The sequence below is a fragment of the Lepisma saccharinum genome, chromosome 2 (assembly GCF_977018435.1).
Source record: "Lepisma saccharinum chromosome 2, izLepSacc3.1, whole genome shotgun sequence".
NCBI classification, from domain to species: domain Eukaryota; kingdom Metazoa; phylum Arthropoda; class Insecta; order Zygentoma; family Lepismatidae; genus Lepisma; species Lepisma saccharinum.
The window spans coordinates 199878104-199950192 of NC_139230.1; the positions used below are offsets into that span (position 1 = coordinate 199878104).

Here is a 72089-nt window from a genome sequence, read left to right on the forward strand (position 1 = left end):
GTTTACTGTTTCACATAAGGCAAGCACTATTGGTGAACTATGTGAAGCTTTAATCTAAGTACAATCTATTGCATACAGAAATAATACTGTACATGAAATATGAAAAATAAAGTTACAGTTCTGCCCTTGTATCACATTTATGCACAGCCAGTGAAGGTCAACACTCCACCTACCCACCTTCACACAAAATACACAATATATGTGTGAGCATGCATAATGAGCAATGCTTATTATTATTTAGACAACAACACACCCCAATAACAGAAAATTAACTTTCATACTGAAGGCACATTAGGGATTAAAATTTGACTTGCAGGATGTAGTGGGAGTAGATATTTACTCTCACTGCTTTACTCGAGATTTCGCAATTGTTTAAAGCATGGTCCATTATGATACACTTCTCATGACACACACTTGTAGCAACCATGAGTAAATTAGTGAAATAAGATAATGATTGTATGTTTTCAGTCTTTGCAGTAAAACTAGACTAAATCGATCAGTTATTTGGATGAGAAACTCCTTGCACTATATTAAAGTGACCTACCTATGTATTAGAAGCAGCATTCTCATGAATTGTGCGAACACTTATTTATGCATACATTTCAAGGTATTAAAACACAGTTTCGTTGACATTTCACAGCCATATTTATAGCTTAAATATAAAATCACAGCCGGTGAGGACAAACAACAAACACATCAACCATCTACTAATCTTCATAAAAAATACACTAATTATACAAATGGTAGTCTAACTACTCTCACTGTTTTCCTTTGGATTCCACAACTTTTTTAAAGCATGCCACTTTTCTTGTGACTCCACTGACATATAATTGTAGGAACTATGTGTAAATTAGTGAGAGCAGATAATGGGTATATACTTTCAGTCTTTGTAGTAAAACTCCAGATACGTAAAAATAAACTAGACAATACAAAATATTTATGGTCACATGTAAGGTGAATTATATGAACTATACATACATGTAGTATGCACAAAATTTTTAAACTGTATATTTTTCAGCCAACAATCAAATTTCTAAGTTTGTTTGTCTCTATTCCTGATGCAAAGCATTAAAAAAATGTCTTACAGACTCACTTTATCCCGGAGATTATCTTCTAACTAAAACAAACTAACAAAATTATATTTATATGTATGTAAAACTAAGTAGACAATACTACATGTTTACTGTTTCACATAAGGCAAGCACTATTGGTGAACTATGTGAAGCTTTAATCTAAGTACAATCTATTGCATACAGAAATAATACTGTACATGAAATATGAAAAATAAAGTTACAGTTCTGCCCTTGTATCACATTTATGCACAGCCAGTGAAGGTCAACACTCCACCTACCCACCTTCACACAAAATACACAATATATGTGTGAGCATGCAAAATGAGCAATGCTTATTATTATTTAGACAACAACACACCCCAATAACAGAAAATTAACTTTCATACTGAAGGCACATTAGGGATTAAAATTTGACTTACAGGATGTAGTGGGAGTAGATATTTACTCGAGATTTCGCAATTGTTTAAAGCATGGACCCTTATGATACACTTCTCATGACACATACTTGTAGCAATCATGAGTAAATTAGTGAAATGAGATAATGATTGTATGTTTTCAGTCTTTGCAGTAAAACTAGACTAAATCGATCAGTTATTTGGATGAGAAACTCCTTGCACTATATTAAAGTGACCTACCTATGTATTAGAAGCAGCATTCTCATGAATTGTGCGAACACTTATTTATGCATACATTTCAAGGTATTAAAACACAGTTTCCTTGACATTTCACAGCCATATTTATAGCTTAAATATAAAATCACAGCCGGTGAGGACAAACAACAAACACATCAACCATCTACTAATCTTCATAAAAAATACACTAATTATACAAATGGTAGTCTAACTACTCTCACTGTTTTCCTTTGGATTCCACAACTTTTTTAAAGCATGCCACTTTTCTTGTGACTCCACTGACATATAATTGTAGGAACTATGTGTAAATTAGTGAGAGCAGATAATGGGTATATACTTTCAGTCTTTGTAGTAAAACTCCAGATACGTAAAAATAAACTAGACAATACAAAATATTTATGGTCACATGTAAGGTAAATTATATGAACTATACATACATGTAGTATGCACAAAATTTTTAAACTGTATATTTTTCAGCCAACAATCAAATTTCTAAGTTTGTTTGTCTCTATTCATGATGCAAAGCATTAAAAAAATGTCTTACAGACTCACTTTATCCCGGAGATTATCTTCTAACTAAAACAAACTAACAAAATTATATTTATATGTATGTAAAACTAAGTAGACAATACTACATGTTTACTGTTTCACATAAGGCAAGCACTATTGGTGAACTATGTGAAGCTTTAATCTAAGTACAATCTATTGCATACAGAAATAATACTGTACATGAAATATGAAAAATAAAGTTACAGTTCTGCCCTTGTATCACATTTATGCACAGCCAGTGAAGGTCAACACTCCACCTACCCACCTTCACACAAAATACACAATATATGTGTGAGCATGCATAATGAGCAATGCTTATTATTATTTAGACAACAACACACCCCAATAACAGAAAATTAACTTTCATACTGAAGGCACATTAGGGATTAAAATTTGACTTGCAGGATGTAGTGGGAGTAGATATTTACTCTCACTGCTTTACTCGAGATTTCGCAATTGTTTAAAGCATGGTCCATTATGATACACTTCTCATGACACATACTTGTAGCAACCATGAGTAAATTAGTGAAATAAGATAATGATTGTATGTTTTCAGTCTTTGCAGTAAAACTAGACTAAATCGATCAGTTATTTGGATGAGAAACTCCTTGCACTATATTAAAGTGACCTACCTATGTATTAGAAGCAGCATTCTCATGAATTGTGCGAACACTTATTTATGCATACATTTCAAGGTATTAAAACACAGTTTCCTTGACATTTCACAGCCATATTTATAGCTTAAATATAAAATCACAGCCGGTGAGGACAAACAACAAACACATCAACCATCTACTAATCTTCATAAAAAATACACTAATTATACAAATGGTAGTCTAACTACTCTCACTGTTTTCCTTTGGATTCCACAACTTTTTTAAAGCATGCCACTTTTCTTGTGACTCCACTGACATATAATTGTAGGAACTATGTGTAAATTAGTGAGAGCAGATAATGGGTATATACTTTCAGTCTTTGTAGTAAAACTCCAGATACGTAAAAATAAACTAGACAATACAAAATATTTATGGTCACATGTAAGGTGAATTATATGAACTATACATACATGTAGTATGCACAAAATTTTTAAACTGTATATTTTTCAGCCAACAATCAAATTTCTAAGTTTGTTTGTCTCTATTCATGATGCAAAGCATTAAAAAAATGTCTTACAGACTCACTTTATCCCGGAGATTATCTTCTAACTAAAACAAACTAACAAAATTATATTTATATGTATGTAAAACTAAGTAGACAATACTACATGTTTACTGTTTCACATAAGGCAAGCACTATTGGTGAACTATGTGAAGCTTTAATCTAAGTACAATCTATTGCATACAGAAATAATACTGTACATGAAATATGAAAAATAAAGTTACAGTTCTGCCCTTGTATCACATTTATGCACAGCCAGTGAAGGTCAACACTCCACCTACCCACCTTCACACAAAATACACAATATATGTGTGAGCATGCATAATGAGCAATGCTTATTATTATTTAGACAACAACACACCCCAATAACAGAAAATTAACTTTCATACTGAAGGCACATTAGGGATTAAAATTTGACTTGCAGGATGTAGTGGGAGTAGATATTTACTCTCACTGCTTTACTCGAGATTTCGCAATTGTTTAAAGCATGGTCCATTATGATACACTTCTCATGACACACACTTGTAGCAACCATGAGTAAATTAGTGAAATAAGATAATGATTGTATGTTTTCAGTCTTTGCAGTAAAACTAGACTAAATCGATCAGTTATTTGGATGAGAAACTCCTTGCACTATATTAAAGTGACCTACCTATGTATTAGAAGCAGCATTCTCATGAATTGTGCGAACACTTATTTATGCATACATTTCAAGGTATTAAAACACAGTTTCCTTGACATTTCACAGCCATATTTATAGCTTAAATATAAAATCACAGCCGGTGAGGACAAACAACAAACACATCAACCATCTACTAATCTTCATAAAAAATACACTAATTATACAAATGGTAGTCTAACTACTCTCACTGTTTTCCTTTGGATTCCACAACTTTTTTAAAGCATGCCACTTTTCTTGTGACTCCACTGACATATAATTGTAGGAACTATGTGTAAATTAGTGAGAGCAGATAATGGGTATATACTTTCAGTCTTTGTAGTAAAACTCCAGATACGTAAAAATAAACTAGACAATACAAAATATTTATGGTCACATGTAAGGTGAATTATATGAACTATACATACATGTAGTATGCACAAAATTTTTAAACTGTATATTTTTCAGCCAACAATCAAATTTCTAAGTTTGTTTGTCTCTATTCCTGATGCAAAGCATTAAAAAAATGTCTTACAGACTCACTTTATCCCGGAGATTATCTTCTAACTAAAACAAACTAACAAAATTATATTTATATGTATGTAAAACTAAGTAGACAATACTACATGTTTACTGTTTCACATAAGGCAAGCACTATTGGTGAACTATGTGAAGCTTTAATCTAAGTACAATCTATTGCATACAGAAATAATACTGTACATGAAATATGAAAAATAAAGTTACAGTTCTGCCCTTGTATCACATTTATGCACAGCCAGTGAAGGTCAACACTCCACCTACCCACCTTCACACAAAATACACAATATATGTGTGAGCATGCAAAATGAGCAATGCTTATTATTATTTAGACAACAACACACCCCAATAACAGAAAATTAACTTTCATACTGAAGGCACATTAGGGATTAAAATTTGACTTACAGGATGTAGTGGGAGTAGATATTTACTCGAGATTTCGCAATTGTTTAAAGCATGGTCCCTTATGATACACTTCTCATGACACATACTTGTAGCAATCATGAGTAAATTAGTGAAATGAGATAATGATTGTATGTTTTCAGTCTTTGCAGTAAAACTAGACTAAATCGATCAGTTATTTGGATGAGAAACTCCTTGCACTATATTAAAGTGACCTACCTATGTATTAGAAGCAGCATTCTCATGAATTGTGCGAACACTTATTTATGCATACATTTCAAGGTATTAAAACACAGTTTCCTTGACATTTCACAGCCATATTTATAGCTTAAATATAAAATCACAGCCGGTGAGGACAAACAACAAACACATCAACCATCTACTAATCTTCATAAAAAATACACTAATTATACAAATGGTAGTCTAACTACTCTCACTGTTTTCCTTTGGATTCCACAACTTTTTTAAAGCATGCCACTTTTCTTGTGACTCCACTGACATATAATTGTAGGAACTATGTGTAAATTAGTGAGAGCAGATAATGGGTATATACTTTCAGTCTTTGTAGTAAAACTCCAGATACGTAAAAATAAACTAGACAATACAAAATATTTATGGTCACATGTAAGGTGAATTATATGAACTATACATACATGTAGTATGCACAAAATTTTTAAACTGTATATTTTTCAGCCAACAATCAAATTTCTAAGTTTGTTTGTCTCTATTCATGATGCAAAGCATTAAAAAAATGTCTTACAGACTCACTTTATCCCGGAGATTATCTTCTAACTAAAACAAACTAACAAAATTATATTTATATGTATGTAAAACTAAGTAGACAATACTACATGTTTACTGTTTCACATAAGGCAAGCACTATTGGTGAACTATGTGAAGCTTTAATCTAAGTACAATCTATTGCATACAGAAATAATACTGTACATGAAATATGAAAAATAAAGTTACAGTTCTGCCCTTGTATCACATTTATGCACAGCCAGTGAAGGTCAACACTCCACCTACCCACCTTCACACAAAATACACAATATATGTGTGAGCATGCATAATGAGCAATGCTTATTATTATTTAGACAACAACACACCCCAATAACAGAAAATTAACTTTCATACTGAAGGCACATTAGGGATTAAAATTTGACTTGCAGGATGTAGTGGGAGTAGATATTTACTCTCACTGCTTTACTCGAGATTTCGCAATTGTTTAAAGCATGGTCCATTATGATACACTTCTCATGACACATACTTGTAGCAACCATGAGTAAATTAGTGAAATAAGATAATGATTGTATGTTTTCAGTCTTTGCAGTAAAACTAGACTAAATCGATCAGTTATTTGGATGAGAAACTCCTTGCACTATATTAAAGTGACCTACCTATGTATTAGAAGCAGCATTCTCATGAATTGTGCGAACACTTATTTATGCATACATTTCAAGGTATTAAAACACAGTTTCCTTGACATTTCACAGCCATATTTATAGCTTAAATATAAAATCACAGCCGGTGAGGACAAACAACAAACACATCAACCATCTACTAATCTTCATAAAAAATACACTAATTATACAAATGGTAGTCTAACTACTCTCACTGTTTTCCTTTGGATTCCACAACTTTTTTAAAGCATGCCACTTTTCTTGTGACTCCACTGACATATAATTGTAGGAACTATGTGTAAATTAGTGAGAGCAGATAATGGGTATATACTTTCAGTCTTTGTAGTAAAACTCCAGATACGTAAAAATAAACTAGACAATACAAAATATTTATGGTCACATGTAAGGTGAATTATATGAACTATACATACATGTAGTATGCACAAAATTTTTAAACTGTATATTTTTCAGCCAACAATCAAATTTCTAAGTTTGTTTGTCTCTATTCCTGATGCAAAGCATTAAAAAAAATGTCTTACAGACTCACTTTATCCCGGAGATTATCTTCTAACTAAAACAAACTAACAAAATTATATTTATATGTATGTAAAACTAAGTAGACAATACTACATGTTTACTGTTTCACATAAGGCAAGCACTATTGGTGAACTATGTGAAGCTTTAATCTAAGTACAATCTATTGCATACAGAAATAATACTGTACATGAAATATGAAAAATAAAGTTACAGTTCTGCCCTTGTATCACATTTATGCACAGCCAGTGAAGGTCAACACTCCACCTACCCACCTTCACACAAAATACACAATATATGTGTGAGCATGCATAATGAGCAATGCTTATTATTATTTAGACAACAACACACCCCAATAACAGAAAATTAACTTTCATACTGAAGGCACATTCGGAATTAAAATTTGACTTGCAGGATGTAGTGGGAGTAGATATTTACTCGAGATTTCGCAATTGTTTAAAGCATGGTCCCTTATGATACACTTCTCATGACACATACTTGTAGCAATCATGAGTAAATTAGTGAAATGAGATAATGATTGTATGTTTTCAGTCTTTGCAGTAAAACTAGACTAAATCGATCAGTTTTTTTGGATGAGAAACTCCTTGCACTTTCTACATATGTAAAAAATAAAATACTCAATACTAATGCAAAGTATTAAAAAAAAATGTCTTACAAACTCACTGTAAATCTTATGCAAAAGATGCATAGCTATGAGTGAAGGAACGAAATGTAAAATGTTTCTTGCTGGATGCTAGGTAAGTAATATAAATCAGGTTTCACGGTAAAACAGAAGCTCTTTAACAATCTTTCTTGTTAAATAGCTTTTTTATATCAAAAACATTTTATAGTCAAATAATTTTAAAATACTGTTCACTCAAGTTCAGTAGTGAATAAGGGGCTAAGAATAAGCATTAATAAAAAATTGTATGTCATTTTTAATGCTGAGTACAGCTTGATTCTTGACAACACAAATTTTGAGAAAAGTAACATGTAAAGTTAAAAAATAATACCGATCAAAATAAAATTAAGGTCCCTACTTATCATGTATGTAAGGTAAGGTAATTTTAATTTCCCACATTCTATAACTATACAGCAATAACTATAAGATACCATCCTGAGACTAATAATGTCAGCAAATGTTTATTTGTGTTGATTATAAATAGCATACTTATAATTAAATATTAAACCAAAATTGACAACCGCACATTTTTATCTACTAATAAAGATGCAGTAATATCTGAAAAAAAATCTTACATTCAAAAATATATATTGTAACACTTTCTAAATAATTCCCATGTGTAACATTTACAACTAGAACATTTACAAGCAAAATGGAACTCTTGGGATGTAAATGCTAGGAACTCTTATATATTTTTTTACTATTTTTGATATATCATTAATATACTATATGGAAAATAAAAAGTCTGAAGAATAAAACAAGTATCGGATTTTACAATTAACTACTTAAGTATTAATTAGTATTTATACCATATAATATACTAATAATGTGAACAACCTTTTGCATGGATTAAAAGTAGTATACTTATAATTATATAATAAGTTTGAAGAACAGTTAAAAAATTGCAAATTGATATATACTAATAAAGCTGCAGTATTAACTCAAAAATCTTACATTTATATATGTACACTGTAACACTTTTGACTAGAACATTTAAATTCAAAATTAAACTCTTTGTAATGCAAATAGTATAAACTCTTACATTCTTCTTGTTTGTTACCTTACCTTATGCTAGGAAACACCTGCAGTCAATTGTAAGGAGGATTGTGTTTAAGGACGAAAGGGACTCGAAATCAAGATGTTTCTTTCCAGTCCCCCACTATACAAGTCATGAGTGTGTGAATTGTATAAACAAGAATTCACTCTATTAAAGTGTCCCAGAACAGCATTAATGGGGAATCCTCCCACTACATCAAACACACAAATTCGTTCTTCAGATGGTATGCATACAAAATCTTTCCCACAATTCTCAGTAACAGTGATCTGCAAGCACTTAGGATAATAGTTCTTTACTTCTCCATAGCTCACTTTTTGACTGACAAAATTTGTTGTTCTCCACAACAGCAGCTGGTGGTCCATTCCACATGAAAGCAGAAACGTGCCATCCTGTGTGAAGTGCAATGCATTCGCATCATGACTATGGGCATTGCCACTACCGTTAGTCAGAGCTTGAAGGCATCTTCGATCTGAGCGAACGTCCCACACCAGTACACTACCATCCATGCTTCCTGATGCTAGCAAGTGGGAGTTCAGAGGGGACCATTTGCAACATAGAACATTAGATGAATGCCCCTTTAATTCATGGGTTGTAGATGCAGAACTTTTATCAAAAAGTAGCACGTTATGTTGGTTGGAAGCAACTGAAACGCAAAGAGAGCATGAAAAAGGGTAATGTGAGAGAGCAACATATTATTTTTAGCTAGGAATCTATTTCTAGTAGTAGTAGGACCACAAAACAAAAACACAGGCAAATTTAATAAAATTTAAAAAAGCTAATATGAGGGTCATTCGGAAAGTACCGCTGTTGTGGCATGGTGCTAGTAGTAGTTGGCAGAACGCAACCGTTGTTACATCATGCAATCTGTGATTCAGTAAGCTTCCAGCTGTGCTAGTGAGAGCATCATAGTGCCGTGAGTGTGCTGGTTATAACATCACAAAATGTGTGCTGCCATCGAAAAGCCCGCCAAATGTGAGGTACGCAGAGTGATAAGATTTCTTCGGGCAAAAAATCTGTAAGTGGCAGACATGCATCGTGAACGTGGTACGACAAACACTTCTGAAGTTTACTGTAACACTTTGCAGAAACTGAGAAAAGCCATCAACAACAAACATCGCAGTTTGCTGACATCTGGGGTTGTGTTCGTGCATGACAATGCTCGCCCTCTCACTGCTCGGCGAACACAAGATCTTTTGCGCCAATTCAAATGGGACGTTTTTGATCATCCCCGTACAGCCCGGATTTGCTCCTTCTGATTTTCATCTGTTCCCTCACATGAAGAAGTGGCTTGGGGCACAGCACTTCGCTGACGATGAGGATCTTCAAAATGCTGTGACAGGTTGGTTGAATTCCTAGGTGGCCGAGTTTTATGCAGAAGGGATTTGTAAGTTGGTGAAACGCTATGACATGTGCTTGAATTTACATGGCAACTATGTTGAAAAATAGAGGACAGTTGAACCTTTCAGTTGTAAAGTAAAAATTTGTTGTATCTATGCAGATTTGTATTTACAGCCAAACGGTGGTTACTTTCCAAATGACCCTCGTATTTCATTCAATTCTGCAGTGGGCAGTTCCAATGTAGATAAGAAAATATTTATGTTATCATGAAAAGGTATATGACTCATAATTTGGGTATGCACATTGTTTCATACACTACTAAATTCCTTTCATTCCTCTTACTAAGAAAGTTTTTCTTCAAGGCATTACATAAACATCCTGCTGCTGGTATTCTGCAATTAATTTTATTGTCAATTATACTATCTTGTTGCATGTCACCCCTAGATATTTAAAACTATCGATCCGTTCTAAATCCTGGTTTCCTACAAATACGTTATGGTCTACTTCTTCTCTTACTATTACCATAATCTAGTTTTTTTTATTTTTTTATTATTTATCCTTATATACTGAAAAAACATATTTCAGGAGTTCTATATTCCAGATCATCACATTATGTTGGGAGCTTTTTCTCTCAGCTTCCTCAAATTAGGATATAGTCTGCATAAGCAAAGCATGGTAATTGTGCTGGTCTCATATTTTGTGTCCTAATTGTAACTTTTAACTTTTGTTGTATTAGCTCTATACATAACCTGGATCGGCTTTAAATTTATTATCTAGGGTTTTGTAATGGGCAGCTGATCCATGAAACACCAAAACACTTTACAGTCCATGGCTGTAGGCAGGAAAAATTTTTGGGGGAGGGGTCATAATTGTTCCCATGGGCATCGCAAGAAATTTGAATAATAGAAATAATAACAATAATAATTATTAAATAATAATAATGATTAAAATTTTATAATAAACAAATTTATTCCAAACATATTATTATTATTATTATTATTATTGCTGTCCTTATATCCTTGAGGAGACTTTTCTACTCTATCCATCAGAAGTGTGAATATGCAGCACAGCTGTTTTTATTTATTTATTATTATTCTTTTTTAAGTTTCATGCAGTGTGTACTGAAATGCACAGTTATTATATTTTGTTATTAAGTTATGTTGTTTGACCATTCACATAAAACTTAATTTTTGAATTTTGAGAACTGTGGAACCAGTTATTCTTTGGATTAAATGGTAAAACATAACCTGGTGCCTGTATTGTAGCCTCAATTTTTCGATCTAACGCAGTTTTTCTTTTCGAATACTAACTGGACTTTATTTCCGTTATTAACAATAAAACTAACAAACATTCTGCTAGTTTGTAACTTGCAATAAACGATGTCAATTCGAGAAAATGGGGGGGGGGTTCTATGGACCTTTTTGCTCCCACTTTCCAATGCTCTTAATTGATCGCTGGGTGAAGGATAGTGAACGTAACGTGATACGAAGATGGAGATCCTAGGTTTGAACTCTTACAAAGGGAGAATTTAAAAGTTCAAATGGGAATTTTGGGACAATCACAAGGCAATTTTCAGTCTGATGCAGAAACAGCACTGGAAAGAGGACAGCAGAAGTGAAAATAAAGGGGTCGTGGGTGGGCTGCAATTCTGAGAATTAAACCCATTTCTTCACTCAAATTTCAGAATTCAAAATATTTGAAAATTCTAGCTCGATCATTTCAGGATTGTCTCCCTGTTGTAATTTTGTGAAACTGCAAATTCATTTTTGAAAATGTGTTACAAGTTTTGGTTTCTGAACTTCCATTATTCCAACATGCCCGAAGTTTCAGGGGGGGGGGGTTGAACTCTAACCCCCTCTCTAAATACAGTCATGCTTTAAACTCCATAGTGCACATGCACATCAGGATCATGCAATGACAGCTCATGGAGATAGTATTACATACAATTTATTACTTTCTATGTACATACAAGTTTACTGTACATCACGCTCCATTACAAGAAATACACTTTTATGGACATTATTTATCATAGTGTTAACCTGCTCCTGCACGGTGCTCATAAGCAAAAACTAGCCACTCTACCCTCTCCAACAGTATGCCCAACTTGAACCTTTGAGTCGGATCCCGGTATTTTTATTACCAATGACAACTGGCCCACCCTACTTTGGCAAAAACCCTTCAGTGAGTACACCAGGGAAACATTAACCTAAGAATTCCTGGCAATGGAGCAAGAAGCAACCTTGGCCAGAGCATTTACAAACACACAAATCATTTTTTTTAAATAAAGTTTTTTTTTTTCAATTTCCCAGCTGTGTGCGCTAAAAAAAGGGTGGCTACAGACAAGCAGAAATGAAATTCCCTGACTTTTCAAGGTATTCCAGGACATTTTTGCATTTTTTCCCTGACAATTTTGAACTAAATCCACGTATTTGTAGATGCAAATTAAACTCATACAGCTCAGGTATGGACTGTATTAAGTATCTATATTAGCTTACAAGAAATTGACTTAATTTCTCTATGATTTTTATTCATTCTGAAAAATAGTGAATTTGAAAAAAATATAACAATTCACAAGTTAGGGAGGGACTTTAAACAGGGCTTTTCTCATTTGCAAACAGGCTTAAATAAAATATTTGATTATTTTTAAAGTTATGACTATATGAGATTAAAGTAAATTTGTTGTTTATAATGAAGATATTTTGTAATTTCTCATTATTCTAAGCCCTTCACATTATTAAATGTTGATATTTGCCTGCTGCTTGCAAGAACCATGACTGCAAACTTATTTTTGAAGCATTAATGCTTGTATCCTATGTCTCTTTTCTACACAAAGCAAACAAACAACTTAATCCATGCACACATGAATGTGATATTGGTATGGTGAATTCGCAGCTTGTTTTATGTGAACATGGCAACATGCATAGGGTGACCAGACACATACCTTCAAAAAAGAGAACAGAGCATGGCGAAAAAGAAGGATAAAGTCATAAAAAAAGAGGACACCGCAAAAAATGGCTATACATTGCCATTACTCATAATTTAATCAATATACAAAAATCTTACCAACATTTTGCTCACAGATGCTTTTCAGAGGAACTCTTTCAATAACTCCATCTTACCTTTAAACAAAGAAAGCAATCTCCTAATCTGTTTTTTTTTTAACAAATTACAAAGAATATCTATAATTCAAAGCACAGAATTTTACTCCTTTTCTAATTCTTGGATATTAGACTGAAATATCTCCACAAGTGAATGCAAATGTAACAAGTAAGATTCACTTAACTTATTTCAAAAATAGTTTTTCTTGTATGTACGCATTGCTTGCATTGTAGAATTATTAACTGTATATTTAGTCAAAATGAAAATAAATGTCTGATGAAGGGACCATGTGTTCTCCTGAAACGTCACAACGAAAAACTGTTTTCTTATGCTTGTAATAACCGTAAACTACAGGAAAATAATTATTTCGAAAAGCCAAATTAAAATTTTAGGTAGTTCAGACTGGGTAGAGAAATATGATTTCAATGCCACGACCATTTCTAGCTCTCTTTGGACAGCAGGGGAAAGTGACAACCACCTAACACTTTACCCCATATTTGTTTCTTCCATCCTTTAAAACTGGATGTTTTCTTGCAAGATCATTGTTGAATTTACACTTTCGCTTCGTTATTTCATGAAAGTAAATATTACTTAATAATCAAAATTCTCACTACGCATTTCTGTATCGCGTATGTATAACTCGAAAAGGAACTGGCCGACCTCTGTGGTGCAGTGGTTAGCATGCCGTGCCACAATGCCAGAGGCCTTGGTTTCGAATCCCAGTGTGGGCATGGGTGTCTTTCATCAAAATCGTCATATCATCGCTCATACTGATCTTCGCGATTAGCCAAAAGTGGCAGAAAAGTGAAGTAAAATAAACCAAATCAATCAACCGAAAAGGAACTGCACAGACTACATGCGTTCCAGCAGTCTCAGCGCTTAATACTAATGACTGGGGTGCAGAAATTTGCCTATTTGCCTTTTTTATTTCTTTGTAGTAAACCATAGGCTTTCATGTTTAAACTTTAAAGTTCGTTTCATGGAGTTTCTATTCCAAAAACACATTTCTATAGTGCCTATGAATTCCTATTTTGATGGTTAGTGCCTATTTTGCTTAATCACAATTTTTGCATACTTCAGCTTTCTCTTACGTGCATTTGGCTTTTCCTATATTGAAAGATGTAAGGCTGACTGAAATCTGGAATTCGCCAGATTTGATGGTCTGAATTGGAACATTGTTTTAAATATAAACAGACGACTGATTCCCCGCAAATGTGAATTTCGATCAAAAGAGTATTATAGTATGTTAATCGCTCGCACATTTTTATGTATAAACTGAAGTGCTAATACAGTATAACTGTGCATTGTAAGAAGAAAATTTAAATAAGTTCACATCCATTGCCTATTTTAATGTCTTTTTTTTTATTTTAGTGTGCCTTTTAAGTGCCTCTTTTCGTGGCTAAAATGGTACTTTTTAAGTGCCTATTTTCATCATTTTGGTGCCTTTGACTGCCTATTTCAGAGATTTTTAGTGCCTTAAATACGTGCCCTACTAATGACTCAGTCAGGAAAGTGATCGTATTGAGCTCCCAGATGCTAGGTGAGCATTGCTCGAATATTTAATGTGCCCCAAATGAAGCATTCTGTATTCAGCACATTTGCTATACTCTTTCCAAAAAAGGAGGACATTTACCGATTTCTAAAAAATCTGCCCGGACGCCGGACAGGCACCTAAAAAGGAGGACATGTCCGGATGAAAGAGGACATCTGGTCACCCTAAACATGCAACACATGGAGTCTACTTGGCATCTAAAAATCTAAAATATCTTAAACCTGCTTCTCGGGACTAAATGTTCTGAAAGCGAAGCAATGGAATTGTCCAAAACATTATGAATGAGACTTCTGTTTCAGTACAAACATTCAGAGTACATCCAAGTATCATGGCACTGACAACATGCTGTTACCTATATTGCAGGCAAAAAGTGTGTGTGTGTAAGTTGTATAATATTAAAAACTTAACGCAAGCAATTTATAGTAGTGTACTGCACAGGCATCTGATTTTGCTAATCAGACAGGATAAGATAGGAACATGCTGTTAATAACAGCGCCTGTAAATTTATATATGAGGCACGTCCAGAAAGCAAGTTCCGATATCATTGGAAAGCTGCACTGGTGGTTGGTTTGATTGATTGATTGATTTGTGTTTTAAGTCCACTTTATGCACAGTAAGGCTAATTGGGACTGGACCTACAGTTTAAAGTGGGATCCGAACCACCACTGGTGGTTGGAACATGATGTGCACGTGCAGATAGAAGATATGGTATGTGTCTAAAATGTGGTGCAGTCACATTGTTGTGAAGGTAGTCGGTTTAAGAACAGTGTTATACCAGCGCCAAGCTAATTTCTGGCTGTATTCACAGCACAGAACGGTTATTTTGGTAAAATTCTGTTTCCCTACTGGCCGCTGCAGGATGGAGGGATTCTAAGGTTGCCGATTGTTGCTCAAAGAGGGGGGGGGCGATTGTTGCTCAAAGAGGGGGGGGAGTAGTAGGCCTAATTGGCTGTTTGACTGCAAGTTTCTTCATAGGTAGAAGTGATAATAGCAGGTCACTGCCATAAAGACAGGTCCTGTGCCAGGAGTTAGCTTGGTTGATTGATTTGCTTTATTTTACTTCACTTTTTGTGTCAATTTTGGCTAATTTGCGAAGATGGGAATGAGTGATGTAATGATGAAATTGATGAATGGTCACTCACAAACTATGCTATGACTTTCATCTCTTCCTTCAGCTGAAGCAGTTTCTGGCAGGACAAAAGTTTTGACAGTAACGCTGCTGCACAGACAGTTCTGCTTTTTGGAGGCAGACACATGACATGGACATACAAAATTTAGTGCAACACTACAACAAATACCTGAAGAAAGCGGGATCTGAAGCACTGTGCAATGTGCCTCCACTGGGTATCGAACCCGAGACTCCATGATTACAAGGCGACGACGATGCCACAGCATCATCATGGAGGCCAGGTGCATGTAATCAAATGGTTCCTGGTTCATTACCCAGTGGAGGCACTTAATGGTTCGGATCCCACTTCAAACTGTAGGTCCAGTCCTGATTAGCCTTACTGTGCATAAAGTGGATTTAAAACACAAATCAATAAATCAATCAATCATCCATCAATGTGATAAAGAGGAGAGAACTGTTTCAGTTCTCTCTTGTTTCAAACTCCTCTGATTTAACACTTCCAGTCCTACTTTTACGAAATGAATGAGAAATCATAATTTAGATTTTACTTTCAGCTAAACCCTGTTACACCTGCCAAACAATACTTAGATTATGGGGGCCTCCCGATGGCGCAGTGGTTGCGTCGTTGCCTTGTAATCAAGGGGTCCCAGGTTCGATACCCGGTGGTGGCACAAGTGGTTCGGATCCCACTTTAAACTGTAGGTCATCCCAATTAGCCTTACTGTGCACAAAGTGGACTTAAAACACCAAATCAACCAACCAACTACTTAGATTATGCAGCTGAGCAAGTCATCTCCAAGGCCCTATCATGGCAACAGATGAGACTGTGGTGACTGGGGAAACCAAACCTCTGCTTCAATACTGGAGGAACCCAGATGAAAAATTTTAAGTGGGATTGGGAAATGGAAAATTTGAATAATACTTTGTTAGTATGTGGGAGAAATATATATAAGTGACTACATTTTTATTTTGTAAACATAAACAATGCATTGTTTACATTATTCATCATTTCTCCCCACCTACAATCTTTTAGGCAGTTTCTTTTTAAGCATTAAGCTGATCATTACAAACAGGACATCTGCTGGCCTAGTACTTGTTAGCAACATCTTTCAAGGTCTCTCGTGTGCTACCAGTAAAGTTGGAACAGACCATGTGAGAGTCACAGCAGGGGAACCAGGTGCAACTAAAAATCCTCTCACATGTACACTTCAGTTCAGGGAAACTGGCACACTCATTTGAGTTAATGTCCGCATTTGGAAGCAATCGCAGTGGTCTAGTCGGTAAGGTGTTTGACTGCCATGCGGGAGACCAGAGTTTGATTCCCCAGTAAATGATGTTCCATTTTCCTCAACATGCTTCAACGTGTCACAACGTTGCAAAACTTTCCTAGTACCCTTTGTACCAATTTCAAATCTTATAAATTATTTCTCTTATGCAAACACATCAAATATGATAAGCAACATAGGCATGTGTTATGATAAATGCATTTTATATAGGAAAGGGTAGTGCTGACTTACTGTTGGCATGATATAATTTTCATAGCATGCTATTGCTTTTAGAATTTTAAGCGGTAGTAAAAATAAACAGGTTGGCTACAAACAAACAGAAATGAAATTCCCTGACTTTTCCAGGTTTCCCAGGACAAAATTTACATTTTCCCCTGACAATTACAAACTAAACTAAATCGATGTTTTTGCAAATGGAAATAATAAACTCATACAGATCCAGGTATGGATTTGTTAAATACCAATATTATCTTCTATGAAATTGACTTAATTTCTCTATTCTCTATAATTTGAATTCAAACTGCAAAATAGTGAATTTGGAAAATTATTACAATTCACAAGCTAGGGAAGGATTACGGAATTCTATGATACGCAGTAAGTTTAAAATAAAATACTTGTTTATTTTCTAAGTTACAACTAATTGAGATTAGAGTGAAGAGTGATTAAGAAATACATTTTGTAATTTATCAGTCTCCTTATCCATTCTCAGTATTATATGATGATATTTCCATTGAGGTTTGGAACCCTCTCCTTGCAAGAACCATGAGTTCAGGCTCATTTTTCGATGCATAAAGCTACTTCTCTCTTCTCTGTAAAGCAAACAACTTAACTCTTGCATATAAGTGAAACAATTGAATTGTACCAAAGAAAGTGTCATATTTCCTTACATTATCAATGGGATTTCTGCTTCAGTACAATATATCCAAGTGAAGTACTGTGAAACTGACAACATGCAGTTATACCATTATTGCTGACGAAAAGGGTTTGTAGGTATAAGAAATTTAATGCAAGGAATTTATAGAATTGCATTGTTTTGGTTCCTGATTTAGCTAACCACACATTAAAACAGGAACACTCTGTTAATAGCAGCTTCTGAAAGTTCATATATGAGGGGCGTCATGAAAAAAGCTCCAATGGTGCCTATACGCAGCACTAGTGGTCGGAGGGCGACACACGCACATGCAGGCAGAAAGAAGTGGCATGTAGCTGTAATCTGGTACAGTTGTAATGCAGACGTTTTAGGACAGTTCTAGGTTAAAGATTGCAGCTCTCATACAGTCTCCCACCGACTACGATGTAGCCTATGTGTAGTAATCAGATTTTTGCACGATCATTTTGTACAGAGCCACCAGCATGTGAGGTGTGCAGACCAGACTTCGTGAGTGGTAGTATGGTCAGATGATGGTGCAGACAATTCATGGAAGACCAATGTCTAAGCCAACTGCTAACTGCAATGTCTAAGCTTCAAAATAAAAAACAATTTACTTTGATACGTTGAGTGGTTTATTTTTTTTTTCAAATTTTAAAAAGTATCACTCTTAATTAAAGACCCTATATTTCAGGCCAAAACAACTTCTGGCAATTACCATAACGAAATGAATTCTGAGAACTTCGAGAAGTGGTTGGAACAGAAACTTATTCCGAATCTCCCACCTAGATCTGTCATTGTTATGGAAAATGCGTCCTACCACTCAATTCAAACCAATAAAGTCCCGAATACAAAAAGTAAGAAACTAGAGATTCAAGAATGGCTATTAAAAAATAACATCATTTTCGATATCAAACAAACAAAGCCAGAATTGTTGCTGAAGGTAAAAAATAATCTTCCCGAACCGGTATATCGAGCTGATACAATTTTGAAAACCCACGGCAACCACATCCTTCGACTTCCACCATATCACTGCAACTTGAACCCGATTGAGTACATATGGAGCACCATAAAGCGTAGAGTTGCCTCACGAAATGTAAGTTCAAATTTGAGAGAAATAAGGGCTCTTACCGAAAGTGCAATTGACAGTGTCACAGTGCAGGAATGGGAATGTATGTGCCAACATGCCATTCGTTTGGAAAAATAATATCAGAGGAATGATGGAATTCTCGAAGATGAAGTTCAAACGTTGATTATAAACCTGGAATCGGGTTCCGAAAGTAGCGATGTAAATAGCAACAGTGACAGCAAAAGTTCGAATTCGGATCTCTCTGGCATAGACACCTTATAATCTGCCTCCAGGCCAACCGGAGGCAAGAACCCAAAAGTAAGTTGCTTTTTTTTTTTAAATATATAGTTTACATAATTTAGAATATTAATCTTGTGTGTTTAAATTGTTGACAGCCTTCTGCGAGACAGCTGGCGTTTTTAACTTTAGTGTCCCCCTCCCTCCTCTCTCTTATGCTGTTATTTGAATTACCACATCTAGAAATGAAACTTAATATTAGGCCTGCATATTTATTTACTTGCAAACCTTTCACAGCACACGCCCACTTCTAGATTTGGCAACACAGGGGGGAAAACACGTGTTTCTGACATCCCTTACCTTGCCCCAGAGTTCTCGAGCTCCCCTCCTAAACATTCGACACTAGCGCCACTTGTTTCTGGCCAGGGTTTCAAATAAGTTGGTGGATCTGTACCACAACTTAATACTTCATTGTGCTTTTAAACTATTATTTTAAATTGTAGGTTACCTGGTCTAAGTATTTTCGTGAGAGTTTGATATGTTGGAACAGATTTTTGAGGAAGTAAAAGTAAAGTGCTCCCCTGCACTTTGCCATGAAGGTGTATAGGAGTCTCCACTTTCTTGATCACGGCTGAAGATGGAGGTGATGTGATCAGCACCATGCTCCTGACTAACTTTATACCTTAAAATTTTCCTCCAGGTACCCCGCTTGATATGATGCTGGGTGGGCACTGGAGCAGTTTGAATAGGTGGAAAAGATCCCCATTCTCCCCTGCAGGGGATCGACCCTGGGTCTCTCACATGGGTCATTCCACGTCAGTTCAACCAGGCCAGGGAACCCACCATCTCAGATTTTTATGAAACTTGGTACATTCAATCCTTCCATGGTGGTAAGAAACCACATAAAATTTTTCGCCTCTAACTCATCTATTTTCAGAGTTATGGCCTCTCAAACTTTCAGCCAACTCTCGTTTTCCTTCATTTCCGAAGCCCTCATTGAAACCTGCAGTGCTTTACAAAAAAAATTCTATCTCGCTCACACATGATTCAATCCTTTTGAAATTTCTCAGCAATATTAACCAAACAATAGGCATTTCAGAAAAAAATATGACATCACATGATATCAATATTTTAGTAAAACAAAAAATTAATAAAAAAAATATTAGCGGGATTTTGTTGCCAAAAACATGCCTTGCTAAAATTTCAATTATCATTAAAAGGGAATGAATTAATACCAGCATAAGTATTTTTAAAATTAACCTGGATATGTATTCTAAGTTACCCAGCAATAAAAGTTATGGTTATTTTATTCCTTCTATAAATATAATATACTTATGTCTGATATTTGGATGAAATGGCTTCCGGAGTATTAAAATATTTTGGTTAACTTAAAATCAATCAAATAATGTGTTATAAATTAATCAATGAAGCAAACTCGAAATTCTACACTTTTGTTTATTCTTTGAGCATTGTCGACTTATTATTTCCTTGCTTATTTATAAAATAATTTATCCATGTACAGGGTGTTTCTAAAGGTCGTTTACAACGCTTGGGAGGTGATTCCCCTCAAGAAAACAAGCAAAAAGTGTGAGTTCCATTTTTACGATTGAGGCTTCGTTTCCGAGATAGGAGCCTCGCAAAAGGTGACAAAGTGAACGTCACACCTAACTGGGACGAATACTATCACAGATAGAGAGGCGGTTCCAAGGGAATCGTAAAGGAATCGTATGTGCTCAGTCCGGAAGTCACTATGAAAAGTTCACTGCACGCATGCGCAATGGAGTCCTCAAAGGAATTTTGGATTTCCAGCAAGAACAATGCATGGAAAGGGTATGTAACGCAGCAAGAGGGACCGTGACAATGAGAAATGCGTTAAAGACAACACATCCCGACCTCAAATATCAAAACATGAGCACGGAACACAAAATCCGAAAAGTTGAGCACGGTTGCATACCCCAGTTACACGCGAGGAATAAACGGATCATGTCATGTGGCATACGAGAGACACAATACTCCACCAGGAGGAGGGAAAGAAAAACACATTATCAGATGATTGCGACAACGTGTATTTTTACACGCGACAACTACGCAATATCCCCTCCCTGACGCTGTTTCACGCAGTCGACTGTCCACTACCTGAAAGAAGGCGTGAGACGGCAAACGTCTATGTGGAAAGCGTTCTCCATAAAGACGCCTTGCCTCACGGCTATTACCACGTGCCTCCCCATACATGAGATGTATGTCTGCTAGATGCTGGGTGGTATACGCAGCCATCTGTGTCATAAGGAGGTAGAACTGCAAAGTATCGTTCGTGTTTAACACTGGCACACTGCACAAATTGGCCGTATCACCGTACGAACACCACAGACCAATTGTTGCGATACTTGACTTGCCCACTCCACCATGTCAACTTCTTTCAATACAACATACTAGTACTCTTCAATGCGTATGACAACCTAGAGTGAACTGCTCATCATATCCCAGAACCTGCAACACGACTGGGATGACTGCCGGAGAGAACCAACCATTCGAGCTCCTCTCGCGGGTACAGCAGTCAAACGTAGACTACGAGAGCCAGACTTGCCTGCGCAGAGCTTCCAAAACTGGTCTCTTTTACGTCACAGTGATCGCGTGCTAACACTCTTGGTATTGCTCCCCACCCCCTTTGTGTGGTGAAAGTGACACCTTCAGTTGGTGTACAGTGACACGCACTGTCTGTGCGTAAGAGATTGTAGCATTTGTTGCTTGTTGTGTGGGGGGAGGGGATATTGCGTAGTTGTCGCGTGTAAAAATACACGTTGTCGCAATCATCTGATATTGTGTTTTTCTTTCGTTAATCCTGGTGGAGTAATGTGTCTCTCGTATGCCACATTACATGATTCGTTTATTCCTCGCGTGTAACTGGGGTATGCAACCGTGCTCAACTTTTCGGATTTTGTGTTCCGTGCTCATGTTTTGATGTTTGAGGTCGGGATGTGTTGTCTTTAACGCATTTCTCATTGTCACGGTCCCTCTTGCTGCGTTACATACCCTTTCCATGCATTGTTCTTGCTGGAAATCCCCAATTCCTTTGAGGACTCCATTGCGCATGCGTGCAGTGAACTTTTCATAGTGACTTCCGGACTGAGCACATACGATTCCTTTACGATTGCCTTGGAACCGCCTCTCTATCTGTGATAGTATTCGTCCCAGTTAGGTGTGACGTTCACTTTGTCACCTTTTGCGAGGCTCCTATCTTGGAAACGAAGCCTCAGTCGTAAAAATGGAACTCACACTTTTTGCTTGTTTTCGTGAGGGGAATCACCTCCCAAGCGTTGTAAACGACCTTTAGAAACACCCTGTATAAGCAAAATATATATGGTTCAAAAAAATCTTTGTTTAATGTTGTGTTCTTTGTAAGCAGCAGTTTGATGATATGTCAACATTTCCTGAAACAGAGTAGCAATGAAGATGACAAATAATGATAATAATAATAATAATTTATATTATTTTATTAATATGAAATCATCATTGAACAATATCAGTTATTATGGTATCCCCTCCTGCTTCAACATTTGGTGTTTGATGATTTATCCATAGAGATATTTAAATGTGATTGACCAAAACACAGGTTTAAAAATTACTGAATATTCCATATATTGCCTATATATATTTTTTACCTTTCCATATATGTGCATGCAACATATACAAAAATTTACTTTGTGACACAAGTTGTATACTTTGACACGTTAGATTATCTTGTCCATTGAACTTAGAACCTTTTGCTATCCAGATGTTGTTTCTGGTGGATCAACAACAGCCAGCACATGGGGAATTGGTACTGCACATATATCTTCATGTCTTGGCCAATAGAATGATGGGGAAGGAGCATGGGGGTGAAGAAACTTTACAACAACATCTTGATCTTCATCCACATGAGATACCATTCCAAAATACCACAACTGATCATACTTACAAGCAATGTAACATCCAGGAGATTACAATTTCTGTGTGGAAAAAATTACAAATATTGCATTTCACTTTATTGAGAAAGGTGAAGTTGATTCAACCCATTTGACACTTCAAAACCGGTTTACAGATGTACAAACAGTTCCAGGCACTAGAAGTTTCCACAATTTCAGACCTCTGGATTCTGCAGGCACCATTGTGGCTAGAAGAATCAGTCAAGATGAGACCCCATTTCTCACGTACAGTCTGAAAAACCGCCAATCTTTCATTGTAACCGTACATGAACTCTTTCCTGGATGTTACATTGCTTGTAAGTATGATCAGTTGTGGTATTCTGGAATGGTATCTCAACTGGATGAAGATCAAGGAGATGTTGTTGTAAAGTTTCTTCACCCCCATGATCCTTCCCCATCATACTATTGGCCAAGACATGAAGATATATGTGCAGTACCAATTCCCCATGTGCTGGCTGTTGTTGATCCACCAGAAACAACATCTGGATGGCAAAAAGTTCTAAGTTCAATGGACAAGATAATCTAACATGTCAAAGTATACAACTTGTGTCACAAAGTAAATTTTTGTATATGTTGCATGCACATATATGGAAAGGTAAAAAATATATATAGGCAATATATGGAATATTCAGTAATTTTTAAACCTGTGTTTTGGTCAATCACATTTAAATATCTCTATGGATAAATCATCAAACACCAAATGTTGAAGCAGGAGGGGATACCATAATAACTGATATTGTTCAATGATGATTTCATATTAATAAAATAATATAAATTATTATTATCATTATTGTCATCTTCATTGCTATTCCGTCTCAGGTAATGTTGACATATCATCAAACTGCTGCTTACAAAGAACACAACATTAAACAAAGTTTTTTTTGAACCATATATATTTTGCTTATACGTGGTCTGTTAGGAAAGTAATGAGACTGGCAACACTGTGCATGAACCGGCAATGCTGCTGCCCCCACCTTCACACGGCAGGTAGGTGAATGTTTACCGTTGACTCAGTACAAGTTTCAACTTGCTACAGTTGCTATTCGATTGTTGAGAGCGTCTGACGTGAAGTTGTGTTTGTGAGGTGCGTTACGAAAATGGACTGGCAAAAGTTTGAACAACGTTGTGCCATCAAATTTTGTGTTAAGCTTGGCGAATCCGCCACTGTGACTTATGAAAAGTTACAAAGGGCTTATGGAGAACATGCACTATCTAGGGCACAAGTGTTCAGATGGCAGAAGTCCTTTTTAGAAGGCCGAGAACAAGTGGAAGACGAACCTCGGGCGGGAAGACCTTCAACCTCAAAAACGGATGACAATGTGGCAAGAGTGAGGTCTCTTGTGAGGTCAGATCGTCGATTGACGGTGAGAATGATAAGTAGTGAGTTAAATTTGAATGTGTGTACCGAATGAAGTCCTTGCAAGACCCAGGAAAGGGTGACCAGACATTGCACGCACTTGGATGCTGCAACACGACAATGCAGCATGTCACACGGCAGTCTCCATCAATGAATTTTTGGCAAAAAAAAGCATTCCTGTGGTTCCTCAGCCCCCTCATTCACCGGATCTCAGTCCCTGTGACTTATTTTATTCCCCTTGCTCACAAACCACTTGGAAGGACGCCATTTTGATACTTTGGATAATATCCAGAAGAGCGTAAGCGACGAGCTAAAAGATATTCCAGCAGAAGCCTTCCAGCACTGCTACGAACAGTGGAAACAACACCTCCATCGCTGTGTAGCTGCCCAAGGGAACTATTTTGAAGGGGATAACCTTGATTTGTAAAAATAATAAAATTCATCGTTTACAGAAAATCAGTCTCATTACTTTCCTAACAGACCACGTATATGGATAAATTATTTTATAAATAAGCAAGGAAATAATAAGACAACAATGCTCAAATATAAACAAAAGTGTAGAATTTCGAGTTTGCTTCATTGATTAATTTATAACACATTTTTTGATTGATTTTGAGTTAACCAAAATATTTTAATACTCCGGAAGCCATTTCATCCAAATATCAGACATAAGTATATTATATTTATAGAAGGAATAAAATAACCATAACTTTTATTGCTGGGTAACTTAGAATACATATCCAGGTTAATTTTAAAAATACTTATGCTGGTATTAATTCATTCCCTTTTAATGATAATTGAAATTTTAGCAAGGCATGTTTTCGGCAACAAAATCCCGCTAATATTTTTTTTATTAATTTTTTGTTTTACTAAAATATTGATATCATGTGATGTCATATTTTTTTCTGAAATGCCTATTGTTTGGTTAATATTGCTGTGAAATTTCAAAAGGATTGAATCATGTGTGAGCGAGATAGAATTTTTTTTTGTAAAGCACTGCAGGTTTCAATGAGGGCTTCGGAAATGAAGGAAAACGAGAGTTGGCTGAAAGTTTGAGAGGCCATAACTCTGAAAATAGATGAGTTAGAGGCGAAAAATTTTATGTGGTTTCTTACCACCATGGAAGGATTGAATGTACCAAGTTTCATAAAAATCTGAGATGGTGGGTTCCCAAACCTCTTTTTTTTTGGTTGAATTGATATGGAATGACCCACATGGTAGTCAGATGCCCTAACGACTCAGCTCCATTATTTCTCGCTCGACAAATGCCGATGGTGCGCACTTATCTTGGTAATTCAAAACACATCTCGCGCGACAAATACTGAAGATGCGGCTCCCGTATGAAGGTAGATACGCACTCGATTTTCTGTTAGAACCCTGCCAGTTTGCTCTGTGATGCAAATGGTTTTGATAGAAGTTGAAAAAATCGTTGGAAATACATGATTTATTTAATGTGGCTGTCAGAATTATTCCATGTATAACAAGCATTATAGTTTACTCTTGAATAAAATGTTGGAAAACAACTTGCACGTTATATGTACACAAATATGGCCTAGAAAAGACAAGAATGTTGGATTTCATTGAATTTTTCATTGTTTTAGGACTTTTTTTTTAAAAAAAAAATCAATAAAATGCCAACAATTCGCATTTTATGCCAAATTCGCATTATTTCGATATTTCGAACGGGCGAAAAATTTGTCCAGACATCACTGTACATTTATAAACACAACTTCACAGCAATTAACACTTTTCACGGTTTTTGCGTTTGCAAAAAATCATGTCCCTACTAATTGGAAATTACTTTCTGGCCACCCCTCGTATAAATCAGTAGATGGAAAATGAAAATTTATCAGGACTGGCAGAGAAAAGTCAATTCTTGAAGAAAGTGATTTGTTTTTATTATTGAATGATTCGAGTAAATACGATATTAAAATATTTAAGTATTTATCATTTGGTCTAGGAATTAATTCATGCAGCTGGACAAGAGATGGCGTAACGAGCGTATCGTCCCACAGTTCCGTGTATCCACACATGCGTTGAAAACTCCTGTCACCGTGCATCGTTCGTAGTATAGGGCAGTTGAGTGACGCGTCAACAACAGCATTTTGTAGTCAACTGAACATGGCGCAGTTCGTGCCAGATAGTGTGTTTTTGTGGGGTGTTCTGCTTAATTACTTTAACATGCAGAAAAGTGCTACCGAAAGTCATCGTATTTTGGTGGAAGTGTATGGTGACCATGCGCTAGCTGAGCGAACATGTCAGAAGTGGTTTGCACGGTTTAGAAGTGGTGATTTCGGCCTGGAAGACCAAGAGTGACCTGGACAGCCAAAAAAAATTGAAGACGAAGAATTGAGAGCATTGCTCGATCAGGATTTGTGTCAAATGCAGGAAGAACTTGCAGAAGCATTAGGCATTGATCAAACAACAGTTTCCAAATGCCTCAAAGCCATGGGAATGATTCAAAAGATGTCACATTGGGTTCCACATGAATTGAAAAACAGAGACATTGAAAGACGAAAAACCATTTGCGAATTGCTGCTTCAAAGACAGAAAAGAAAGGGGTTTTTGCATCGCATTGTTACTGGCGATGAGAAGTGGATCCACTACAAGAACCTGAAATGAAAAAAGGCCTGGGTGAAGCCAGGTGAACCAGGTCCATCACAACCGAAACGAGATATTCACTGTGCAAAGGTTATGCTGTGCATATGGTGGGATATGAAAGGTGTGGTGTACTATGAGCTGCTGCAACTGGGTGAAACTATTAATGGAGAACGTTATCGACGACAATTAATGCGTTTGGAGCAAGCTCTGGCCAGGAAACGACCAGAATGGGAGAACAGACATGATAAACTTATTTCTCAACATGATAACGCTCGCCCCATGTCGCAAAACTGGTCAAAACCTATTTAGAAAATGTCGGATGGGAAGATTTACCCCACCTGCCGTATTCACCAGACATTGCTCCTTCGGACTACTACTTGTTCGATTGCATGAATAACGATTTGATTGGACAGCAGTTCACTTCTTCAGAAGATATCAAAATATGGGTCTCTGACTGGATCACTTCAAAGGAAAAGGACTTCTTTCACCACGGAATCCGTAACTTGCCTGACAGATGGGCGAAAGTGGTGGCTCGCGATGGACAATATTTTTCTTAAGGTATTTATGTATTTTGTGTTTGAACTACAGCTTCAATGTGTGCGTAACAACTGCACGAATTAATTCCTAGACCAAATATTAGTATTTTATTTCATAATATTGGACATTAACTTCACTCAGTGAGAGATTAATGATTATCTCTTACGAGTTTAAACAGACAGGACAGAGAGTGGCGTTAATTTCACTGCAATACTAGTGTTGCAGTAAATTTGAGGTTGGGAGCATGCACTTGGCAATTTTTATAACGTTCAATCGTTCACCAAAGCAGATTTATGTTACACTTTTTCGTGATAGTATTCAATATATATCCCGTTTTGTTGGATTCTTCTTGATATCTAAGAATAGTGCAATGTCATTATAAACGTATGTTAACTTGTGTGAAACGAGTTGTCAGGATGATGAAAGAAAACCTTCGTAAGCACTGCTACATTAAATAAGGTGAAATGAGCCAGAAGAGTAATAAAATTACTCTTAATTAGGCTTAATACATTTTTCTGCCACTCCAGAAATTTCTCTCTCTCTCCTCCTGCCATCACTGGTTTCTGGCGCCGTTGAGGCCAAAAGCAACAAGATTTCCTGTTCCCGTGTACAGTTCCATAACAATATCTTACTAAATAAAAAAAAAGTCGATCAAGACAAAATTCTCTGACATTTCCCTGACTTTTTTTGAGACCTCAAATTCCCTGATTTTTCCTGGTTTGCCAGGTCTGCCACCCTGATAAATGTCATTTGCAACCATGAAGCTAATTGGGACTGCATGAAGATGCCATTTTTCGATGGCTTGTAGCATCAATACAAGAACAGGATGAGCAAATAGTTACCAAAAAAAGTTGTTCGCCTTGATGTTCTCTACACACTGTGAAATTTGAGTATTATAGTGGTGCACCATGTGTATATAGGTTCAAGAAAATGACAAGTAGAAAAAGTTGGAGTGAAATAAATATGATTGAAAATCTCTCAAATAATATACTATTTATTATGTTGTATTATTACACTGTGTCTGTAACAGACGTTGGGTATTAAAATGTCTCAGCCACAACCTAATTTTTAAGTGCTGCGGAGGTTTAGTTGGTACGGCATCTGACTGCCACACTGGAGACCCGGATTCGATTCTTGAGGTGGGTGATGCAAGGTTGGAATTTTGCAGGCATTGTCTCCACATAACACGGCTCAACTAGCTTCAAATATGAATACCTGAGGGAAACCCAGGGGAGTAAAGGTGGCCGGAACGTAGTGCTGATCACATCACCTTCAATTTTTCCAAGATCAAGAATGTGTGTGGATCTATTCCCACATCCCCTAAATGTGTCTTTATGGCACAGTGCGATACCTTTCTCTTTTATTTAAAACCTAATTATTCGACAAAACATTCTATCATCTCTTCTGCTGTGGAATAGATTTTCCTAACTTTATTAATCTTAAGCCATTCTCTGACTAGCAGGAATCAGTATTAGCATAAAAAAAAAACTTGATATTTGGGGTTTGAATGCTTCTGCTCAGTGGTGGCGATAAGCACCCCAGAAACCTCATGCTGCGAGGATGGAGTAAGGTGAAGGAGGCCCTTATATAGCTGATTTCGTACCACAGTCATTAAAGGACATATTTTTTAAAATGTAAAGATAATACAAAACTTCCCTCTGTGCAACTTAGTATGAAATGATGGTACCATAATCAAAGAAGTCATTGATCAATCAAGGGGTTCCTTTTTCTTTGTGGGGTGTCAAGGAACTGTGTTTCAACAATAAATCAATACAATTCACACAATATTTTGCAAAATGGTTAACATAACCACTACGCCAACATTGTCTGTAGTGATGTAAGAGACTCCCTTTTGAAGCAAATAGGAACCGTGGTAGACTGAGAGACCCATGTTTTTAATGTAAAATCATCATCTTCACATTTATAGATCTTCAAATGATATTTATTCACGTTTTAGAAGTTATATGGAAAGCACTCATTGAGATTGATATAAACTCTCTACCGCAAAATACGATAGCGCTACGACATTTAGATGGTGCTGCCATCTGTCGTAGATACGCTAAACTATACTCTCCCCTCCCCCTTTCCTTTTTTTCTTGCACGATTCCCAATCGTCAGTAACACAGTTCGTATCCGGTCTTCGAAACAGACACATACAGTCAGCTAGCAGCGGAGCAGGGTCGCCTTGCCTGTACGCAATTCCTTCGCCCACGCATTTGCAATGGTGAGATTGGAATACAACTTTGGAAGCCACGATTTCTAGAGTCGTGAAGAGCCGCACGAATGCAGTTACGTAATCCATGCCATGTGCTTGCGATTGTGATAAGGACCATCAGAAGGATTGCTTCAAGGTAAAGTGGACGTTTGTAGATTTCTTTGATCCTGTTTCCGACTTGCCCTGTTTGAACTGTACGATTACTCTCCCTTTTTGTGTGATTATTCGACGAGCTGTGTGTTCGGAGTTCTTTCTCCAATACATTACTGTTCCTACCCCTTTTTGACTTGGATGTAAATTAACGTGCCGAATATATTGGTACAGTGCTTTCGGAGAGTGAACTCTAATTATTTATGCATGCATTTTCGGAACTGAGAATGATACTAAGTGAAAGTACGTCCAACACGAAGCATTAAACATTTCTACTCCAATATTTCGTATAACCGTCCAATCCTAAAGAAAGACCGATTAATTCTCTATTCTCATGCCCCTTTTTGGAGTTTGAATAATCGATTGTGGCAAAAGAAAATAAACTTTTATTACGCAAGGAATTGCTGTGTAGACCCTGCGAAAAGACAAGAAGTAACAGTTTTAAAATCAAATTTTTGTCAAATGACAATGTGCCCCTTTTTCTAATTCTTTCTACCTTTTTTCACTTTTAATAAATCATATCCCCGGAACACCTTATGCAGTAGCTTCAAAGCCATGCAAAGTAAATAAGTATACATATGTACATGTGGGGGTACCTATACTTGATTGTACGTAGATGTTAAGGACTCATTTGTTATTGCGGAATACCTCCGTAGATTGTTATTGGCATTGCATTGCCTCTTGTTAAGCAATACAGTTACTGAAACGTTGAATTTTCAATTGGACTTGTTCCTTGTACTCGTTTTTGTAAAGAATATTCTCCCTCTTTTAAAATGAGAAGTTGAGGGTCATGTAATAAGTTTTCACGTGTTATTAGGAAGTCAAGACAGATTGAAATTGTTGAAATAAACAGGAGGTTAAAATTGAAGTCTTCTTTCCTTTATCTTTTACTTCATTCTGTTAGAGTTAAATCGAACACATTGAATGAAAAGCAGTATATGTACATACGTATAAATATGTTTTCTTGAATAGGAACCAGGATATTGTCCTCGAATGGTTAAAGTCATTTTTACAACTTTTGACTGTTCTCTCTCTCTCCCCTTTATTCTTTGCTTCCTTTTTTGAAGATTACGATGGTTGTTAAAATAAGCAAGTCTGTTTGATCAATTAGTATTAAGTGAATTAATAGTGAATAAGTATTTTTTGACGTAAACATTTGTTACAGGAACATTGCTGTTGACAATATAAATAAGCATAGTAGTAATTGGAACGGAATCTTCGTGATTTTGACCGTTCCTCGGATTCCTGCTTTTAGCGGAACGCGACGTTGCCTTTCTGTTGATGGTTTACATGTTTTGGAACTTGTTTACTCAACGGAAACGTAGCGTCGAAAAGTGTTTGTGACCCTTGTTTGGAATAGGCACTAACAGGGATATATTTACCACGCGCTTCCAAATAACTATCATTAACTTATCGGGTTTGTTAGTTGCCTTATCCACACAAGCGTCATAGCCATTCTCTGACTAGCAGGAATCAGTATTAGCATAAAAAAAAAACTTTATATTTGGGGTTTGAATGCTTCTGCTCAGTGGTGGCGATAAGCGCCCCAGAAACCTCATGCTGCGAGGATGGAGTAAGGTGAAGGAGGCCCTTATATAGCTGATTTCGTACCACAGTCATTAAAGGACATATTTTTTAAAATGTAAAGATAATACAAAACTTCCCTCTGTGCAACTTAGTATGAAATGATGGTACCATAATCAAAGAAGTCATTGATCAATCAAGGGGTTCCTTTTTCTTTGTGGGGTGTCAAGGAACTGTGTTTCAACAATAAATCAATACAATTCACACAATATTTTGCAAAATGGTTAACATAACCACTACGCCAACATTGTCTGTAGTGATGTAAGAGACTCCCTTTTGAAGCAAATAGGAACCGTGGTAGACTGAGAGACCCATGTTTTTAATGTAAAATCATCATCTTCACATTTATAGATCTTCAAATGATATTTATTCACGTTTTAGAAGTTATATGGAAAGCACTCATTGAGAGATATCCCATTTGGCTGTCAGCCCTCAGGTTACAAAAAAAAAAAAATTAAAAAAATATGGATTACTTGACATCATAAAGCTACACATATAATAAACTAAGTACCATAACTAACCTGCAATTAGCGGCTGTGATATGTTTGGTGACATATGATGATTCATAATTTGTTCCTGGAATGAAGCACTTACAACAGAAATTAATCGGTCGCTATCCCACAGCCTCAGCTTCATGTCAAACCCACTGGACGCAAACATACTTGGATCATGGGGAAACCACTGGACACATTCACAGCTAGAATTGTCGCCAAACTCATCATTCAAACGCAAAGAAGAACTCCTGAAATGTAAAACACAATGTAAATGTGGCTTGTAATTGTTCAATTATGTAAGAAAATGGGTAACACTCATCATGCAAGAATACTTTCCATCACTTTCACACTATCAATAACAGTGCTGCAAAATACTTAAAAACTTGTCCTGTTCACTGAGAATTTTTTTTTACTATATTTTTCATTGCAACATATTTTGAATCATGGGATAGAGATACAGTGGAACCTCAGTTTTAAGTCTTGCAAGTAACCAGATTGAAAAAACTTAAAATGTGGGAAAATGTAAAATTGAGGAACATTTTATAAAAACAAAATTATGTTGGGACCATCAAGATTGAATGTACGATAGGTCACACTAAACGTTTTTAGACACGCGCAAGTAAAACACTGGAGACCAAAAGTATGAATGCTATAATTTTTCAAAATATTCTCCATGACAGTTGATACACTTGTTCATCCTCTCAAACCAAGTGTGAAAGCACTGGGACCACACATCTACAAGCACCTCTTGAATGCACTGAACGAAGGCGATGACTGCCTCCTCGGGAGTAGGAAATGAAGAACCTCTCAATGTATCCTTGATTTTAGGGATAAAAAGTAAAAGTAAAGTGCTCCCCTGTGCATAGCACTACGCCATGAAGGCGTATAGGGGGTATGGGGGTAACGCACCACACTTCCTTGATCCGGTCGTGAGTGGGGGTGATGTGATCAGCATCACGCCCCTGACCGCCTTTACCCCCCCCACCAGGGTTTCCCCCAGGTACCCATGTTATTCGATGCTGGGTGGGCGCCGGGGCCGCTTCCTTCGTTAGAAAAGTTCCCGGATTTGAACCGGCTGGGGATCGAACCCGGAACCTTTAGCATGGTAGTCAGACGCGTTACCAGGAAGAAATCACAAGGGGCGAGGTCGGGACTGTAAGGAGGATGAGTCATTTCTTCGATGTTGGAGGCTTTGAAGAATTCAATTGTTCGTACTGCTGTATGGCTGCGTGCATTGTCTTGATGCACAATAATGCGACTTCGTAGGCGTTTTTCATGAACTTTCCATACGATCTCCAGTAAACAAACCGTAGTGTACCATTCAGCATTAACGGTCCGACGTCCCTGTAGCGGCACTGTTTGAATATGGCCCGTCCGACTGAAGAAAGTGGCAACCATTTGTTTGCCAACACTTCGTCCCTTCCTGACTTTTGTTGGTGAGTCTTCATCCGGGAAGATCCACTGCGGCGACTGCCGTTTGCTCTCGGGTTCATAACAGTACACCCAAGTTTCGTCACCTGTTACGATGTCATACACTGCATTTGATTGTCCTTGGTTAAATTTGTCCAGCATTTTCATGCACCATGTGACCCGTGCCTGCTTTTGCTCCTGAGTAAAATGGTGTGGGATCCATCTGGCACAGAGCTTCCTGACACCAAGGCGGTCATGCAGGATCGTTTGAACCTGACTCATACCAATACCCAGTGTTGCACTAATAACTGCATATGTCACCCTGTTATCCTCCTCTATCATGCGACGCACTCTGTCGACGTTTTCTTGAGAAGTTGCTGTCACAGGACGACCATCACGTAATTCATCACTGAGTTTCTGACGTCCACGTCGAAATTCTAAAAACCAATTAAACACAGTCGCATGGCATGGGGCTTCCTCCTGAAATGCATTTCGGAGCCTTTCATAACATTGCTGATGCGTTAAACCTGCTCGAAAATCGTAAAAAATCATTGCTCTGAAGTGCTCCCATGTTAAATCCATTTTACTGTACACACACGACAATAATTGACTAATTTCTGGCACACAACAATCAACAACTATAAATTCTGCAGCATTATCACACTTCACAGACTACTAACTTCAACATATCCTAGAGGCAATGTATTGCTGCAATCAGTTTTGCCGCATCAAAAAACTTTTAGTGTCACCCACGTATAATGTGGGGAAATTTAAAAGTCAGGGAACATAAAATTACTGAGGTATCACTCTATAGAGGATTACTCACCTGAAAAACTCCTACATATACACTGAATCTGACTAAACTGTTTATATGGACACACACAATTTTTGCATTTCTATTTGTTTATTGAACACTGTTTTTGTACATTTAGTGATGATGAGGATGAATTATGATTATATACAGGGTGTTTCAAAAGTACACGATAATAGAAGCAAAAGTGTCTCAGTAAACATGGGTCTGCAAACAAGCCATTTTCGAGATAATCATGAACGTGTGATTACAAGCCGCCACTGACTTCATTGTTTGTAAACGTCATCCTAGTTGGTAAAATGTTAATAATGTGTGATGTGTGGGTACCAGCCATCACTGATTTCAGTGTTTGTAAACATCGTCCTAGTTGGTAAAATACCAATAATACAGTATGAAAAATCAGGAGATATCATTGCTTTTATTGAACATTCTACTTACTTTAACAAGGAATACAGCACTACTTTACTAGTGCGTATCTCTACATTACAATTACTGTACGCTCATACCTGTTAAAGGAGGTGTTCAAAGTGTTGTCCTTCCATCTGGATGCAATACTGTATACGATTCCACATTGAGTTTTGAATTCTTTCGAACACCCCCGGATCATTTCGGAATTGGTCACAAGCATGTACAATTCTCTGTTCCAGTTCTTCAACTGTGTCAACAGGAGTGTTGTAAACTACGCTTCTGAGGTGACGCCAAACACAAAAATCCAAAGGATTTAGATCCGGTGACCTTGGAGGCCACGGTACAGGCACGCCTCAACCTATCCATCTTTGATGATATTTTAGATGTCGTCTCATAGTAGCAGCAAAATGTGCCAGTGCTCATCATGCATGTGCCACATACTCCGACATGGATCAAGGGGAACATCCTCAAGCAATCGTGGAAGATCATGCCGAATAAACCGAAGGTACCTCAGTCCATTGAGTCTTCTTGGAAGAATGTGTGGTCCAATGAGATGATCACCTAGTACCCCTAACCACACATTCAATGAGAAAACTTGCTGATGTGGTGCCTCATGACATGAACAGCATGTGGGTTTATTACACTCCAAACATGAGAATTACGAAAATTAAAAATACCATCGCGTATGAACCCCGCTTCGTCTGTAAATAAAATGTTACTTGCAAAACGAGGGTTGAGTAAAACCTGTTGTTGCATCCACTCTAGGAAAACAAACCATATCACTGAGACACTGAACTCATTGGAGGTGGTAAGGGTAGAGTGAATTGTGATGTAAAATTCTCCATACACTACTGCGGCTTACCGGCACTTGTGTGGCAATTCTCCTTGTCGGGGTTCCTGGAGTGTGCAGGTCTACCTGCTCTCCTACCATGTTCGAAGCTCCCATGTTCGAAGCTCCCATGTTCTTTGAGGCACTGATGTATCCTAGTAAATGTGCGACTCTCGGGGTGCCTTTGAGCAGAGTATTTTTCTTGGTACAAGCGTGCAGCCTCCTGTGCATTGCCGTTAGCCAAACCATACACAACATGCATATCCGCATACTCTTCGTTGCTGTAAGGTTCCATTTTTACTACACAGTTCAGCACAACTGACGTGACTCCCACAGTACGATTAGACTGTGTACTGATTGTATCCATACAATGTCACCTCTCGGAAATGTTCTGTTTGATTGCAATGCCACCTCTTGGAAATGTTCTGTTTCATTACAATGCCACCTCAGAAAATGTTCTGTTTGATTACAACGCCAGCTCTCGGAAATGTTCTGTTTGATTACAATGCCACCTCTCGGAAATGTTCTGTTTGATTACAACGCCACCTCTCAGAAATGTTCTGTTTGATTACAACGCCACCTCTTGGAAATATTCTGTTTTGTAAACAAAGAGCAAACCTCAGACCGCACAATGAGTGTTTACAAAATGCAATCAATAATGGCTTGTAAACACACATTCGCACACATTATTAGCATTTTACCAACTAGGACGACGTTTACAAACAATGAAGTCAGTGGTGGCTTGTAATCACACATTTGCAATTATCTCGAAAATGACTGGTTTGCAGACCCATGTTTACTGAGATTTTTTGCTTCTATTATCATGCACTTTCACCTGTGTCAGTTTGCGTTGTTACTTATGAGACACCCTGTATGTTTATACCAGGTGAACTTGTGCAACTGACTTTCTTGAGCAAACATTAATATCACAAAAATGAATTAAAACCAATTTCTTATCTACAACTTTATATTTGATATAAATCACACTTTTTTTTCCTTTTCATTGTTGCTATCCCTGCATTCTAGTGTCTTTCCCACTGATGCAGTACAATCAATGAGATAGAATCCACGTACACAGTGGCAGAAGGAGTCTCCCAGCTGAGGGAAAGTAAAGCTCCACCCACACAAGAACCCATGCTAAAAGTAGCAGAAATATTCAACACCAGAAAATAGTGTTTCAGTGAAGAACAGGTGGATATATATACCTTATTTCTAATATGTTGCTTGCATAGGATTTGTTTTTTTATGCTGCACTTCTTGATTGATTGATTTGGTGTGTTTAAATCCACTTTATGCACAGTAAGGCTAATCGGGACTGGACCTACAGCTTAAAGTGGGATCCGAACCACTATGTGCCTCCAATGCTGCACTTCTTAAACTCTTTACTAATTGCAAGAAATCAAAAGTCGCATTTGAAATATTATATTGGCATAAATAGTATGTGGGTTTGATGGCACTTCTGTTCCATTATAACAGTGATGGAATCATTGGAAACTATTGTTCTGATGGTCACTTATTACCCTTATGTAAAATTCACACATGTACATGAATATAGTGGCAGAACCTAGAGGGTTGATGAGGCTATAACTTTCCAATACCCATTGTGCTTAACACATTGGGGTCTCACGACGGGCATAGCCTGCAGTGCACTTAAAGTCAATGTGGACGAACGACGGGCATAGCCCATCCTGTGGTATGCAATTGCTTCGCCGATTGAACTACGGGCTATGTTCGTACTTCGTCATGTCATGAATGTTGAAATTCCGACCGCTAGGTGACTCATGTGCTATTTTTATCCCGCACCTGCGACTGTTGTCGGGTTGATGTACGTTGCATTATTTAGAATGGCATCGTTAGATCCAGACTGCATAGCGGAAATTCTGCATGAGGATTCCGCCTCAGTTTGAAGTTAGCAACAATTTTGATGATGCAGATGAATTTGAAGATTTGGAAGGTAGGTTATATTCATAATAATTAATTGTTGACAATATAAACAGTGTTGCAAACTCTAGTATTTTATGAATGAAGTGAGAAGAGGTAATTTTTTTGGGTCTATTCATCTTGCCTCTTGCTTGATTCTCCTACATGCACTGATGTATTTTTAGTTTTTCCATTTATTATTTTGTATAGTGTATGTCAAATAAAAATGTATTTTATTTATTTAGTTTATTTATATATTTGTTTAATTTTTACAGATGACGCAGAACCAACTGATACATTGTCTGGTCCTGTCCTGCAGCCACTTTTTCATACAAAAGCTAATTACCTGTAATCCGTAATTATTTTTTGTTATGTGCACATAAGAAGTATTCTTATGCAAGATTCAAAAGATGTATTGATAGTTTATTTAGTTAATTATTGAAATTTCCAGATTACGAACATAAAATATCTCTATATTAACATTTGTTACAATGTTGTACTTTTTTTCACAAAACATTGCTGAAAAAAATATTCAAAAATGTCTGAAAATTAAAAGAAAATTTAACAAATTTTTGTTCATTCAAAAAAGGAAGTTTTGTAGATTTAAGAAATGTGTGGTAAATAAAAACAAATTAAAAATATTTTTTCTATGATTTTTTTTAAAAACAACCAAAAACCGCAGACCAAAGGTAAAAATGCTGTATTATGAGGCCAGACCCGAATGTGTTAAGAAAAAAAAAAAGAGGTCAGATTCATGACAAGATGGTTACATATTGTACCGTTAGTAGAAAAGTAAGTCGTATATCCCATTTACGTTGATATTCTTTCTATTAAAAATTCACTTGAATGCTACTGCTTGTGCTTAAGGTGTCCAAAATTTAATTACCGGTCGGACTACATCTCCATAGTTTGATCTCCACGTTCACTGCTTTCAACTGCAGGTCCAATCCACAGAGAGCAGGGCATGGGCACACCATCCCATCAATCAACAAACCTGTTTACCAGGATCTCCTCGATGGCATAGTGGTGTTGTTGTCACCTTGTAACCAAGGGGTCACGGGTTTGATACCAGGTGGAGGCTCAAGTGGTTCGGATCCCACATTAAACTTTAGGTCAAGTGCCAATTAACTTTACTGTGCATAAAGTGGACGTAAAACCAAAAACTCAAATTTGTTTACAGTCACAAACAGAAAAATCAATACTCTATGATAAAGTGAATTTTTACCCTCAAAATGCATTTTTATGTGAGTCCACAAGTTTAGTCAATTCTATATTTTCTCTAGCCCCCTAGAGGATCTCTCTATCAAACCCCTGAGTCCACCTTTGTAATTTACTCATGCACAAATTTTACATAGTGAGTGCATTTACAACCATACCTGACCATCGGATCGATAATTTCCAATGCTCCTGTAACTGTCACATTGAAGCACAAGAGAAAGAAATCCATGCATTTATGTAGTATATGTAAACACAGTAACAAATTAAAAATAAAATATATGTTCTCCACTAAAATATAATTTTACTTTTTTTGGTGGAATATTGCTTCCACAACCAACATGGGCTCTTATGAGTCTTGGGAATTTCAGGCATTCATATCATGGTGGACAGAGCTTCAATTTGCCTCAGCAGAAAGCATTGCCAGGGTGCTCTTCAGCCATTGTATGTTACTTTTTCCCTGTGTACAACACATAAATTAATACTATCTTAGGAGTGTTCCAAAAAGGGGTAAAGTAATTGTTTAAAACATTTTTACTTAAAAAAAATAATAAAAACTTCAATGAGTTGAATGGCAAGCAAATATATATTATTCACAACTTGAATGGCACCCCTTACAGGAGGGGCAGTTAAAAAAAAATCGGATAAAATATGAGGTTGAGTCATATCTCGTGTGTGTGTGTGTGTGGTAAGTGAAGGACAAAACAGCAAAATTCAACTAAATCAACACCAACTAGAATGTTTATTCATACGTTCTCCCAACCTGAGATTTTCTAACCTAAGAAATGTCCAAATGATAAGGTTGGTGTTGTAATTATGTATAGAGGCAATTAATAATATACACTGTTCAAGATATTTAGAGTTTATGTGGCAAACTTTTTTCTTAATGACATGCAAGGAAATGTAATTTTATTTTATTCTTGGCATGGTGTGCCAGACCCCCAGGATGAGTCCTGCATTTTTCACTGAAATTTCTCCATAATGAAAATACTGAAAGCAAAAGTTCAGGGTTTCTGGATCACTCATTTTTGTTCTCGGGACCGATTATTTTGATGCTTCAGTGCCTTCATTATAATGGAACCACAGGCAAAAGAGCCTGCACAAACTCACGACTTCTGTGCATCATACTTCCATGTGGAGGGGAAGGTGCACGGAGTCTTTTGGCCGGAGATTTCTTTCCCTTGTAGTCGTTCTATAACACATGTTGTACTATCTGGAAAGGTGCTTTGAGTTAAATCATGTTGATTTATATCATGCTTTAAATCAGGTGATTTTTTTTAATTAACTGATTTAAATAATTTTAAAGAAATATTTTATAGAATAATGTACATAAGGAATTTGTAGTTATCAGAATTACTTTTGGTGAAAGTACAATTATCTCGTGATCATTGAATGGTGTTTATTAGGCTCTAAGAAGGGAAAGAAAAGAAAAAAAAAAACAGCTACAAAGACTATAAAAAATATTGTAAATAACAATTAGATAGTACATCCAGAATGTTTTATGAAAAGTTAGTGAAATCATTATAGTCTCATTAACACATGCAACAAACATTTCCATGTACAGTATCAGAAACAGAAAAAGTATATTTATGTCACGGTAATTGAACATGCCAGCAGTCCTCGGGTGACAAGAGGTTTGAGGATTGAGCAGATGAAAAATGAAGTATGTGGGTAGGGGTAAAAAGGTAAAGGTACAAAAAAAGGTAAAGTGTTCCCCTGTGCATAGCACCACGCCATGAAGGCGTATAGGGGGTATGGGAGTAACGCCCCACACTTTCTTGATCCAGTCGTGAGTGGGGGTGATGTGATCAGCATCACACCCCTGACCACCTTTACCCCCCCCCACCAGGGTTTCCCCCAGGTACCCATGTCATTCGACGCTGGGTGGGTGCCGGGGCCACTTCCAACATTAGAAAAGTTCCCGGATTTGAACCGGCCGGGGATCGAACCTGGAACCTTTATTAGCATGGTAGTCAGACGCGTTACCGACTGAGCCACCACGGCCACACACTCTGATAAAGAAGTTGAGGTATACATTCCTTTTAACCCTACTTGGATGTTCCGATTCTTTATTGATGTACAGGTCCCCAGCTAACTGTTTGTGATATACCCCCATTCTCATTTTCTTACCCGTAATTCTGAGATCTAAGAAATTAATTTTATCATCTACAAGGTTTTCTCTAGTGAATTTGATCCGTTTGTCCTGTGTCCCAAAATATTCAAATACCTTATCCAACCCTTCCTTCTTCCCTATTATTAAAATATCATGCACATATCTCCCGTAGTATTTAATTCCATCTCTTACCTGTTCTAGAGCCGCCTTCTCTATGTAATGCATAAAAATGCCGGTGATGATTCCGGATACTGGGTTACCCATTGCCAACCCTTCCTTCTGCTGAAATATCTTATCATTTACGTAGAAGTAGTTGTACCCTGTTACTTAAAAGAACCACCTAACATTTTCCCATTCTATTAAAATTTCCACCCCTTTTTCTAACAACCACCTCTGTAGACAATCCCCGGCCCTTTCCCTGGATACACTTGGGTATAGATTAACAACATCGAAACTACTAATTTCATCCCCTTTACTAAGTTCTAAGTTTTTTATGTTTTTTTTTTAACTTCCAATGAATTCCTAATGCTAAACTGTGTAACTTCATTTACCTTCCTAATCCGTTTTACTAATATCTTGGCTAAACCGTATACCGGATGTGCATCTTAAGGGGATGCCTACTTTGTGTGTTTTTGGTATACCAAATGCTGTTGTAATACTCCCTTCTTTAACATCCTTATTGAGCATCTTTTTTCCTGCACTTCCTAACGTAATACTAGTTTCTATCCCCTCTTAACTTCATTCTTAATTTTATTGGTCGGGTTCCCCGAAATTTCCTCGAAATCGTCATTTTCAAAGCTCTCCTTCAATTTCCTATGATACTCTTCCCTTTCTATTACTACCATCTTGTTCTCTTTATCTGACCTAATTATATATACATCATTGTCCTTTACCCATTTCTTTACCTTAAATAATCTCTCTCTTTGTTCTTTTTCTCTTGGTCTGAATTCCTATCCTCTTTTCTTACTTTCTTCACATTTTCTTTTCAAATTTGCTGCTCGATTATATCGTGCATTTTCTGCCTAACTTCTTTCTTGTCATCCTTATCATCTAAACACCCCACGATCTTTTCCGCCGCTATGACAAATTCCTCTTTCTCGATGTTTTCACTTTTTATAGCAAACTTCTCCCCTTTTTCCATAATTTTCATTACATCTTCCGGTAGATTATATTTTGTTAAGTTCAGAAGGTTATCTTCACGTTCCACCCCCCACCCCCGTTTTTTGCTGACATCTTAATCGTCCGGTTATTAAAATTTGTATAGATTGTATTATACAGTGAGTAACTCGGACAACACGTAAAAATAACATTTTATAAATACATTCAGTATCATTTCAAGAAATTAAAATGTGGTTTTTAACCTCTTGCCACCCAAGGCCTTTTTCAGAAGTAAGCCTCGGTTGCCCAAGCCGATTTTGAGCAAAATGCAGAGTTTCAATTAAATGAGTGTAGATCGGAAGCTAATTGCCCTAGAGAGATGAGTGATATACTGGTGTATGCGGAATGAACCAGAGATTCAGACTATATGAAATTTTTGCAAATTTGGCGTATATGTGGTGGGGGGGAGGGGGCTAACTCTCAAAATTCCAAAATTTCGGGGGAAAAAAATTTGGTTCCCCCCCTCCCCCCCCAAGGAAAAAGTACATGACAGTGTCGACATGCACATGGAAATGATCGCTGACATCTAAGGAACACAAAAATATTTACATTATCATCACATGACCAATGTAACTTGAGTTGTAACCCCAAAAGGAATGGTCAGCATGCCACTGATTCAAGCTTCAAAATGCAGTGGTACCTTGAAATGACTATAGCTCAGAAACTAAATGCCCTAGAGATATGAAAGATATACCGTTGTACGCAGAATGAATCACAGATTTAGACGATATATAATTTATACACATTCGGCGTACATATGGAGGGGGAAAGGGGGGAAATCCCCTCAAAAATACTTTTCTTAAAAAAATGGTATTTCCCCCCGCCCGAAAAAAATGTCAAAATGCACAAAATGCAAAATTTATGCAAATTTGGTGTATAAATGGAGGGGGAAGGGAGAAAACCCCCAAAAATTATTTTAAAAAATTGTCACTTCACCCAAAAAATGTCCTCGCACTTGGGCACAAAACGACACCTACGCACAACATTCACGGACGAAAAGCTAGAACGTAGTGACAAATGAGCGCCAATTCTTGCAGCTGCTTGAAATTCTATTTTTAGACAATGCTGGGTAACCCCTGTTGCCACTTGTGGACAATTGTGGTAAAAAAAAACAAAGGTTTTCTTCAGTGTGCTTCGAAATTCCATTCTCACAATGCAGATTCAACAACCAGTTTCCCCCTCCTCCCACCCCCTGCTTGCGCCCTCACGGAAAACTTTCATTTTGACATCGGATACTGATAAACATGCTTCTTTCGAATGCACTTAGCAGGAAGGAGTGAAAAGCATTGCTTTAGAACAACAAAGTCGGTCTTCCTTTGTCGGCAAAAAATTGACCTTGAAAAGAGATGCAAAAGAGAAGTCCCTTTTCCCGCCTTTCCCCCTCCATTTTCATGAAGACAAAAAAAATTGCAAAAAACCATTTCTGTTAAATACATGTGTTAGGAACAATATAAAAAAATAAAATCGAAATTCTAGCCAAAAATAGAAAAGTTATAACGTAAAAACTACGACCTTGACACAGCATCTCGATCGAGATGCTTGGTCCCGTGAGGGTTACTTGTGGGTATCTCGATCGAGACGCTTGGGCAGCAAAAGGTTAATGATAAAACTAATTGAATATTAAGTTTTTATGATGTTATCTGTTGTAATTTATGAAATTGTTAAGTCCGTCCGAATAAAGGGGTTGGGTGAGCCCAATGAGGACACCTTCAATGGACCAACACAGGACTGTGCCATGACACAGCCGAGGAATCACGAGACAGTAAAGGTACAGTGGTGACACTTTGGGTTTATCATTATCAGTGTCTAGATACCTGGCTCATGTGCGATCACCCTCTCCCCCCTCATATGTATACTGTTTATTAAATATTGATGAAGGGCAACAGAGCTTTAATTATTCTGCCTCCTCACATATAAATACATCCTCTTGCAGCCAAGCAGTTTAAGCCGTCAAATAGCTTAATAAAAGTTAAAGACAAATGGCCTTGCTGCTCTTTTGGATGTATTAAGAAAATTCCTCGCAACTTCTGACAACCAGTATGAAACAGCTTACACCTCTTCGTGAGAGTTTGATATCTTGAAAGTTATTTTGGGAAAGTTATTTTCCATACCCCCTTTATAATTATAAGGTAAGGGTTTTAGATAATGAAAATTTCCCCGTATATACTGAAGGGTGCATAATGTAATGACCAAAAGTGGTAACGCACCCAAAAAACTTAAATCAATCAATCTCACGTGACAGATACCGATATATTATGACACCAAAAATTGCATTATCTTTATTTGACTTGTTAGTGTTGTTTCCCAAAATTCGCGTTTTTGTTTTAGAACATTTTTCTGCCAAATATAGCGAAACTTAATATTCCATTGTGCTCTTAAACTATTATTTTAAATTGTAGGTCACATGGTCTACATATTTTCGTGACAGTTTGATATGTTGGAACAGACTTTGCCATGAAGGTGTATAGGGGTGTAGAGTTAGAGCCCCACGCTTCCTTGATCAAAGTTGAAGGTGGGGGTGATGTGATCAGCACCATGCTCCTGGCTACCTTTATCCCTCAAAGTTTCCTCCAGGTACCTGCTCGATATGATGCTGCGTGGGCACCTGAGCAGTTTGAATAGGTGGAAAGATCCCCATTCTCCCCCGCAGGGGATCAACCCAAGGTCTCTTGCATTGTAGTCAAATGCCCTAACGACCGAGCTCAATTATTTCTAGTGCAACAAATGCCAATGGTGCGCACTTAGCTAGGTAACACATCTCGCGCGACAAATACTGAAGATGTGGCTCCCGTGTGATGGTAGATATGCACTCGATCTCCTGTTAGAACCCTGCCACTTTGCTATGTGATGCAAATGGTTTTGATAGAAGTTGAAGAAATTGTGCGAAATACATGAATTAATGTGGCTGTCGGAATTCTTCTATGTATAACAAGCATTATAGTTTACTCTTGAATAAAATGTTGGAAAACTTGCATGTTCTATGTACACAAACATGGCCTAGAAAAGACAAGAATGTTGGATTTCATTAAATTTCTTGTTGTTTTAGGACATTTTTAAAAAAAAATCGATAAAAATGCCAACAATTCGCATTTTATGCCAAATTCGCATTATTTCAATACTTCGAACGGGCGAAAAATGTGTCCATACATCACTGCCCATTTATAACACAACTTCACAGCAATTACCATTTTTCACGGTTTTTGCGTTTGCGAAAAATCATGTCCCTACTAATTGGAAATTACTTTCTGGCCACCCCTCGTATAAATCAGTAGATGGAAAGTGAAAATTCAGCAGGGCTGGCAGAGAAAAGTCAATTCTTGAAGAAAGTGATATGCTTTTATGATTGGAGTAAATATGATATTAAAATATTTACATATTTATTATTTGTATTTTATTTCATAATATTGGACATTAACTTCACTCAGTGAGAGATTAATGACATCTCTCATGAGTTTAAACAGACAGGACAGAGACCAATGACAAGATGGCTAGATGGTGTCCTGGAAGATTTGCGTCACATGAAGGTGAAAAGATGGTGGGAGATTGCAGAGGACAGGAATAGATGGAGGCACATAGTTGAGGAGGCCAAAGCCCATGAGGAGCTGTAGCGCCATGTGGTAAGGTAAGGTAAGGACAGAGAGTGGCGTTAATTTCATTGCAAAACTAGTGTTGCAGTCAGAAGCATCTCTTGTGGGAAAAAGGACAGCTTGCTCTGCGACGACATTAATGAGCATTTCTACATTTTAAATTTTTCATATAGGAGAAGTATTTATTTTACACGAGAACGCTCAACTAAGGTTATATTACATTTCTTGGATCTGAAGTGAGCACATTTTTCTGCCCCTCCGGAAATTTCTCTCTCTCTCTCTCTCCCTCTCCTCCTGTCATCACTGGTTTCTGGCGCTGTGGTTGTTTTGTGCATAAAAGGGGCCTAAAAGTTTGAGGCCGAAACTTAGCAACAAGATTTCCTGTTCCCATGCAGAGTTCCATAACGAAAGATGATGAAGTCAATCAAGACAAAATTCCCTGACTTTTTTTGACACCTCAAATTCCCTGACTTTTCCCGGTTTTCCAGGTCTGTCCTTACCCTGAATATGTTGCCAGACATTCCATAATGCAACAATTGAAAGAAAAAAGAAAGTAATGGGGGACTGGCCCACTTACATCATCTCACCTTGTGTATATATATATATATATATATATATATATATATATATATAAATCAAATAAGGTAAAAGGAAACACTCACCGGACAGTAGGAAAATTCAAAATTTTCGCTAATTTATAGCATCATCGGTGTGAGAAGAAACAGAAGACGGAACCGGAAGTTGGGGTCCTGCAGAGTTGCCAGGTCCCCATTGAAGAAGAAGCGGTGCGTAGAACGAAAAAAACACTGTTTCGTCACCAGGCTCGTCGTAAACTGTGAGTGTGTAGGATGAGTTGGGAGGGAGGGCAGGAGGGTGGGTGAGGGTTGGGCATTACTGGGTGGCCTTGTTCAGGCCAGGTGGAGTGGTTGCACTCATGGCCGATATATAGGCCCTCTCCCATCTTTTGCGAACAGAGGTGTTGGCTGGTTGGGGTAGGAGGTGGATGATCGCTACCCGGAAGCAGTCGTTGAAACTGATGTTGTGGTGGTTGGTGTGGACGACGACAGTGAAGTCAAGGTTGTGGGTGGAGGAGCGGTGGTTATTGATGCGGAGGTTGAGGGCCGTTGATGTTTCCCCCAGGTAAAAATCACCACAGATGTTGCAGGCCCTCAACCTCCGCATCAATAACCACCGCTCCTCCACCCACAACCTTGACTTCACTGTCGCCATCCACACCAACCACCACAACATCAGTTTCAACGACTGCTTCCGGGTAGCGATCATCCACCTCCTACCCCAACCAGCCAACACCTCTGTTCGCAAAAGATGGGAGAGGGCCTATATATCGGCCATGAGTGCAACCACTCCCACCTGGCCTGAACAAGGCCACCCAGTAATGCCCAACCCTCACCCACCCTCCTGCCCTCCCTCCCAACTCATCCTACACACTCACAGTTTACGACGAGCCTGGTGACGAAACAGTGTTTTTTTTCGTTCTACGCACCGCTTCTTCTTCAATGGGGACCTGGCAACTCTGCAGGACCCCAACTTCCGGTTCCGTCTTCTGTTTCTTCTCACACCGATGATGCTATAAATTAGCGAAAATTTTGAATTTTCCTACTGTCCGGTGAGTGTTTCCTTTTACCTTATTTGATTTTTACTTAGCCCTTTTGGCCCTCCTTGCTTTTATCCATTATATATATATATATATATATATATATATATATATATATATAATATGTATGTAGCTGAAACAAATTTTATAATAAAGTAAATGGCTTCTTACCTTGTAATGAAAGCCACTAATTTACAATTTTCATTCCCAGTTCTACTACTGCAACCTTGGACATCGTACATGAAGATTGAGCCTTCAGACAAAGCAACAAGCAAACTACAATAGAAACAAATTAATTGAGTCACCAACTGATTTCATAAGAAAATTAAACAAGCAAAGTAGTAAAGATTATATCTAAAGGGCTTCTTATTTTTTGATTATGCTTTTGTTTTCAGTTACAGATCCAATTTATATCTAAATTTGCTGCAACTTAATGCAAATTCTCCCCATTTTATTTTTAAGAATACAAACTCTGGAATACGAATATAAATAATTTATAAACTCTGGTCTTGTAAAGTAAGGTTTAAAAATGCACTCGCGTTTCTCTTTCAGTAACCATCATTACATAATTGAAAGTTGTAAATAAGGATGAAGTGTGCATTTAGAGTAGGTAAATGTGAATGGTTGTGGAGTAATTTTTAAAGTTCGTAGAAACTCATATGTGCAAGTGATCAAGCTCATAAGCCACCAGCATCAGAAGAATTATTTTCCATCAAAAAACATTGGATGTACATGCAAGAGATGAAGGAAAGTATGAAATTACTAGGGGTGTGTGCGGGATCCTGAAAAGTCGGGACCGGAATATGAAAAAAAATTTGGTCCCAATCCAGACTTCAAGAAATCACTTCCCAAATTTTCAGGATCCTGAGCAGTCATGGAAATACCGAATGGTAATTTAAAAAAGTTGTTAATTCTCGACATTTTCTGCATTGCAAGTGTCTGGAACTTATTGGAAATTGTTTGTTTTTATTCCAGAAGTGCAAAAACAATCACTTTGTAATCACTTGAAAATGACGTGTAGAATTCTAGATTTTCAAAACTTGGGCGGAATTAGAAAAATTTCCCGTCCCGTACACCCCTAGAAATTACTCACAATCCTAACCTACTTTAAACATATAAATAGTAACATGGTAAGCAGGACAGTGTAAGACTCACATAATTAAATCTGACCACCTAACCTACCCACTTAAGGACATAGCAGTGGTGTGTAAAAATTAGCTCTGCACTAAAAAGAAAAAAAAAACATGCAGCAAGTAATCAGGGGCACTCTTTAAGTATGTACATCCCTAGACATAAGAATTTGAATTATGAAGAAAGCACATCTGTGCCATATACCTGAATTCCACAACTGGGACCTTATGCCAAACATTGTGATTGTAATCCTGCATCTCTATTCTTATGAGTAGCTTGGGAGGGTCAGTTTTCAGGCTCTTAGCATTAGATCATGCCACTATATGCTTATGTGAAATAATTCCCATAGTTACTAATGGCACTTTTGAGTAGGTTACGATTGTTAGGTTTCATTGCCTTGGTAATCCTTCAGTTCTCCTCCTCACTGCCACATGTACAGAACATTTTACATGTAAAAACAGAGCTTGCCAATGCCTTATAGTACTTTGTGGGGCTTTAAAACAGAAATAATTACCTTCTCAAAGCATCAAACTTCGTTTTTAATACCCATTTCCAATATTCTAAATATTTTTCAAATCCTCCTGTACAACTTGAGAAAATCATTACACCATCAGAAACTGAGCTGACATTTCTTCTTGGAGAGGGAGGGGGTTGAGGTTCTATGTTACAATGTGCTATATACCAAATTTATTTATTTATATATGCTTTTCACTTTTACAGAGGATTGAACCTCCAATTACAGAAGGCGTAGACTGAATTTAGTTAATAAAATACAAATTACGTGGAAATATACAAACACATATTCATTCATGCACAACACATACAACACATGAGAACATATAGCCAATACACTTATCTGCATATATTTATGCAAGAGGTTTATCAGTAATTCATAAGTATTGCACTCTGTAAATGGTAAAATTTATATTGAACAATCTATATTCTATCAGAGTTTTGTTTTCTAACATGCATCACATAAACATGCAACAAAATTACATTACATAGTATATAGCATATTTCAATGATTTTTACAAGATGTATATGAGGACGATGAAAAGTTTGAAAATGAGTGAACATTAATATTGCAGAACACAAATTTGTCATTTTTGATTCATGACATGCAGTATTGGTGTACAGATTTCATACTAAAAATGAAATTGCAGCAGTTGTCACAATCATAAATTGTAGCTGTTTGACATGTTTCTGCAGGTTAAAAATATATTAGTACAAGTGAAAATGGGGAACTGAAGAAACACTAATGAAATATCACCGAATCGAATTACATAAGCTTTCTTCTAACTAGAATACTATTCCTCTGGCTTAAAAGGGAAACCTGAGACATATAAAGCCAACATAACTGAGCTAATCTACCCACATATGGGCAGCAAAATCCTTCTGCAAAAAGATGAAGTTAGTATTCATTATGCCTCAGTCGTATGAGCATTTAGACGTTTAAATTCACACACTCTAGGGCAGGCTCTTGAGAAATGAGTATATTACCATCCAACACAAAAGCTGGTCCAAATTCTGTAATTATGTATGAGCTTGTAAGTTGTTCAGAACCTTTCTTCATGCTTCAAAAATAGTTACGGTTCAGCATGTTTAACACTTTTTGCAAGTATTACAAGAGAACCCAAAGGTTCAACTGAAAGTGATTGTGAAGTAAGTTTGAAACTTGGGGAAACTATTTAGCACAGTTAAAAGCTTCACTAAATATACTGGAGGATTTATGATATGAAAAATAGCTCATAAACTGACTGAAGCACAATTGCCGTGATGGCTGCTGGCTACGAGCACCTGTGGGAACACACACATCAAATTTACAATGGATGTACACTATCTGGGCTGTCTAGAAATGTTATGGAATATGAAAAAACTAACATTTTTACATGTGTATGGCCTGATGATTGTCTACACAAAGTTACACAAGAGGGTTCGAAGTCTCATAGGAGAAAGACGAAGTATTGCAGAATGATTGTTTTAGTAAATCTAAAACTTTGGTGAAAGCAATTACCACTGTTTGCAGTTCCAAAAAGTGCAATTTATCCATGAAAAAAGACATAAAAAGTACCTTACACAAGCACCTACACTTCCCAATGACAAGGCATTTTTCATTCGAGAAAATATCGTAGAATAGCGGAAATGATTTGCGAAAGCAAATTTAAAGCTTTCTGAAAGTAATTAGCATTGAGTTAAAAAAAGGTCCTATTTATTAGAAAAAAGAAGATGTAAATAGTACCTTATGCAAACATCGGCCCAAGTTCAGGTTTTCTTTCATATTTCAATTTCTATTTGTGCCTGTTAACAGATACTTCAGAGTTTCAGGTATTTCTTAACTGTGTGTTTGCTTCAGAATGGTCTTTTACTATATGATTCTTCTTTTGCAACCAGCCATTTGTTTAACTGTCATCACGGTTATGGACTGTTGCTGCAGTACCAGTACTCTGAGCTGTATTACATCACAGGAGGGTACAACAGGAGTTTGTGGGGTTCATGATCTGGCTGTCTGAGACTACAAACAATTATGCATCCACTGGTCTGCACCATGTGCCAATATCAGCAACAGACAGGACTGGATGCCATGACTGAACACATGGTATCCTGATATGCAAAACCCAGCTTGAGTGCAGAAGTACAAAAAAGGGGCCAACTACTGTTTGCTATACACTCAATGAACTGCATCACAATCTTCATGATGGAATTTTTAGCAGTCGTAGTGAGCACTGTTTGCAGTTCCGAAATGTCCTATTTATTGATGAAAATAAGAAGTGAAAGTTACCTTACACAAATGTCCCCTCTTCCCATCAACAAGGCATTCTACAGAGTATTACCAACACAAGGCTCAAAGGAGTGTCATGTTTGAGACCAGCACCAACATGATGAGATGTTGACAGCATTTAGCAAATTTTTGTAATACTAAGAGCTCCAAATCTGGCCAAAATAACTTAACTACAAAAGCATTTAGAGACGTTATTTGAATACTAAGAGCCCTAAACTTAACTTGCCTAACCTAACTACGAAACGCCTTGACACCACACACACGGCAGGGCCCAAGTTTTATTGCGATTTCATCATGCTACAAATGCAATTTTTACATGGTTTGATTTCAATGTACGTCTGTTAACACATACTGCGGAGTTTTAGCGATTACTTAAGGTTTCGTTCAATATATGCTTTCATGGCTAGGTTATGCAGGTTAGGTTTGGTTCCCTTAGCATTAAAATAAAGTCCCTAAATGCATTCCACAAAGATTCCGATTTACTTCTACATTCATTCCCATGCTTCTACGATATTTAATGTCGCTTGTTGACTGAGAATATCTTGTCCATGAGAAGTGCATAAGGTAATTTTCAAGTTGTTTTTTTTATTTATTTATTTGAGAAATCCTGAATACAGAGAGAATCCATTTTATATCAGGATATCAACAGCGAGAAAAATAGAAATTAACAAATGAGAAGCACGCACACATATGTAACAAGAATAATACAATAAAAATAATAAAAATTAAACAATAATAATAAAACAATAACAAGGGTATAACAAATATTAATTTCTCTTCAGCTGCTTGATGCACACAGCCTGCTTAGATAGATGGAAACCTGGAGGATCAATTAGTGTATTGTACCTTGTTTGTAGCCTATAGAGCAATGACTTTTGTTCTAGGGATAGCCTTGAGGTTTTTGTATAAAAGAAGTTGTTGCATTTGCTGTTGGTACGTGGGATCCGGATGTGAAGATGTGGCAAGAGTTTGTTAGTGAAAAGTTGTCCATTCATGATTTTGAAAAGAAATGTTAGATCTGAAACTTGACGGCGAAGGGACGGATCGTGAATTTGAAGAGTGGATAGAATTTCATGTTTGGAAAAGTTTGCAAGGGCTGGGCATCTATGTTTGACTATTCTGATAAAGAAATTTACCACTTTGTTTGTTCTCTTTATATTGCTATAACAGGCCATTGACCAAATACAGGAACCATATTCAAGAATAGGTACTACGCATGATGTAAAGTAGGTTTTGAGGGCAGAAACATGTGTGATATCTGTAAATCTGTAAATTAGCCCAAGGGTTTTCATGGCTCTCGAAGTTAGTGAGTTTGCTGTCGAAAATGACTCCCAAGATCTTTGTGCTGTTGTACGAACGGGATGATTTTGTTGCATAATCTATAGGATGGTGCTGTAAAATTGGATTTGAGGGTAAACCTCATAAAAACAGATTTCTCGGGATTTATTTTCAGATTCCAGTCTTGGCACCAGCGTTCAATGTGTGTGAGATTGTCTTGCATGGAACAAGTGTCTTCAACCGAAGCGATGTTTCTAAATAACTTACAGTCATCAGGATACAATAAAATCGAGCATTCTGGAGAAATATATTCATGAATATCGTCCATGAAAAGAATGAAACACAGGGGCCCTAGAGAACTTCCTTGAGGCACACCGGAAACTACAGGGAGCCATGACGAAGAGCAACCAGATATGATAACCTTTTGCTTTCTATTGTGTAAGTAAGATGATAGTAATTTAAGAAGAGGTCCGTGAATGTTGAATCTGTTTGAAAGTTTATGGATGAGTTTTGTATGAGGGACAGAGTCAAATGCTTTAGAAAAATCTAAGTAAACGACATCCATGTCTTGCTTTGTACTCAGGCAGTTAACCACGTTGGTGAGCAAACAAGCAAGGTTTGCGTCACACGAAGCATGAGGAAGAAAACCTTGTTGAGTGGGAGAGAGGAACGGAGTAGCATGCGCAAGGATACGATTGGAAATTATTTTTTCGGCTAGTAGTGCAAGTGCAGGAAGTAAGGAAATCGGACGATAAGAAGTAACGTGAGTTTTGTTTCCGTGTTTGAGTATAGGAACTATATTTGCTTGCTTCCATGCAAGAGGAAATACACCCTCGGAAAAACATTTGTTAAAGATTATGCTGATTGGTTTGGATAGAATATGGGCTAATCGTTGTAGAAATATGCCAGGGATATCATTAGGAGCGTTAGCTTTAGAACATGAAAGAGATTTTAATAATTCGTGGAATTCATTGCAGTTAGTTGAGATTTGAGAGTGTGTAAGGAGTGATGGGCTTGACTTCAGGCAGTGCAGTACCGGTATTATTTGTAAAGTTGCTGTGAAAATACGAGTTAAAAAGTGATGTGCGCTCCTTCTTTGTCGCAGACTTACCGTTCCAGGAGACTTGAACGGGAATACGGTCGTGTTGTCGGCGTGAGTTAATTAGCTTCCAGAACATTTTGGGGTTTTTAGCAGAACTTTCCGTCACAGTTTGAATGTAATTATTATAGTCTCTTTGCATTAAGTTTTTGCTATGTTTTCTTAATTGAGTAAAAGTGTTCCGTGTATGAACGTTTGGGACTTGTTTCCACAGGATCCATGCATTCATTTTGTTCTTTAGCGTAAGTTTCGTCTCTTCACTATACCACGATGGGAATCGGGATGTTTTTGTTTTCCTTAGGGGCACGTGATCTTTAATTATGGCTTGCACACAGTCCACAAGGAAATCCACTGCTGCTTCTGCTGGGAGGGGGTCCATCATTGTCCACGGTACAAGGCTGGTGACAAGAGAAAGCTGCTCCCAGTTGATTCTTTTCCAGTTGTAGACAAGTCTGGAGGAGGGGGCTTTTCTAGGGACTCGGATTTCGGCATGGATGGGGGTGTGGTCCGAGGCGATGAATTGTTCACCAGGCTTGGCCTTGACCTTTGTGTATGAAGACAGCAACAGGTCGAGAGTTTCTATGCATCTTGTGGGGAAGTCTACAAACTGATGAAGTCCAATCGCTTTGATATAATGATCAAAAAACCACCTGTCATCATTGTCTGTGCATAGGCCAGAGTTTGACGACGACCATTTTATGTGAAGGTTGTAATCGCAAATAAGAATGATGTCAGTTTCCTTCATAGCATTCAGCACAGAATCTAATAATGCTGACAAGGTTGCAGTTCCAGATTTTGGGGGTCTATAAAAACAGCCGATTAAAAGTTTTTGTGAGCCTATATTTACCTGAGTCCATATTAATTCGCATGACGTTTCCAGATCCTGACATCTGATGCAGGGCCACTTGTTGTTTAGCAGTAACATTACTCCCCCTCCACGTGAACCTCTATCGTTGCGGAATACCTGAAAATCCTTCAGGGGTATTTCACTATCGCCGATCGTTTCATTAAACCACACTTCACTGAAACCAATCACGTCATATTCGTGAAATTCACTACAGAACATTTCCAGAGTCGATAACTTTTTGGTTAGACTGTGCACATTTTGGTAGTATATACGGAAATCACATTGTTCACGGGAAACTGCCTGGGGACCAGGGTTCACATGAATGTCGCCTGCCAGCAGGAGGGAGAACGCCGATGGGTCGAGCCACGCGGCTGGCGAGAACGGGAAGCGTTCTTCTTGTGGCTTCCAGAAGCTGTCCACACGAGACTTCGATCCGAGCTCATGGCCGAGAAAGAAAATCGCCTGTAACTAAGCGACCAGTCCTCCACACATTTGCAGTTGTCCAGCATTTCTTCTCTTGCAGTACTTCGAGTCCACATCACAAGTAAAACAAGCACAACAGCACCCAAGCAACCGGAAAACAGTTGAGATTTTGGAGCACTAAATGCGCGTGCATCAGGCTTCAGCGCCATCTTGACATACGTAACTTTTTTCGAGTCCAAACAGTGCTCATTACTTTAAGGAAGGTTCAAATTTCGTGTGACAATGATTTCCAAAATTCTACGATAATTAGTATTTGTGCTAGGAGAAATCATAAAACAATCGGAACTGTTACTGTATACAGAAGTAAAAAACAATTCTTAACCAAACACAGCAAAAAAATCTACAAAACTCTGAAGTATGTGTTAACAGACACAAATAGAAATCAAATCGTGAAAAAAAATTTGAGCGTACCATGATGAAATCAGAATTAAACAATTGGAACTTGACCCACACATAAAATTGATAAATATACAATAAAGCTACTGATACTGCTAAAAATTAAATTATGAAGATTGTAATGCAGTTCATTGAGTGTATAACAAACAGTAGTTGGTTCCCTTCTGCACTCAAGCTGGGTTGTGCATCTCAGGATACCATGTGTTCGGTTATGCCATTCACCTTCAGGACATCAACGAGAACTTTCTGGCATCCAGTATGTCTGTTGCTGATATTTGCACATGGTGTAGACCAGTGGATGCATAATTGTTTGTAGTAGCTAGATCACAAACCATGCAAGCACCACTTGTACCCACCTGTGATGTAATGCAGCCCAGGGTACTGTTTCATGAGTTATGGGTAACATGTTAGCACTGCTACGTTCACAGTCCATTACGTTAAGCGGATCAGGTTAAAAGTTTGTATCACCAAATTAACGTCCATAAATTCTTCCAACACTTGATCCCCTTCGAGACGATCGTAAACAAACTACGACTGTTCGCTGCGAAGATCATAATCTCTCCCGCAAATCACTGTGCTAATCAGTTTCTTCAAGTTTCAAATTTACTTCCACAATCGTTTATAGTATTGGGGCGAGCAATTGAAGGTGACGGGAGTGTTCCCCAATTTATTCACTAGAGAATGTACTAACGAAATAAGTTTTCCGGATGAAGTATCAGAGGTTCTGATGTCCCGGTCACTGTTTGAAATTTGGATATTATGTGTGCAAGGTGTAATATATTGCCTTTAAGGTAAATATTTACTATCCTTCGGACACCTATAACTTCTGAGTTTCGTCAATTTTTGACATTTCTACTTACCTATCAGCTTCGCGGATAATTTTTTAACGTGTATTCACGTGTTTTTTTTGATCATTTTTATTTAAAAAAAAAAGTGTTTTTGTAACTGAAGAATGTACGTTTCCGCAAATTGTTTGTGGGGCTATGCAAGAATGGTGTGTGGGGCTATGCATATTTTTTCGAAACCAATTTTTAACTATTGTAACCTATTGTGACCCTACCTAACCTAACCTTACCAGAAATGGTTCATGGGGCTATGTATGAATGGTTCGTGGGGCTATGCGTCAATGGTTGAATTTCCGCTATGAAACATTCCCACATCACACAAACCACCTTCCAGATGTTAGACAATACTACAGGAACTTATTACGGTAAGTAGTTTCTTCTGTAGAAATGAAGAAATCTGTAGGAAGGATAGTAAACTCGTACCAGGTTTTTTTCTTCACATTACAAGTATTTATTGGTCGTTGCTAATTCGCTAATTACACACAATTTGGTGGGCAAATCTTGACTCACGTTGTCTATCGTCAGCTGATATGCAGTGTTTCCAAATTTATGAACCAAAAAAGGCTGCACAAACTATTCACAAAAGGTTTTTAAGTGAAAATTGATCCACAAATCATTCACGGAAGGTTAGGTTAGGCAAACATAGAAAATTTAATTGAAAAAAAAAACTCTCACACGTCATCTTGTAAAACTACCGCATGGTTGCTACACTAACACTTATTAACCGAAAAATGTCGCACAAACACAGATGGTTTTTAGGCTAAAATTGATCCACAAACCATTCACGGTAGGTTAGGTTAGGCAAAAATAGAAAAGTAAATTGGAGAAAAAAACTGCTCACACGTCATCTTGTAAAACTACCGCGTGGTTGCTACACTGACAGGGAGTTACATAATCGAACGCACGGAACATTTGATTCACATAGTCGATGGTAATGGTGGCATGAGCCATCGTGCAACGGAGATACATTAATGTCGAAAATTATATTATTTACCGGCCGAATAAGTTGCACGAATGGAAAAAAACACTATTCCCAGCTTCCAAAAGACCACAGGAACTCAATTCCATAAGTAGTTTCTCGCCTTTTCTCCTGTAAATTTGAAGAAATGTGTTTTCACTATATCAGACTTCGGTAAGCTTAGTGGTAATTTTAACTATGTTTGCCAAACTTGAGATGACCGGACCCTCTCCAATTTTCTTCATATTTGGCATGCTCACTAATTGAGGCCTCCTAATCACGAATCTGAAGTTTAAATTTGTCGGAAATGTCTAGAATTTGCAAAATAAGCTAAAATAAGTAAGGTGTTAGTTTTTGGAATGAAAACAGTCGATTTTCGCGAAATTTCTTGTTTCACAAGCAAATATATATATTCCTGATACTACCACGACACCAAATTTTAACTATGTTTGCCTAACCTAACCGAAACTAACCTAACCACATGCCAATGGTTCGTGGGGCTAGCACCAATGGTTCGTTGGGCTAGCGTCAATGGTTCGCAATTATTTGCAATTTCTAGATCCTGATACTACCACGACACGAAATTTTAACTGTTTGCCTAACCTAACCATGCGCCAATGGTTCGTGGGGCTAGCGCCAATGGTTCGTGAGGCTACCATCAAATGGTTTGCAATTTCTAGAAGTTTCCGACAAATTTTAACTTCAGATTCGTGGTTAGGAGCCCTCAATTAGTGACTATATCAAACATGAAGAAAATCGGAGAGGGGTCCGGTCATCTCAAGTCATACTGCCAAACATAACGTAAACTAACCTAACGTTACGTGACATTTTCGGTTATATCTCAAGTTACAGATGTGACCGGGAAATTCTAATGTCAGATTCGTGTTCAGGAGGCCTCATGGAGAAAGTGTACACAATTTCAAACCCATCGGAGTACTACTTTACTATACCAGACACACCTGTCAATGATTTATTTCGCAATTTTTTTACATTGCTAACGTACTATTCTGCATTGGGGAACATTTCTTTAGGTGAAATAATGAATTTCTAACGAAAATAATGTCTATTTCTTACATTAACGAGTACTTACTGTTGTTCCTTATTTCCCACAAACCATCCACGGGTGCCCCAAAAACCATTGACGTTAGCCTAAAAATTCACGACATCCCCATGAAACCATCACGGGAACGAGGTATGCCTACTACTAGGTTAGGTTCCATTGCACTCCTTTTGTTGAATTTAGCATATACGGACAATAGGAGGGCGTATTTGCTCTCGTGCAGAAAGCAAATGGCGGCAGCAGCAATAGCGCGTTGGAAATAGATTTTCGTAGAAAACCACATGCATTTGCATTAAAATGGATCGAAACTACATTCCCGAACATTAACAACGTTACAGAAAATGATTTGCGTAAGCACTTTCTCCTGTAAATATGAAGAAATCCGTCTCTGGTATAGTAAAGTGTTACCAATTGCGGCAGCAGCAATAGCTCGTCGGAAATAGATTTTCGTAGAAAACCACATGCATTCACATTAAAATGGTCAAAACTACATTCACGAACATCAACAACGCTACAGAAAATGATTTGCGTAAGTACTTTCTCCTGTAAATTTGAAGAAATCAGTCTCCGGTATAGTAAAGTGTTACCCAAATCGGGGAACACTCCCGTCATCTTCAATTAAGCCATATTGTTCTAAAACACTTCTAATACTCCCATAAAACATGCAAAAGTCATCAAACATTCGGAACCGTTACCCATAAGTGGCCTATGATACTCACGAAAGAATCTAGTAATCTGAAGATAGACCAAAAATATCACCGGAATTAAACAATCGGAACTTGGACCATTCTACGACTTACAAACACCAAATTATGTTCACAAAGCTTTAAAGTTTCCATTACATTGGTAATGTACTGTACATTTTGTGAAAATCATTTAGCATACAAAAGTCGGATATATATGTTTGAACGCTAAATTTATCTTTGCAACACCAAAGTCCCTTACTGAATTTTTTTGATAAATCTGTGGCATCTGTTATTACTTACAATCTATGCTCTTTTGAATCAAAATCAAGATAGTTGATTTCCCCTGGGTGTATGAATTCAAGTTGTTTGGTGTAGCATGGAGCCATATTTCGGATCTTGGTAGAGGTATAGCGGCACTGCAATACCTTCGGATGCATGCACCCTGCTCGTCTTTTTTCAACTAGCGTTACTATATTTACAGCCATAATTAGTCACTACGCCAGTCTGTCAAGTATGTGTGATATATGTCACCTACACCAGCTAACCTATTTCAATATGGCTACACAGAGGTCTCACTTATCGCACAACACTTGAGCAACCTTGCGTTCTCACGTAACGGGAAATATCTTTTCAATTTTAGTCTAGATGCCTACGTTGTCAGGCTAGGCTAGCTAGGTTTAGTTCTCTTAGCCTAAATTATAATTTTTCATTGTATTTATGCTAATGGAACCTAAACTAACAGGCCTGACCTAACCTCGTACTCTCTTCTAATTTGACGTCAGTGCACAAGGTAGCATGACTGTTGTGCGAAGAGGAAGACCCGCTACCCAGCGTCTGCTTCTTCACAGATTATATGTTCTCACAGTATCTCACCTATGATTAGTAATTTCTTCTTCTACTTCCTTAAACAAACATGCTTAACGCTTTTGATGGGCAATTGTTCTCCCATTTAAAAAAAAGGTAGTGTCTGCTGCCACGTTCTTTTTCTGCTGGAACCTCAAAAAAGATGCGCGTGGCAGCAGACTCGTTCTTTGTCTTAATCGTGATTTCATCATCCTATGTATGCAATTACGTCTGTAATACATACTGTGAAGTTGTAGCGATTACTTTCACAAAAATGTTTTAAGATTATGTCCCTTAGCATTCTTCTAATAATAAACATAAATAGACCGTGTTAAAAATGTAAACATAAACATTGGTGAGGTCTTGCCCGGTCCCCCCGGAACTTCCGTTTTAGGCCAGTCCCCGTTGTTGCCAGTGCAGATTCACAGGCATACGAAGTAAGAAATGAGCGCTTGTTTTAATCAGTTATGCGACGATAGTCAAGAAAGGTATTTGTTAAAGTTCTACTATGAAGGAGTGGACGTCTAGAATCCGTCGGATGATCAACTGCAGAGCAGATTATTAAAATATGACGTGTCTTTGTGGCCGCCAGTTGTATAGCATACTACATACAAGTGTCTCATGTACACGCACGACGAATTCAAAACGTACATAAGTTTAGGTATATATTATTTCGTAAATGGAAAAGTGAGGGAAAGATAATTGTATAAAACTAGTGATATTATTATATTATAAAGTAAAGTAGAGTAAAGTAAAGTAAAGCTTAAGTGAATCTTTGCCAACAAATCTGCAGAAGTAATGACACATAACAAATGCTAAAGTAAATATATGTGCTTTCAACGTCGCCTTTCCGCCTGAGGGATTTAGGGAAAACCTATGATATGGCATGCCACTTTCACTTGCACGAATATACTTCAAACAACAAGGGAGTTTTCAGACTGAAGCGACAAGCGATATCGGGATTTCGCACAGAAGCATTGGATCTAAAGCAAACCATTCACAAGCCACGCTTGCGCAAATAACAGGCCGGGGCAACACAATGCACGGTATTGATAAAACGGCCCAGTCCGAGCGACATGCGACACCTCCAATTTGTCGTGTCGCTTTAATTCGGAAGGTGTTTTTATATTTGAATGTTGGTTTCCAAGAAACGTGTATCGCTGCAGTCTGAAAGCTTCCTTTCGAACCAATTCATCAAGAGAAAAAGCACGTGTCGCTTGGTCTGGACTGTTGTTTTGTCAGCACCATGCACCGTGTCGCCTCGGTCTGTTGTACAGTGGGATCCATGAGTATTACCGTGCAAATCGTCCATCACCATGTTCGAGCACTTTATTTGATCCAATAAGAGCTTCAATATTAAAAGAAAACTCAAAACAAGCTGTTGACAACTTCTGCACCAACATACATAAAAATCCATGGCTTAAAAACACACAGGATGTAAGAGAAAAATTAATGAAAATAGTCAATTTGCACGGTAATACTCATGGATCCCACTGTACTCGTATGCAAGGTGATTTTTTTCCTTTAGAGTAAAGGGGCTGTTACTTGGCTTCGGCGTGTAATCTCCGTGCCACTTAAAAGTGAATCCTCAATGATCAATGAAATTTTTCGAACCGAAGCGACACAACAACCTGCACGTGTCGCGCAGATTCCCAATGGCGTGTATTGTGCCGCCTGAGACTTGATTTCCCATGAGCGGTAAATGCTTATTTATAGACTAAATGGGCCTGTGTCGCTTGTCACTTCGGTACAAACCACTGCTGTCGCGTGTCGCTTCGGTTTGAAACCTCACTAATGGGCGTGCTTTTCACCACAACACAATACGCAGATAAACGATCAACATGCTTAACAAAATTCAAGTCGTACAAATACTTTCCGGACACCAATCCTTTCTTCGTTCTGCTTGTATCAACAGGTGAAACCTACGAAGTGATACTTGACTCAATAAATTTGTTCCCGATCGAACTGTGAAACCATATACTACACAGTTGACACCCTATTTCCTTGTAAAAGAATCTCCACCTTGCTCTTTCATATTAACGTCCATAGCACCTTAAGCGTAACCGGATGTTCGAGGGGGACCAGACGAGTGCGCATGCTCCGCAGTAGCTGCGCCTTTAACACCGTCTATACTCTCGTAGTTAGGTTAGGTTCTGTTAGCATTAAAATAATACCGCTAAATGCTTTCTAAAGAAAAAGGTTCTAAATTACCTGTACATTCATTACCACTAATCATAAATTTGCATTTCTCTCGTCTCAATCTGTTCTTAAGATTAGTAACATCCTCTTAGCAGACGAATTACGTGGCAGGAGCAAATTTGAAGCTTATTCTTACTGCTGACACGTGCGTGGCAGCAGATTCGGCCTTTAAATAAGGTAGTGCCTGCTGCCACCTTTTCTGCTAACCTCAGCAGAAACATGCGCGTGGCAGCAGACTCTGTGTATGTTTTATCGTGCTATATATGCAATTACGTCTGTAACACATTTCATCGTAACCTCATAAATTATGTCTGAACATGCTAGATGAATAATCAGTGCTGTAAATCAATTTTTTTAAAAAATATTATGATCAACAACAGAAAATATATCGGAACTCAATTTGCACAACACTTGTTCACGTCACTTGCAATTTTCATAACGTAAGTGACGTAAGTTTGTATCGTACTCAATTGTATTTGTTTGCTGCTACAACTGTTTCCAGTAGGGGTGTGCGGGATCCCGAGCAGTCCCGAAATACAGAATGGTCATTTTAAAAAGTCGTTAATTCTCGATGTTTTCTAAAAGCACAATGTAAGCTTTCATTCTAGAAACAATCATTTAAGGTGAAAATGACTATGACATGAAAAACGTTTTAAATGTATTCATTTTACTGATAATAACACCAAAATGAGATGTGCAAAATATCTCGGTGATATTTGTTTTGGTTCTCGAAAAATACGCCTTCAAACACTGCTACTAAAATTCACCTCCTACGTCACTGATTTGAAAACGTCATCTGATTGGCCTGACGCAATCATTTAGAAATGCGTGCAGGTAGGGCTTCTGCTCGTCCCGCAAACTTAGCATGGGCAACGAAAGCTACAGCAAAAAGACAAAGCAATACTGGTAATAGTCAATGGCTGAACACGAGAACAGCCTTGATCTTTGCCAATACATACACATACGTTCTCACTGGAAAGAAATTATTGTTACAAGAATACCTTTTCTGGAATTACAATTATTTTCGTCAATTTTTAAAATAACAATACGTTTAGAACACTCGGGTTTACACGTCAATTTCTTCAATAAAAGAGGCGATACAGTAAAGAAAAAAAAGGTACACGGAGTCTTTAAATTTCTTGCAGTAAACTACAATTTTCTTCAGTTAATACGTATATACATTCCAAATTTATGAATTTATTCTACTTTTCCGTCACTTTGTTTAACCTCAACCTCAACGATGGTTAATTTAGTATGTATCTTCTCTAGCGTTATATTTCTTGCCACTTTTGGCTAATCGCGACAATGAAGATGAATGACTACAAACCGTTTTCGAAGTCGGGGTGCAGGAGAACCCACCCCCAACTAACACCAGTACCAAACAGCACAATCTACAGGGTGTTCCAAAATGAATATCGGGGTTTTAATTAAATGGATATTCTATTACATATACAATACAGAAATGAAACATACCTTAAAAGGAAGGGTAACTGAAACAGTTTTTTGTCACAAGTTACAAGTGTTCAATGTGGGATCCCCTTGTGACACGGCACACATCTAGTCTATAGGCAATTTCTTCCCACACTGAAGCTATCATGTCTGGTGTAACAGACTCCACAGCTGCATCAATCCTGCGTCGCAATTCAGGGAGGTCGGCAGGTAGCGGTTGCACGTATACACTATTCTTTACAAACCCTCACAAAAAGAAATCGCAGGAGATGAGGTCGGGAGATCTTGGGGGCCATTGTAGAAGAGCAAGGGTCACATTATCTTCAGGCTTTAGGGCCTGTAACAGATGTAGACGGTACGGCCTCATGTGCAGTCTCTTTCCTAACACCCTCCAAACAGTCGTGGACGGCATTGACAGTTCTCCACTCGCCCGCCTTACAGATTTCCTTGGACTCCGACCGAAACTTGCTCTGACCTGTTCCACTTGCTCATCTGGTAGACGTGGTCTTCCGGAGCTCTTCGCCCTTTGCACAGGCATCCCGTATTCTTAAATTGGTTGTACGATCTTCGGATGTTGTTATCCGATGGGGGATCACATCCATATTCCCTTCGAAAAGCACGTTGCACTCCAATTGCTGAGTTACACCTTGCGAATTCCAAGACACAGAAGACTTTACGCTCAGGAGTCATCTCCATCTTTACTAATAGCGCCGTGCTGCGGCGGAGTTACGAAACATCACCTGCGAAGTAGAAACAAAAACTGTTTGAGTTACCTTTCCTTTTAAGGTATGTTTCATTTCTGTAATGTATATGTAATAGAAGATACACTTCATTGAAACCCCGATATTCATTTTGGAACACCCTGTATGTATCACCCAACCTGCCCACAAGACGAGACTTTGGTCTCTCCCGTCTCGTTTCGAAAACATTCACTTGTCCTGTCTCCTTTTATGAGATGAGGCGGGAAATGTCTTGTCTCGTGAGCAACAATAACGTTAACCATAGAAGCATCCCCCTAGCTGTCCCCAAAGTCTCGAGCAAACATCCCCCACCAAATAATATTCACTTCAATGATAGGACATTCACAAAGGAACAGTCATGCCCAGGTCGAGAGTCAAACCTGGAACATGCAACTTCCTCAGAGAAATCATGAATTTTGTTTATAATAATTACAACGCCAGTTCATTCGTGTTAATTCTGAATTGGGGGTTTGGTTTTAGTAGTATTCAGTTGTCGAGGGGCCCTCCCCGATGGCGCTGTGGTATCGTCGCTACCTTGTAATCAAGGGGTCCCGAGCTCGATACCCAGTGGAGCCACATAGTTGTTAGGATCCCACTATAAACTGTAGGTCCAGTCCCGATTAGCCTTACTGTGCACAAAGTGGACTTAAAACCAGTGGCGCAGGAACGTTTTTCATTTGGGGGATACAATATTCAGGCTCACATATATATAAAGACACATACTACTGCACCTAGAAATACATTTCGGAGGGGGTCCAACCAAGTGTTGCAATAATAATAATAATAATAATAATAATAATAATAATAATAATAATATAAATATAAATATATTCAATTAAATTAAAATATTAATTAAATTTGTAAATTAATTAATATTGTATTGTTGTTATTACATGAATAGATGAAATTGATTGATTGATTGATTTGCTTTATTTTACTTCGATTTTTGTGAAACTTTTGGCTAATTTGCGAATATGGGGATGAGTTATGATATGAGCAAATTGATGAATAGACACTCACAAATATCCTTCCCATGCCAGTATTCGAACCCGGGATACCTGGCGTCGTAGCGCGATGTGCTAACCACTCCGCCACGAGGCCGGCTGATGAATTGGTAAAATATAATAAAATAATATAGATATAACAGCATGTATTCATTACGTGCAGTTAAGATCGCAAAGATTTTGCATAAAAACAACTGCCCTGGAAAGGAATTTAATGCCAAATAGAAAAAGAACTTAATAGTTTTTAAATAGCAAACAAGGAGTTAGATCCAATTAACGATCCTGATTAATATTTTATGGATATTATCATTAGTAGTGCGCATAAATATTTGGAACCCTTCAAAGCCGTATGAGCTAAATTCCTTGCCTTCCAATAAGTTCAGCGGAAATTACCATCGATTGTACTATAGCAAATGCTAACAAATTATATTTTGATAATTTACGTTTACTACTTAGTAAGTCTTTTGAGGGGTGGGGGTTCGAACCACCTGGATCCCCCTAAATACGTCCTTGATACCTAGGTATAATGTGAAGCCATGGAAAATATTCTATTTTAGAACAGCACACACGAATGTCCTGTTATTTAATGCAAAATTTGCTTAACTATTTTTTCATTTTCTTAGAATTTATGTTTTTTAAACAGATTTTGAAACCAGATAACAATTCTGAAACATAAAGCTCTGAACTTCGTTCTGGCCTTATTTGAATTTAACGGAAAGGAAAATCAGGAGTTCGAAATGTGAACATTGCGAATAACGATACAGCTATTCATTTTAATGCAGGTTGAGATTAAAGGGGGGTGAGGAAAAACCTTAGCCACCCCAACCAGGAATAATCATCTCCCACCCACTGAATATAGAAACCACATTATGAATATATCATACTTATAGAGTTCCACTTCAGTTCAGTTCATTCTAATTTTAAAGTCCCATAGCTACGCATAAAAATACCTTTAAACAATTTATGGCAGATGTGTACCACATCCAATGTCTTTTAGAAACCATGTATTTGGAACTCAGACATCTGTAAGGCGGCGTTGTATTAAGAAAGAAAAAGACTGCGTTGAGATGGTTTCCGATCTACTCGTAAGAAGTCCAACTTTGAAATATTTGTGAAACATTTGGCAAAGCATTTATTTGTTATATAATTAACTGTAACTAATGACACTCTTCAAGCACTGAAAGTACTATCATTACATATACAAAACCGAAATCCTTCAGATGTCAGAGGAAGCAAGGAAAGGCATACGCTCAAAAGTTTTTTTTTCTTTTCAATCTTTGGTAGACAATATGAAAAGCAGCCCAAGGTTTCTTTTCGCATGTAGTAGTATTTAATGGGTATTTAAGGGTGACATGTCAATTTCTCGTTTATGTGAAAAAGTTAAACTTTAATGTAAGCAAGAGCATGTGCGCGTCACAGTTAAAGATTTTCGCATCTACAAAGAAAATCCAAAACACATTCCCACCTCGCCGGCCTCCGTGGCGGAGGGGTTAGCATTGCGCGGTACGACGCCAGAGGTCCCAGGTAGGGCATGTTCATCAATTTCATCATATCATCACCCATCCTCATCTTCACGATTAGCCAAATGTGGCAGAAATGCGAAGTAAAATAAACCAAATCAATCAATCATTCCCATCTCACTCCAAAGACATTGTGAATCCAATCCAACCTATTGGTAGATTCTATTGAACCTGCAGTAAGTTTCATTTATCTCGTGCATTCTCTGACTAATGTAATTTTCATACAGATTGACTTTAGGGTATAACTTAAAATGGTGTTGTGTATATGTTGCATTCGATACCAAAATTAGATTTTAAGCAATTAATGTCCAATACATAGGTAAAAATAATTACCTCCTCCTCTGATAATATCGCAAATTCCACCCTGTTCAAATGTTTAAGAAAAATGTCATTTCACCTAGGAATGATATCGCGATGCGATGAGTCGAGAATTGTCACAGCCTCATCTCGTCTCCTGTGTAGCGAGGTCCTTCTCGTTCTTGTTTGTGCTTATTTTTTGTACGGTTTCCATTCTGAAGTTATTAAAACTTATTCTAGATTCACTTCATGCTCAGATAGGCTAATCGGGAATCTAATTTCAAAATCTCTTAATATATGTATAGGTTTAAGTGTAGTTTTCCGAACACCCTCTTACAAAGTTATGAAATATATGGGTGAGGTACAGGAGTACATTGTACCCCCCAAGTTTGTCTGTAGTGTCTCGTCTCGTTCGTGTAAGTATTTCGTTTTGAAAAATTCCATTTTAAGTATTCAAAAGAAAATTAGGTCAGTCATATACTCTTGTGATGAAGATTTGTATCTTCGAATTGACGCGACCACTTCTTTATAAAAGTGTACCCCCCCCCCCCCGCCCTTTCGCAGAGGAGCAATCGTCTGCAGCGTGATTTTCTGAGAGCAAATCTTATCTCATCGTTCCACACACATTTTAAACAATTTTCATCTCCTTAGAGAGGTTTCCAAACCTCGAACACAGGTCAATGAACTAACTAGTAGCAACCACAATGTAGTAGAATAAGTTTGGAATAGTTTGACTTTCGGTGGTAAGGAAGATAATGTTTATAATTTATAAACAATATACACTTTTTTTATTGGGCGAACTGAAAATAGGTTCTTTTAACAGTAGCACCTTGAGTCCCTGCTGTCAAATTACCAAGGGGGGGTACAAGGGGTACAACTCGATTTACGGATTTATGGGGTACAGTACCCCCCTTCAAAAATTTGGGGGGTACAATGTACCCCTGTACCTTAACCCCCCGTTCCTGCGCCACTGCTTAAAACATCAAACCAAACCAAGTTTTCGAGGGCTCGTAGCGTTGAAACGAGGAGTCGAACAAACAAACAAAGAAGTCATTGAGAAATGTTTTTGTCTCTCTCTATGCACCTTGAAAGTTTGTACGATAAGCCTTTGCATACGTTGTTACTATATTTTTCGAGATTTGAGACAGAACGAGAATTGCCCTCCGAAAACGAGACGAGAACGAGACGGATGTTTATAAATCGAGACGAGACTGTCAACGAGGCATTTACAAATAAACACGAGGCATTTACAACTCTCAACAAGAACGAGACCAATACTGCCATGTCTCGTTTCGATAGGATGCCTAGTGGTCATGGACGTCCGCAGGATTTTTTCCAGGGAGGGGCGAGGAAGGTATTTCTTTTCCAGGGGGGGCAAACAAGGCACATTTCCCCCAATGATAGTGTTATTCCCTCAAAAAACATTACTTAAATTTGAATTTACCATGTTCGTGCAATAATGAACACGTATTATTGTGGCTGAAATGAAATTATATGTGCGAAATACATAATTTTTGGTTGACTTTCATTTGCCCCCCTTTCCGGACGACCATGTTAGTGGTGAGGTTGTGAACCAACCAATATACGAGTTCGTGGTAAAGAGACCACTACCAGGCGGCTTTTCTCGCACAAAATTCAAAATATATCGTACCATTTCATTATGTGAGTACACATTATTTTTTTGTAATAATTACACATAAACTAAGCTTTCAAATGTACTATGCAACTGATATAATCTTCTGAGCAAGGACGCAGCAGAATTTGTTCTCAAGAGGGGTCAGAGTCTCACAAACTTTTATTATTATTATTATTATTATTATTACTGTTACTATTATTATTGTTTATATTTGTTGTGTTGTTGTTGTTATTATTATTATATTACTACTACTACTACTACTTATGTCTTATTAATTACATACATTTGTAATTTCCATATTCTGTATATCTATATACAATTTTCATAACTCTATACTTAACATTAATTAATGTAGGACAAAAAGCTGTTTTCTATAGTTAGATAATCAGTGTAAAATAGTCTGTAAGTTTAAATGTAACCATACTTCAAATAATAATATTATTTTTTTTTATTTTATTTTACCTAAAGTTTCAGATACAGTACTGAATGACCATTTTACACTGAAACAGTAACAACAGGAAAACAACAATAACAACAACAACAAAATAGTTGCTGTAATTTGTGGCCTGTAAGTCACAGAAAACAATACTTTTTGTTATAAAATATCTCTACAATTTCACCATTCGAATTACATTAATGTTTCCAGGAATCTCAGGGTGGGCAAGTGCCATCTCTTCGGGCGCCCATGCTTCTCAGTGTATTTCTCTTATCTGAATATTTTATCATAATTTGCGCAAAAGAAATTAAACACAAACAGAAATTGCTTCATGGAAAATAAAGTGAAATATGTTTTATAAATAAGTGAAGAATGTGAAAATTCTTATTTTGCACTACATAGGTTATGGTAAATTTCGATAAATATAAGTTTTTAAATTAGAGCTGAGCCGATACCGATGCCGACACTTGCTTATTTTTTAGTCAAGATAGAAAGAACAAAATAGTATTAACGTTGTCTTTCCTCCGTTTCTTAGTCTGTGGTTGCATACAACAATACTCCATACGCATCAGAGAAATTAAATACTAAGTAATTAACATTCATATTATTACAAATAATTATATTAACGTATTAAATAGAAACAATTTTATTATTATATTGCTGAGACACTTGACTCAGACTGGCTCCCCAAATTATATATTTCTAAATAAGTTCCTATCGATGTGACGATTTACTATGACTCTGTAACTAGCCTTTGTTATTTTGTACTGGAATTATACAAATTATCGAAATGTAAATGTCATTGGCTCAGGGGTTGAATTTACAAATCTGTAACGTATTTAAGAAATAATTATTTATATATTCAAACTCTGAACTGTCAACACTGTGTGCGATATGTGCTCCCTGGAAGGAGGGCGACTGTTCACTTTAACATTTTGCAGATGGCAGTATCCCTTCCCTAGAACTGACCGAAGCCTTGTCAAGGGAGCTGGTGTTTCCAGGAAATGACCAAGCTGAACATTCCACCCTTCTTCTTTGACACTTTGGTTGTAGTTGATCGAAAGGCCCATTGGACTATGCTTCGTGTTGAGCTACGAATGGTTCCTTTATGTTGTATTGTCATTCCATTGTTGATATAAAAATCCATATTTACACTCTCCTACAGGTTTTTTCCACTTTTTTGCTTTGGGGGGGGTGTTCGTCAAAATTTGGGAGGGTGTTGGGTGGGTTATACTAAACGCAACTCCAACTGGCGGCTGGGAAACAGCGAATCAGCAATCAGTTGAAACTGAGGGGGTGCAAGGATTGCCCCCCCCTAATGGCCGGCACTGCCCCTACACATTGCAAAAAGCAGTGACATTACTGGAAAAAATCCGACCTCGATTTTCTGTTCATCTCACAAATATTCTAAAATAAATGGTTGTGACTGTGCGTGGATTTATGTACTTGGGATTTAGAAGTTTATGAAAACATTTCGTGATTTTTGTGTTAACTAAGACTAGAGCTTCAGCCACTACGCATTCGGGGATATATTTTTTAAATACTCTACCTGATAACACCTTAGATTACTTTTATTTAAAACTAGCCAAAGTTGCAGCATAGAATAGTTACAGAGTGTAAGAAAGCCCACGCCTTTTTTTTAACAACACGTTCAAAGCATACTCGCATTAATGGTAATGGAGAAGTGCTATCATGCCTAAACCGAAATATCCTTGAATTAAAACTTTTCTTGCATTCACGGAACGTAACCAACCAGTATTAGACAGATTGATTGATTGATTGATTTGGTTTATTTTACTTCGCATCTGAGTAGTGCAGGTGCACCGTTTGAACGTCATCAAGTGAGGATCAAAAAACCCTCATAAACTCACTTTCTCTCCACGTTCCGCGCCTCGTTTATTGCGCTGACGATGTTTCGCAGCGAAGAAAACACCACCAAAAGATCAAAAACTCACTTTACTCATTTGAGGATTACCAAAATCTCAAAAACTCATTTTTATTAATTGAGGTTCACCAAAACCTCAAAACCTCACTTTCTCTCCACGTTCCGAGCCTTCATTCGTTGCGCCGACACAGCGTGATGAGTAAATAATGCACTCTCTCTCATCCTTTGAAGGATGAATGCACCTTATCGTAATTTTTTTCAAAGTCTCGGTCAAATGTTTATATATATATATATCGTGGCCTTTGTAAACCTACCTCTCTCGGGAACGATGTGCCACACACACACGCGCGCGCGCGCGTGCCTGTATTGTGACGCAAGCAAACAAACAAAAAAAACTTTGCCTGTCATTACAAAAAAAAAAAACTTTGACCGTATTCTTAAATAACTAACAAGGACAATGAATCCTTTTGGCTTCCGCAAACAGATCAACATGGAGACTGCACCGCCAAATTTCAATAACCTCTTACCTTCTGTGTTATCTAAACTCAATGGTTTACTGATCGTTCATCTCAACAGCATTTGGACGAAACTGAATGACGATGTGGGCAAGATGTTTTATGTTTTTAATAACAATTTACATTTCTACGAAATTCCGATCGACGGGAAACTTCAAATCACCGTGAATCCGGAAAACGCAGGCGAAATCAAAATTTCTACCGGCAAGAATATTTTTCGAATCAAGCACGACAAGATGCTTTCTAACATTACGTACGATGTTTCTGCAGGAGATTATCTTTACATGGAACTTCTCGGAGATTACGACAAACTCATTCCTCTCTTCGTAGAATTACGAATCGTCTATCCTATTATAAATAACCGTTAACCAAAAATGCCTAACGACATTTTCGGCAACACCAAGCGTGTAGACCACGCAGAAGAGATTCTCATGTTGGACATTCGAGTTAAGAAGTTGAGGACCGATTTGATTGCTTTGCAGGAGACCTTAAACAAAAGTTTAGAGTCGGAAATCGCTACGCTCCAAACGCAATGTCTCGACCCCATTCTGAAAATCGATTCCGAACTGAAGACGCTGATAAAAAATTATGTCGACGTACCTTCTTACGACAACGTTCAAGATATACAGTTGAGCGTGGATTCGCTTCAAAATGATTTGGCCAAATTACAGCAATTTCAATCGAAAAATGAAGATTTGGAAAAATTGAAACTCGAAATCGAAGAACGAACTTCCGCAATAGAAAAGAATTTCTCTGAACTTCAAACCGTCGTGAACG

The 72089-nt window shown here is 37.5% G+C and overlaps 1 protein-coding gene across 1 annotated transcript; it reads right to left on the reverse strand.

Annotated features, from left to right (window-relative positions):
- Positions 1 to 2173: 2173 nt before the first annotated feature.
- Positions 2174 to 59346, reverse strand: LOC145984256 (DNA excision repair protein ERCC-8-like). The gene is made up of 4 exons (XM_083117861.1): positions 59089 to 59346; positions 47398 to 47502; positions 32188 to 32408; positions 2174 to 9325 (listed from the first exon to the last, which is right to left on the reverse strand). The coding sequence occupies exons 1-4, from the start codon at positions 59271 to 59273 to the stop codon at positions 8736 to 8738; spliced, it is 1101 nt and encodes a 366-aa protein (XP_082973987.1). The 5' UTR covers positions 59274 to 59346; the 3' UTR covers positions 2174 to 8735.
- Positions 59347 to 72089: the final 12743 nt, after the last annotated feature.

What these genes read in the sequence shown, in the direction of transcription:
- LOC145984256 (XM_083117861.1), bottom strand. Translation starts at nt 59,273, where the DNA reads ATGGCTGTAAATATAGTAACGCTAGTTGAAAAAAGACGAGCAGGGTGC. An exon ending in TTAGTGGCTTTCATTACAAG is followed by an intron (nt 32,409 to 47,397) that starts GTAAGAAGCCAT and finishes TTTACATTTCAG; the next exon opens with GAGTTCTTCTTTGCGTTTGA. An exon ending in ATCACAGCCGCTAATTGCAG is followed by an intron (nt 9,326 to 32,187) that starts GTTAGTTATGGT and finishes TTTGCGTTTCAG; the next exon opens with TTGCTTCCAACCAACATAAC.